The sequence below is a fragment of the Euprymna scolopes genome, chromosome 21, assembly GCF_053919585.1.
Source record: "Euprymna scolopes isolate OS-2025 chromosome 21, ASM5391958v1, whole genome shotgun sequence".
NCBI lineage: Eukaryota > Metazoa > Mollusca > Cephalopoda > Sepiida > Sepiolidae > Euprymna > Euprymna scolopes.
The window spans coordinates 70,657,408-70,725,931 of NC_136502.1; the positions used below are offsets into that span (position 1 = coordinate 70,657,408).

General features: G+C 34.1%; 4 protein-coding genes across 7 annotated transcripts; 1 reads left to right on the top strand and 3 right to left on the bottom strand.

The window, feature by feature from the left end:
• Positions 1-9,745: 9,745 nt before the first annotated feature.
• LOC145242842 (protein CFDP2-like) lies at positions 9,746-10,198 on the bottom strand. Its single transcript, XM_080105960.1, has one exon. The coding sequence runs from the start codon at positions 10,196-10,198 to the stop codon at positions 9,746-9,748; it is 453 nt and encodes a 150-aa protein (XP_079962086.1).
• A 13,337-nt stretch (positions 10,199-23,535) lies between these two features.
• On the bottom strand, positions 23,536-25,776 carry LOC145242456 (uncharacterized). The gene is made up of 3 exons (XM_080105512.1): positions 25,645-25,776; positions 24,407-25,398; positions 23,536-24,205 (listed from the first exon to the last, which is right to left on the bottom strand). Exons 1-3 carry the CDS (start codon positions 25,681-25,683, stop codon positions 23,635-23,637), a joined length of 1,602 nt encoding a protein of 533 aa, XP_079961638.1. The 5' UTR covers positions 25,684-25,776; the 3' UTR covers positions 23,536-23,634.
• A 9-nt stretch (positions 25,777-25,785) lies between these two features.
• Positions 25,786-27,464, bottom strand: LOC145242458 (uncharacterized). 2 transcript variants are annotated; one of them, XM_080105514.1, is made up of 3 exons: positions 26,922-27,464; positions 26,204-26,402; positions 25,786-26,086 (listed from the first exon to the last, which is right to left on the bottom strand). In XM_080105514.1, the coding sequence occupies exons 1-3, from the start codon at positions 26,935-26,937 to the stop codon at positions 25,786-25,788; spliced, it is 516 nt and encodes a 171-aa protein (XP_079961640.1). In that variant the 5' UTR covers positions 26,938-27,464. The 2 variants fall into 2 exon arrangements, with proteins under 2 accessions (XP_079961640.1, XP_079961639.1); XM_080105513.1 differs by having other exon boundaries at positions 26,204-26,410.
• Positions 27,465-28,583: 1,119 nt separating this feature from the next.
• LOC145242459 (uncharacterized) lies at positions 28,584-57,999 on the top strand. 3 transcript variants are annotated; one of them, XM_080105515.1, is made up of 3 exons: positions 28,584-29,537; positions 35,140-35,439; positions 56,234-57,999. In XM_080105515.1, the coding sequence occupies exons 2-3, from the start codon at positions 35,169-35,171 to the stop codon at positions 57,340-57,342; spliced, it is 1,380 nt and encodes a 459-aa protein (XP_079961641.1). In that variant the 5' UTR covers positions 28,584-29,537; positions 35,140-35,168; the 3' UTR covers positions 57,343-57,999. The 3 variants fall into 3 exon arrangements, with proteins under 3 accessions (XP_079961641.1, XP_079961643.1, XP_079961642.1); XM_080105517.1 differs by lacking the exon at positions 28,584-29,537 and adding an exon at positions 31,054-32,281; XM_080105516.1 differs by lacking the exon at positions 28,584-29,537 and adding an exon at positions 34,177-34,313.
• The last annotated feature ends 10,525 nt before the right edge of the window (positions 58,000-68,524 follow it).

The following is a 68,524-nucleotide window of genomic DNA, read 5'->3' on the forward strand; positions in this document are numbered from 1 at the left end:
GTTAATATTATATCTTATTTATATTTCTGTAAGTTTAACAAATTCTCATTTCTGTCAATTTTAAGTTTAAAACGGTTGATGTTTAAATGTAACTATTAAAAAGAGACATCTTGGTCAGATGGTTAAAGGGAGACAATTGCCGAATTGCTTAATCAACACATTAATACAAATATGCATGCGCGTGCACCCACATATATTCTTATTTTGTATCTTTTAATTTAACCCTCCGCTTGTCAGTGGTTTGTGTTGGATCTTTATCTTTCATGTTTAGCATGTTCAATCCTAATGTTTTCCAGCACACCTTTTCTTTTTTTTCCCTCCTCCTTTTTAAACTATATTTTCACTAAAATTTAACGTAAACATAAATGACCCCATAGTATTTAATAGGCCATTAACCCTTTTACCTTTTCTATGAAGAGTATAATTTGGGTCGTATTTTCCTGTGAATTTTTAAATAAAACAGCTGAATGCAAATGTTATTGTTTGCAATTCGATTGTATCAGCAGAGAATTTCTTTGAGAATATCTCACTCGACTGAACAACAATGGACCGATTGTTCAGCAAGACAATTGTAAGCTTTTATGTAGAGAAAAAGAGAGCAGAAAGAAAGCAAAAGCATGATAAAATTAAATAAAATTAAGCAAGGACAGCGTTTTACAAATTCATGTTATCAGGATTTTTTGGCGATCATAACATCAAGGAATTCAGCTATAAAGAACATAACAATAACGAGACCTCAATAACAGGAGTATGTATACGTATAGCCACATATTCTGGCCATATTGCCTCTAATATTGAAGATTGCATTGGCTTAAAAGTTGTGCTTGAAGCAAAGGCAACACCATGAAAAAAAGAAAACTAACACAAAAAAAACACATATGTAACTAGTAGAAATAATAATAATAATAATAATAATAATAATAATAATAATAAACCAACTATCACACTACACACACACACACACACACACACACACACACATATATATATATATATATATATATATATATATATATATATATATAAAATACGTATAAATACGCTTGAAGCCAAAAACTGCAACGCAAAATTTTTTATAAAATAACAGTGTTTATTTTTTAAGAAATATATTTCGGAGTAAGACTCCTTTGTCAATCTTTTTTTTTTTTTCTCTTTTTCTTCGACATGATGTAGAGTGGAAGATAGTTCAATGAAGAGTCTACGTGATGTTGTTAACTGCGGGATTTTTATGAAGCTGGATAGGTGACACGTGGTCGCACATTTTGGAAATCCGGCTTCATAAAAACCCTGCAGTTTACAACATCACGTGGACTCTTCATCGAACTATCTTCCATTTTTTTGCATAATTAATGGGGGTATGACAAAAAATAATTTGCACATTTTCTTGAAAATAAAAAAAATTTCTGTACTTTCACCTAACAATTTACAGTTTTCATAAAAAACATTAATCTTTTCTTATAATAAAAAAATTCTATTTGCAAAGAGAAACGTTTATGACAATTTTCTATAAAAAATATGAATTTTCTTGGAAAAAACTTTCACCTAACAATTTATGGTAAAAAAAAATCAATTTTTTTATAAAATAATTGCGAAAAAATATAAAAGTAACTAAACAATACAAAATGCGACTTTTCTGGAAAAAATAAAAATATATATACATATTTAATAAATGTGCAGTAGGTTTTTGTTACTTTATATTAATTGTATTTCTATTTTTTTCCAGTTTGTTTGTTTTGAAATTCGTCTGCAGCTGTTTCTTTGCTTGGCTTCTCCTGTGACTGCCAGTCAAGCCCGAATCATAATTGATGAAAAATTCCAAGGATCTGGGTCAAGTTATGCAAGAGTACTAAAAAATATAATGTTTTTCATTGTACAGGTCTGCCGATAAAAAGGGCGCTTCTTCATTATTGTATTGAAATCAGCCAGCTGAAAAGTTGATATTTAATTTTAAAAAAAAAGAAATATGATAACTCCTAACATTGTTTGTCAATCACAACAATAACCAAAGTAATATACCTAATTGTCGTGTCACATTTATTTCGATCTTCAATGATTACACAATAAAAAGATTGCGGCTATATTTATTTGGTCACGTGACATGTGTCATAAGCACTAGGGAAATAGCTAAAATTTCTAATTTCTTTAAAAACTATTTTATTTAATCATTAATTTCTCCCTCATCGTTTTTCGTAAGTTTTGACTATTTTCATTACTGTGATGGCAATTCAGTTGATACTATTGGTTTCACTTGAAAATACATTATTTCGATTTGTTAATTAGCAACAGTAAAGAAAAAGCACCAAAATGTTTATGCATATTCTCATTAATTATATTTGAAAGCAATATATTATATTTTCTTGGAATAAAAAAAAAAAACAACAGTTTACCAAACTATTTCTTTTCTTTGAAAACTTATCCTACAACATTTTTACATTCTTTTCATCTTTCTTTCTTTATTCTGAATTATCAATGATCTCCCACTTACTTTGTTGGTTTATTTTTTAAACAGTTTTTCTTTCAATTTTCCATCGGTTTATCTGTGATAAAACACTATATTTACATACAAAAACAAAATCAGATAAATTTTTTTTACTTTTCGAGATTTTCCAGTGTGTGTTCACATACATGTCTATAGTAAAATTTAACCCTTATGTTTTCCCTTCTGTCAACCGTTAAGAAGAACAGGCAGTGAACGTACATTGTATGATTTAAACGGATATACCATTTTAATTTAAAATATTGCACTTCACAATTCAGTTGGTGTTTGCAATAACCATTAACAAGGCTCAGGGACAATTTTTACATTTGTGTGACTTACATCTACACCATGATGTCTTTTCACATGGACAAGTATATGTTACATATACTACAGTCGGAAAATCAGGCAATCTCTACATCTGCACAGAAAAGGGACACCTCAAAGTATTGTGTATTCAAAAATATTGAGAACATTAACATAAGACATATTTTTTGTCTTTTTAGTTTTTGTGTTCCATTTAAACAAACTGAGCCACAGCAACGCATGGCCAGGTAAAGATAGTATATATATATATATATATATATATATATATATATATATATATATATATATATATAAATGTAATTCTTGGTTTGTTACAAGTGAATAAAACCATATTTCTACGTTACCAATTTATTTGACATTTTCAGACAACCCATCTTTAGAGTCGAGGGATGTTTTTATGTTATTAAATTTACCTCGCGAATTATTAAAATATTAAATAAAATGAATATATTTTTGTAGCCGTTAGTGTGAACCTGCTTTGTTGATAAAACTGAACTTCCGGTTTGATTCATTTCACAGCCACGAATTGACGAAATGAAGTAGATTTCATTTTCTGTTTACTCGATGAATAAAAAAAACAAAAAAAAAACATAATTCATTTGTTTATCTTCCAAATTTTTTAATTTACACATTTTGTCTTTATTATATAAGGCAAAAAAAAAAGTTTGTCGCTTGCTTTTTGAGTTATTTTTTTGTTTTTCGATATAAGATTGGTTGGTAAAAGTACAGTTTTTTTTTACGGATTGGTAACTTGCTTAAATAATATTTGATGCTAATGCAAAGAGTGGTCCGCGCTATTTTTTAAATCGTATTTCCAGGTTTAATTAAAGTTTTATTATATGTTTTTTTTATTCAATTGTAAGGTTAAAATACACCCTCCTCTCACCATGTTAAGAATGGCTTTTTAAATATTAACGTTATTATTACAACACGGATCACTCTCTGCATGAGTACTGTACTTTCACCTCACAATTTAATAAACAAAACATGGTACTTATGTACAGAAAGTACCATAATAATATAATAATAGAATAATAACATTATTTAGAAAGCCATTCTTAACATGGGGAGGACGTTTTATTACTATTCTATACTTTCACCTAACAATTTAATAAACAAAAGATGGTACTTATGCAGAGAAGGTACCGTGCTGAAATAACGCTATTAAGAAAGACATTCTTAACATGGGAAAGGGAGAGTGTTCTGTAACTATTTTATATTTTCACCTAACAATTTAATAAACAAAAGATAGTACTTATGCAGAGAAGGTACCGTGCTGAAATAATACCATTATTTAGAAAGCTATTCTTAACATGGGGAGGGAGTTTTGCATCTATTCTATACTTTCACCTAACAATTTAATAAACAAAAATAGATAGTACGTATGCATAGAAAATACCGTGCTGAAATAATGTTATTTAGAAAGACATTCTTAACATGGGGATGGTATTTTGTAACTATTCTGTCCTTTCACCTAACAATTTAAAAACAAAACATGGTACTTATGCAGAGAAGCTACCTCGCTGAAATAATGACGTTATTATTTAGAAAGCCATTCTTAACATGGGGATAGGGGTGTTTTGTAACTATTCTGGACTTTCACCTAACAATTTAATAAACAAAAGTTAAACTTAAGCAGACAAGGAACAGTACTGAATCATTAACATTATTTAGAAAGCCATTCTTAACATGGGGAGGTAGGATGTTTTCTAACTATTCTGTACTTTCGGTGCTGATGCAGAGAGTGATCTGCGCTATTTTTTAAATCGCATTTCCACGCTTAATTAAAGTTTTATGATATGTTTTTTATTCAATTGTAAGGTTAAAGTACAGAATAGGTACAAAACCCCCTCCCCATGTTAAGAATGGCTTTTTAAATAATAACGTTATTATTTCAGCAAGGATCACTCTCTGCATGAATACCGATTAACGTTTTGTTCTTTGCTTTTTTTACCGTATTTTTTTTTTGTTTTTTTTTTCAAGAAAACCTTTTTTTTTTAACAAAGATTAAAAGTGCACGTTTTTTCTTTTTTCTTTTTACAGAAGTTGTTTTTATATAAGAAAATATGAATGCTTATAAAGAAATTGGGTACTCGTGCACTTATTGATCCGTGCTGAAATAATAATGTTATTATTTAAAAAGCCATTCTTAACATTGGGAGAAGAGGGTGTTTTGTACCTATTCTGTACTTTAACCTTACAATTGAATGAAAAAAAACGGTAAATTTTTAGATTAGGTCCACCTCCACAATTTTCTTTTAAATGACGACTTTTCTAGGTTTTCGACTATGCTGAATACGGAAATTGCATTGAAATTTTGCAGAAATAAGTAGTTATCGAGATATTAAAAATTTGTATAATGCATTGTAATCTCTGGCAGCCTTCTTTTTTACATGCTTGCACGCGTCATAAACAAATCTACGCAGATAACAAAGATGGCCACCAAAGAATACAATGCATAAAACAACTATCTATATCTCGATAACTACTTATTTCTGCAAAATTTCAATGCGATTTGTGTATTCAGCATAGTCAGAAACCTATAAAAGTCGTCATTTAAAAGAAAATTGTGGAGGTGGACCTAATCTAAAAAAAATACCAAAAAAACATAAAACTTTAATTAAGCTTGGAAATACGATTTAAAAAAATAGCGCGGATCAGTAAATGCATTAGCACCCATTAATCGACTCACGTGACCTTATTAACAAATATTATCAAAGGCAAGATATGTTACTTTATTACCGAAATGGATAATTTTTTTTGTTTTTTTAATGCAAAATTTTTATTCGGCTCAAAAAACACAGCGTTTACTGTTATATTTGAAAATTACAAATGGCGGCAGACTGTGTTAACACATTAGGTTTGGGAAAATGAGTTAAAACTAAATAAAAACTATACAAAATACTGTTAAAAACCACTGAATACATGTCTGCCTATGTCACAGTAACATATATTGAGTGAGTTCCTGACAGTATTTTGTATAGTTTTTTTAGTTTTAACTCATTTTCCCAAAGTTAATGTGTTCAACAGTCTGCCGCCATTTGTATTTTTCAAATATACAGACAAACACTACATTTTTTCAAACCGATTAAACATTTTACACTAAATAAAAACACTAAAATCTTATCCAGTTAGATAGAAAAGTAACTTATCTTGCCTTTGCTAACATTTATTTGTTATATTTATTTTTCAACAACTTTTTCGTTTCTGTGTTTAGTAATACAAACCCGTTTTATTTACTATAACGTTTAGTCGGCTCGAAGAACAGTGTTTATCAGTGTATTTGAAAAATATAAACGGTGATGGACACTGTTGATGATGTTAAGTTTGAGAAAATGATTTAAAACTAAAAAACTATACAAAATACTATCAGAAACTCACCGAATATGTCAGCCTATGTCACAATAATATATAATCAGTAGGTTTCTGACATTGTTTTGTATAGTTTTTAACTGATTTTCCCAAACTTAACGTATTCAACAGAATCTGCGACCATTCGTCTTTTTCAAATACAAAGATAAACACTGCGTTTTTGAGCCGATTAAACATTTTACATTAAATAAAAACGCTAAAAAATTATCCAGTTAGATAGAAACGTAATTTACCTTACCTTTGCTTTCATTTATTCGTTTTTGAACAACTTTTTCGAATCTGTGTATAGTAACAGTCCCCCTTACCCAAATATTAATTAAAAACTCACATTTTTGAATACAATAAAAAAGAAAACTATTTAGCGTTTCAATGGTTTAGCAACTTTCGGCTTAATCCACTAAATGTTGGTCGAGCCCAAGCCATGATTGATGGTACTCCCGAGGATCCGGATCCAATTCTGCAAGAGTACCATATTTTTTTTTATTTTCGCCTTTTTTTTAACTTTTTGGAGTGGATTGCTGTACTAAGAATATAAGAAACATGCATTTTCTCTTTTTATTAGAACTTTCCATTACACGAAATTAAGCCACAGCAACGCGTGGCAGGGTACAGCTAGTATATATATATATATATATTTCTGTGGAAATATTCTTTATTCACTTATATTTCCTTTTTATATATACCAATCCTTATTTAAGAAGCTCAATGTAATTACAGAGCATATAATGAATAACAAAAGTCCATATTCCAAATTTCATGATGTTGACTATCTTAAAATTTATTCCTTCATTTCAGTTGACAATTGGAAGAGAAGCTGGAAATACCTTATAGTTTGCTTGCATTATGCCATTTTGAACTTTTTCTAAATTCAAAATGGCATAATGTAAGCAAACTATGAGGTATTTGCAGCTTCTCTTTCAATTTTCGGATTTTTAATCAAGTCCAAATGCATTTTATTTCCTTTTGGTGGATTGACTGTTGCTATTTCTTCTGATGAGTTAAAAGCAAAATAGATTCACTGATTGATGTAATAATTAAGTGAATGATTTTGTGCTACAAAACACAAACTGTCAAGAAGTGTAAATGTCAACTGAATTAAAGGAATAAATTTTAAGATCGTCAACATCATGAAATTTGGCATATAAACTTTTGTCATTTATTCATTAATGTTCAATGTGTTGTTGAACAAATATAAAAGTAAAAAAAAAAGAAAATAAATAACCAAAAATTTAGCCAATTTGTTTCAACTCAATAAGGTCTTTTAAGGTGTTTGAGTTTCGTCTCTGGACTAAGAAATGAAAAAAAAATAACATGCCGTTTTGTATTTACTAAGAGGGGGGGGGAGAATTTGGAGATGGGCACAAAGAGTAAGGAGAAGAAATAAACATGCAAATTTATTTATCTTTTAAATATGAGTGTAAAGAAAGGAAAAGGTAAAAGAAATGAGTTTGCTTTTTCACTTGCAATTTATACATAGATTGAAACTTATTGAAAATCAGAAGAGATGGTTTTATTAGTTTTACAGTTGTTCTTCAATATCAATATCAATAAGGGTTTTATCATTTATTGAGGAACCCTGCCCTGGACTTTAGCCATCCATCTCTGTCTCGAGCTATCCACTGCCATCTGGGACCCATGTGTTGTATCAGGTCGTCCCTTCATCTTGTTTTTGGTCTTCCATTTGGCCTCTTATGTTCACAAGGTGTCCATTCTGTTGTCCTGATGGACCATCTGTTGTCGTGTTGTCTGGCTACGTGCTCTGCCCATCTGTGTTTGGATGTTTTGATGGCAGTATTGATTTCAATAACTCTTGTTTGTTGGTGGATCCAGATGTTTGTCTTTCTGTCTTGTAGTGTGATGACTAACATTATTCTTTCCATCTTCCTTTGTGCTACTGCCAAGATTTCACTTTGGCGAGTTGCCACGGCCCATGTTTCACTACTGTAGCTCATCACAGGTAGTACATATTCATTGAAGATTTTCCCTTTCATTGACATATTTGCTTTTCAGTTTGTCATGATATTCTCCACTTTCCCAAAAGCTGCCCATCCCAGTGCTATCCTTCTCTTTATCTCAGGGAGGAGACCTCCATCTTTTGTCATTTTCTTTCCCAAGTAGATGTAGCTTTCAACTTCCTCAATAGTCTTTCCATCAACAATTATTGGCAACTTGGCAGCAGGATGGTTTAACATCACCTTAGTCTTTCCAAGATGCATGTTGAGACCAACCGGTTTGCTCTTAGAGTGGATGTCGTTTAGAATGCCATTTAGTTCCTGAGGAGAGTGTGCCATCAGTGAAGATGAGATGACAGGTGTTTGCCATTGATGTTGGCTCCGCTACCCTCCCATTTAATCTGACTGATTATCGCATCCTGGAGATAGGCTTTGGAGAGTTTTGGCAAGATGTTGTCACCTTGTCTTGCTCCCGTCTCCAGCTTGATCTTGTTGCTGTCACGATGGAGTTTTAAAGTAGAGGTAGCCTCACTGTACAGGTCTTTTAGCAAAGTGATGTATGTAGAGTTAATTCCTTGATTCTCAAGGGCAGTGAATCAAACTATAGAGTCAAAAGCTTTTTTGTAATCCACAAAGGCAAAGCATAGTGGAATCTTGTATTCATTGGCTTTCTCTTGCAGTTAGCTGACAGCCTTGATATGGTCGATGGTGGAGTAACCTGCTCTGAAACCTGCTTGTTCTTGTGATTGATGACTGTCTAGTGTCCCTAGCATACATCTTAGCAAGACCTGAGAGAATACCCTGTATGTTACTGGCAGAAGACTGCATCAGTGGTCATCATTCATAAGAAAGGAGATATTGCAGATATTAAGAACTCGATAGTTCTTAATATCTGTAGTATCTCCTTTCTTATGAATGATGACCACTGATGCATTCCTCCATTTATCTGGAACTTTTCCACTGGAGAGGCATGGGTTCACCACTGTTCTGTAGTACTTCTGCAGTAACACCATCTTTTCCTGCAGCCTTGCCTGACTTCAGTCGCTTAATAGCTGCTCTCACTTCCGATGGGAAGATGGGTGGAAGATGTTTCTCAGATTTGTTCAGTACATGAAGGGTTGGAGTGTGTGCTGGTTGTCTGATGGCATAGAGGTTAGCATAGAACTCTTCGCACTTTGAAACAATTCTGTCTAGGTCATGGATGAGAGTGGCATCTTCTTCTTTGAGATAGGTGATGTTTTTTCTGCCGAGATGCTGCCTTTTTTGATGGACTTAATGCCTTTGTTTACTTCAAGGGCTTGTAGTATTTGTTGTTCATCGAAGTTTGAAAATTCTTGTGCCATTCTGCATCTCAATCTACTCGATGTGCATTTGTACCAACTCTTTTCATCTGTTGTCGTTTCTTTTTCAGCTGTTTTGTAATTGTAGACAGTTTGTTTGGTTTCTGTGGTTTGTATTGACCAGTTGTTTCCCGTGCAGCCCAGCTGATCTCTGATATCACTTTGTTGTAGTAAGTGTTTGGATCTTCTGATCTTGCTAGCACCACAAATCTGTTGGATAGTAGCAACTGGAACTGTGATGACTTGTCTGCTAAACTCTGGGTGTTTGGTTTCTCGTGTCACTTGATACGCTTTGTCCTCTCTAGCTTGGTGTCTATGGTAAGAGACATTTTGATCATTCGGTGGTCACTCCCTGTGTTTAATCTGTTGATGGCAGATACATCAGTCACAGTCATAAGGAAGAAATCAATTTCATTCTTTGTGGTGCCATTAGGGGATATCCAAGTCCAGTATCTGTTTGTTTTTTTCTTGAAGAACATGTTCATGATTTTTAACTGGTGGTGTTCTGCAAAGTTAACAAAAGTGTCACCTTTGCTGTTCTTTGCTCCATAACCATATGGACCAGTACTTGATTCAAATATATTTCTTATTCTAATCTTGGCATTGAAATCCCACATTAGGATGGTATGGCTGGCTTTGCTGGTAAAAAGAAGTTTATCAACATCTTCATAGACCATCTCCACCTCTTCATCAGTATGGCCTGTTATTGGAAGGTTAAATCTGGATGACATTAATGAGGTATCCCTTGTTGATCCTGATGGTGAGCTGTGCCACTCTGTCTGAAACACCATTGAAGTTTGTGATGTTTTCTGCAATATTATATTCAAAACATCACATCACATGGTCTTTGGCCTTTTTTTCTCCGTTCTACAGCATATGTTCTAAATGGCCTCTATTTAGCTTTCGTTTTTGTTTTTTTTTTGTCACCCTGTATAAGTGGTATCTGCTATTGTAAAGGATGAGGCATCCTTCATCCTTGCCGTCTGGTTTCACACACTCCTATAACATCAAATTTGATTTTCTGTGGTTCATCCTCTAATTCGGTGACTCCAACATCAGTAGACAGTGACCTCATTTTGTACGTTTCAATGTTCGATTTCCAATAGCAGCCTGTTAAAATCCAGAGATTTTTAGCACCCTCTGCTCTATTACTGTGCCACTTGCTGCCGGAAACGGTGGTTCAAAAACTGCTGGAGACTGAGAGCCGTTTCTTATTCTTGTACATTATTGCCAAACGTTTACTATTTAGAAAAATCAATATTGGCTCAATTTGAAAACATTTTGGTATTGTTTGAAGTATTTGGACTACTGTTCTTATCTTGAGTGTTATTTCAGCCAATGTAATCTCCGATTTTTTTTTCTGGTGTATCTTGTCAAATTCGGGAATCTTCCTGTTGAACTCAAGAATTTCACAAGGACCCATGGCATAACGGAAAAGTGCTAAGTAAAATTCAGTTGTAAATGACACTATTCTAGAGGTCGAAAGTTCTCAGTGCAGGCAATATTTCCAACAATACAATTGTGAATTGCTTAAGATATATACCCGGTCATGGTTGCTGGAATCAAGATGAGAACAGCAGTCCAAATAATACAAATAATCGAAATTATCAATCCTCATTTGAAAAATTCAGAAACATCAACTTTTGAAAAATTTATTTTCAATATTACCTCACCATTACGTCCTTATTTGTCAAGGGTATGGATAAGGATAAATAACTCAAAGATATAAATTACTGATATGGATAGATTCGCAGTTGAATGATGATGAATATTATTAGAGGATTGAAAATAATAAATGGTATAAATAAAATTTGATTTTATATGAGGACGGTTTATGACAAGTGCTTATTGAATTTAAATATAAAGTTAAATCAATCAATTTTATCTGTAAACAAAAAAGTGCAGCAAGCCATGTAAAAAGACAGAAGATACTGCATTGTTTGTACCAAGAATGCTTATGTAAGGAATACCATGACCTCCGCCATAAAGATAAAATACTGCATTTTTTTCTTTTGAGATGCAAACTGCGATGGTACATCTTCTGCGAATGTCTGCAAGGACTACAACTAAGTGAAACACTGCTCTAAAGATAGATTTACATTCCCATTGAAGATGTTGTCTGCCAGAATTAGGTCCTCATATATCCTTCGTCGCTTAAGTGAGGATAAATTTAGTTTTTGAAGTCGTTCTTTGCAGATGTGTGGAGAATTTCCTCACCATTCTGCTTGCCAACCATTGAACATGCTCGAGGCGAATGGTATGTTTTTAAGATAAGGATTTGTTGCTTGCATGGTATACCTAAGAATGAGCCATATCAGCGTGCTGTATACAGAGTGGAAAGGGTTTGCTGTTAGGCTTAGATAGGATTTCCGGATCAGATAAAACAACACCTGTCTTTGCTTGCGATCTCGATGCAGTGATGTGTTCATTTAAAAAAGCTGTACAAAGGTTAATGATGCTCAGTAGTAAAGATGGAAAAGATTTAGTTCCCAGGGAAGCAATCTTGTGGCAACGTGTTTAACAGATGAGAATTTCTTGAAGGAAAAAAGAACTCTGTTCATGGAAATTCTGTTTAATGCTAGGCACATGAATGGAGAAAGAAAAGTTCTTTGTATTGAGGATAATTTTCTTTTATATATTCCTTATAAAATATATAATTTTTGGTATTATTGCAGATTAACACCTTCAGCTAAATCAACCTACACTTGCAGAGAGAGTATACTTTTCTCAGGGAATTATGTACGAACACACTGAAAAATGTAGCATAAAAAATAATTTTTAAAAAACAATTATTATAGAATTTAAAAGAGAAGATCTATTTTGCATATTAATTCAACATACAATGATCCTCCATTTCTGGACCATTCTAGTGTTTTAGGACAGTTAAGCATTTATTTTTTTTATTTTTATTTTTTTTGCTATGTGATATTGTTGCGGGCCAGGATATAAATATCCTAACTCACTACAAAAGAAAATAATGAAACGAATAGAAAGAAGGAAACAAAACTCAATTGCTGGATAAAATAAACATGTTGTTTATTTTCTGTTGAAAGATGAATGTTTTAGGTGTAACACGTGTTCATGTCCGCGCGTGGAAAGAGGAGTGAGTAATGTAGTGGAACGAGAAATGGCAGTCCAGCATGTAGACAAAGAAAAAGATAGAGGGTTAACATCAGTAAAGCTGTGCACACATGTTGGTACTTGTCCATGTGGAAATGTCTTCAGGCCACTAGCTGTGGACGCGAACTTGTCTGGTTGATGGACCAAAGCAAAAGGGAAAAAAGAGTGAGAAAGTCAATCCAGTTCATGGAGAGAGAAAACGTATAAAGTGTACGTACTGTCTGTTAGCTCTTGCCCCACACAGTAGCAGGTGGTGTGAGGTGCGCGGCGCGCGCCCCCCGAAAGAGAGGCGGCTGGTCCATTGACCTCTCAGCTCGGAAGCCGAATTGGAAAGTGTAGGAAACAGCTTGTCTCTTGCTTTTATAGTTGTTTCTGATTGTCTTTTGCACATGTGTGGATTTCCTTTGAAAGTGGAAGTGACGTTGCCCATGTGTGTGTACGTGTGCGTATATGTGAGTACATGTGTGTACGTTAGCGTGTGTGTATATGCACGTGAATGTGAGTGTATGTACGTGAACGTGAATATATCTACGTGTGTGCATGTGCGCGTATGTTTGTATGTGCGCATGTATATGACAAGAAATATGGCTTGAGATGTGAATGTGTGTTTTTGTGCGAGACTAGAAAGGCTCGAACAATATAAATTCTGTGCGTTTTTTTTTTGTTTTTTTTGCTATGTGATATAAATAAATTCTGTGTGTTTTGAGATGAGTTTACTTTAGAAGATTATATGTGGTTTTTACGACCTTACCAGTCGAATTTAGTGGTGAAAAAAATTACCAGACCTTTTAGTTAAACTAGCATGCAAATAAAAGATCATTTTACATTAAATTGATATCCTAAACTTATTTTCCACTCTGAATTCTCAAATTTTTCATTATTTTCTTCTTCTTTCCACCACTAAGTTATTCAGTGTTAACACGTAATCGCCTAAAAAACGTAGAGTCTCAGGTGTGTGTGTTGGGGGGGGGAGATAGCTGACGATGTTAATATACAAATTTACATAATTATTTTAATAAATGCTAAAATTTAATTAAAATTGAATAATTTTCTGATTGTTTTTAAAAAAAAAAAATTACTTACTTTGACCAATCTCGAGTAACTTTGTATAGAAATACTCAAAACTAAAAATGAAAGTAATAGAATTCAAATATCAAAAAGAAAAAGAAAAAATATCACTGTTGGATTTTAGAGTAAGGACAATTGGAGTATCATGAAGGAATTTCACAACCCGGTTCCAAAAGAAAAAAAAAAAAAAGAATATGTTCAAGGGGAGACAACATTAAAATACTTTAATCTGATTTATCTCCCGTTTATGTTCGTCAGCCCGGCAAATACTGGAAAGGCTACTTCACATTTTTCACAATTTCATGATGTTGACCATCTTAAAATTTATTCCTTTATTTTGGTTGACACTTACAATTCTTGACAATATCTGATAATAGTGATAATTTACGAGACGTCTTAAATATGTTTCCAGACCTTTTTGTACAGGCATTTAAAATTGTCGTAGCCTCTTGAAAATTCAGTCTGTTATCGCTATACATCTTATGAGATGACTGGCTAATTTTTATGATTTCAGATTCAAATGAACAGCTGCAGCAGAAATTGGAATACACTCTACTAAAGCCTGATTGTCACAGCTGGTGAATTTCAAAAATGCAATCTGGATGTGAGAACACTTTAGAAGAATGATATGCAATAAAATTTTGTTTTAACTTGGAAAAAAATGTCATAGAAATGTATGGAATGCTTCAAACTGCTTTTGGACCATCTTGCATGAATCGAACATCATTTTTTGAATGGCATAAAAGATTTTTAAAAAAGGCAAGGAGACTGTGAGGAAGGAGTAAGGAAGTCAAAACACCAGAGTTGATTGGCCAAATAAAGATTTTCATTTCATGGATAAGGACCATTGTGTGCCTACAGAGACAATAAGTGCACAGTTTGATATCAGTGTGGGAACTGTACATATAATTATTTGTGAGGAACTGAAGATGCAAAAGATTTGCGCAAAGTTTGTCTCAAGAGTGCTTAGAGAAGATCAGAAAGAAAGATGTCGTTATAAAAGCAGGAAGATGGTCGAGCTTTTTTGACATGCACTGAGTTTCCACTGAGCAGACAGTCAACGAGGAATACTATGTTGGGGTTTTAGGAAGTTCAGGAAGAGATTCTGTCAGAAGAGGACAGTACTCTTCAAATCGGATCAGTAGCATTTCCACCAAGACAATGCACCAGTTCACAACTCCATTCTTGTCACAGACTATTTGATCAAGATGGGCATCAACAGTTCCTCACCCATTCCCTATGATTTCTAGTTATTCCCTAATCTCAAGGAAAGTGTTTGACGCTGTCGTTATGAGACAATTGAGGAGATGAAAGAGGCAGTGACGAGGTTCATTGACACGCTCACACAAGAGGACTCCCATGGGGCTTTTCAGGTGTTTTTGTTTTTCTTTAGGTCATACAACTACGTTTATTTTTTATTTTTTTATTTTTTTGTCTTTACTACTTTTTTAAATTAACAAATAAATGTTATGGTAAGATTTTTTTTTGCGAAAATGAAGGAAGATGCAACAATAGTTGAAGAGGAAATTGTGATTTTAACAAACAAACTCTTTAATAAAACAAAGATGAAACTGTAAAAAAAAAAAAAAAAAAAAAGTTTTTTTTTTTTTTTTTTTACTGTAACAAAGCTTATAATATTAATAACACCAACATTTAGTTTTAGCATTACAAAAATCTTACCACAACATTTGTTAATTTAAAAAAGTAGTAAAAAAAAAACAAACGTAGTCGTAAAAATTTCATTTCTTTATGTTTTAAGTTTAAAAACTAATTTTTTTATAGAACCTCACCATGATATTTACTTTTTAATAAAAATGTAGTTGAAAAAAAAAATATATATATATATATATATATATATATATATATATATATATATATATATATATATATATATAGAAAAAGTTGCCGCAACATTCTTTTTCAAATGTTTTCATCTAATGAAAATTTTGGTGGCTTTAGTGCCGTAAATTGTGATATAAAAACAGAAACGATTCTCTAAATAGTCGTGTAAAGACTACGTTTTGTATTATTAATGTTATCAACTTTGTTAGATTAAAAGAAAATTGTCGTAGCTTTTTTTTTTAATGTTTTGATTTAATAAAAATGTCGTTAATAGTACCGTCCTAAATTATGAGATGAAAAGAATGAACGAATATAAGATGGGGTTATCTCCCTCTGCATAATGGCCTTGTATAAAAAAGCGCCGCTATCTCTGACTCCATTAGAAAGGAATAAACCACACAACCAAATACAGAGCGTCTATAAGGCTTCTTCCCATCGATGTCCTGTCTTTATTTGAACTGATAAATAAATTTATATACACCAGTATATATTTTATATTGTCAATAATTTTCTTAATATACATAAGCTTCACCTTAAATATTAAGCTTCTTATATATGTCTCCATTTAAAGAATCCATCATTTTCTTTAATTCCATATATATATATATATATATATATATATATATATATATATATATATAGAAGGCTCGGATTTCAAATCCCAGGTGCTGATATGTCTAACTGATGAGCTCAAATGAGGGCGAAACTCGAGTCTTAGACTTTCGGTTCGTTGGCTGGCATGGCTCTTGTGGTCTGTGGCGTTTTTTGGGCTGTGGAAATAATTATATATAATCTCTCACATTCTGAAAATTCTATAGCAAAACATGGCTCATTAGGTTAGCTCTGCGTCGTCCTTTCGAGTTCAAAATCCCTACTTGTGAGACATCGGCTTGGGGTTCAGCTGGTTAGATGACCACGTCCCTTGTCGAGATGAAGTAGGTCTATTCCACACCTTGATTTCGTCGCGGTTTGCTTGATCTGTGTTGGTTAATAGAATTTCTTGTGTGCGGGGCGTTTGCTCAGTTGGTAGAGTGTGTTGTGGTGGTGAAAATTAGGACTAATGAATTGAATTGAGAAAGAGAAGAAGTACGTGTTAAATTGAATTAAACGAACTAGGATTTATTTTGTGAAGAAAAAAGTGAAAGAAAAGGGTACTACACGTGTTTAGTTTGGCGTGTGTCTCTCGCTGTTAACTGGTGAGAAAGAAAGCTTATAGTTTGGCGTGCGTCTCTCGTTGTTAGCTGGTGAGAAGGAAAGTTTATTGTTGTAGAGAGAGAGAGTCTGTGTGTGTAGGAGTGTTTCGTTCAAACTCATCCATTTCATTTCATTTTAAATAAAGGGGTCACCATTTCATGTTGCGCGTGGCAAGAAAAGGAAATGGAGTAGAGGAACAAAAAATGAAATGCTGGAATAAAATAAACATGTCATTTGTTTTCTGTTGAGAAATGAAAGTCTTGGGTGTACACGTGTTCATTCAGCCGTTGACGACTACGCGCGTGGAAGGAAAGGGGAATGCAATAGAGAAACGCAAAGTGGCAAGCCGGCCTGTAGAAAGAGAGGGTTAAGCTCAGTAGAGAGTCGCGCACATGTCTGTGTTGATGGACCAAAACGAAGGGGAGATAGAGTGAGAATGTCAATCCAGTTCATGGAGAGAGAAAGCATATAAAGTGTACATACGGTCTGATAGCTTTTTGTCCCACATAGTAGCAAGTGGTGTGAAGCACACACGTGCGCACGCATGCCGAAAAGGCACGCATGCCGAAAAGGCATGCAGTCAGTCTGTAGCCAGGAAGCTGGTCTGAAAAGGGCTGGAAACAGCTTGTCTCTTGCTTTTATAGTCGTTTCCAGTGGTATTTTGTGCATGTGTGAAATTCTTTTGAAGGGGAAGTGACGTTGTCCATGCGTGTGTGTATGTGAGTATATGTGTGTACGTTAGCATGTGTGTATATACACGTGAATGTGAGTGTATGTACGTGGACGTGAATATATGTATGTGTGTGGACGTGTGCGCGTATATTTGTGTGTGTGTATGGGCGAATGAACTCTTTTTCTGGTGGGTCAACGGCCAACTAGCACCATGTATGTTTGTGTGTGTGTATATGTGTATTGGGGTGGAAAGGGCTCCCATAAGCCATGGTGAAGGCAACCTTTCTAGGAGAAGCAAATCTCTGATTTAAAAAACCATAAAGCGGGAGACCAGTACCCGCATTAAGCTGGTCTGCAGTTTAATTTGTTGCTGGCTATCTTGCTCTTGCTTGTTGCTGGATCTCAACATTTTGAACCGAGAGAGAGACTTAGCTGTCGTACAAAGCTAAGACTCTGTAACATCATCTTTGTATAGATACTCCCTCAGGCATTTGGACTCATGGATTTTAAATGTTTGAGGGAGTGGCACTCGTCTGACAAGACGTTGCAATCATCATCATGCATATGACAAGTAATATAGCTTGAAATGTGAACGCGTTTTTGTGTGAGACTAGGAAAGTGCACTGAAAATTGATACCAGAATGCTCAGTTACATGTAAATATGATCAGCAGTCAAGACTCTAAAGCCACTCCTCCAACAAACGTACTACTTATAATAAAAATAAATTCTAAATGCAATCTATTTATATATTTTTATCATGTTATATCATCTGAACAAAATTTACTCTTGATAGAAGACTATTGCTTTATGTTATTTCCTCTATCAAAGAGCTCAGTCTATAAATAGGGAACATATTTATATATTAGATATAGTCATTCACAGACAGCTGTTTTAATTTATCAGTGTGGCTAGACATAGCAAGTGTCTTCATACCAAGATTCAAACCCAGAATGGCCAGTCACATCCAAATGTGATGAACTGTTAAGTGATGAACTGTTAAGCTTCTAGAAACATTACTTATAGTAAAAGAAATTTTCGCATCATATTTATTCTATGTGTTTGCATATATTTTTATCATGATATTCAATAAACAAGAAAATTCTATTTTTATTCTTTGCAATTATTCTTCAATGATTTGCACTAACGGATATTTGTTATTTCCTCTGCCAGAGAGCTCAATATATAAATAGGGTGTGTATATATATATATATATATATATATATATATATATATATATATATATATATATATATATATATATATATATTAGTGATGGGACGATTCCAAAATTTTTCCCGATTCCAATACGATTCCTTTCAAAATTTCTGATTCCGATTTGATTCCTGATTCTGATTCCGATTCTTTTAAAATTTATACATATTTAATTAGAGATTTGTTTTGTTTTTGTTTTGTTTCTTTCGTAAATTTTCAAATTATTACATAAAACCCTGGGTAATGTCTGCGTATATTTTTTCTCAAATGTTTGCTCTGTAATTGATTAAAAATTATAAGACAACAAAACATTTATTTTGATTTTAAAACAAAGCTATATTGTATCAGTTCGTATTTACTGTATAACATGTGACTTACATAAATAGTTAAAAATATTCAAAGAATGGTAGGCAAAATAAGAAAACGATGTAAGACAACATATTTAACAACGCCACTTCTCATTGTTACAAACGAATTTCTAAATAATAATGTTACTATTTAGAAAAACATTTTTAATGTGAGATTGCGTGAGCTTTCTGTGCCTTCTCTTTATGAATGAACTAAAATTTTATTTTAATTATAAAAATTTGGTAGGTTATTAAATTGATTTACTTTGCTATAAAAAAACAAAACGAAAACAAAATGAAGTGCAAATGGTGACGATGATGATGACGACGACGACTTTGTAGATTAACACGCAGCTAAATGCCAAAAATGGAATATTACTTTTATAGATTACGTGTTAGAACATTTTTTTAAATTGACGAGAAGAAAAGCGATCATGGTACTTGTGCAGTTTACGTCTCTCATTAAAAAACGAAAATTTCAAGAAACAATTATATTCTATGTACTCGTTATGGAATGAAGTTCTCTTAAAAAATTTTCACTTAATTTCATCAAGTAGTTTTGTTTTTACAGCTTGTTTTCAATCTCGGGAACATGAAAATTCTCTAATAAATCGCTTAATTGATATCAAAGAGAAGTAATCCATGATATTTTGACCAAAATCAATGCTAATGTGTAGTTTAGATTGACTGCTTCGAATGCCTTGAATGAATGCTTTTAGCAATAAAAACAAAACTACTTGATGAAATTAAGTGAAATTTTTTTATGAGAACTTCATTCCATGACGGATATGTAGAATATCATTGTTTTTTTTTTTTTAAGTTTCGTTTTTTAATGGGGTACATAAACTGCACAAGTACCGCGATCATTTTAGAATTTAGAGTGTGAGATCAGTTTTAAATATAAATGTAACGTAAAATGATCATCGTTTCTGGCCACCCTAATTCTTTATGGATGTTAACTAAATTTTCCCACTAAATTAAGTTTGATTTGCGGCGTTGTAAAACCATGTGTAATCGCTTAAAAAGTAGACACTCTCTCTGTAAGGTTTTGAAGGGTTTAGTATAAGAACAGAACAAAAAGAGAAATATGAAATACGACAGGATTTATTGACTCACTCTTACAGCCCGCGTGGGGCTCGATTACATTACATTTTTTTGTCTCTCCTTTCTCCTTCCAAAAGAGTTCAATAAGAGGAAAGAGGGTTAACAGTCCAAGGGAGGTAATTCCGATTATTCCACACCCTCCTCCAATAAACGCACATAATTTAAAATTGGTAACACACAATGTTTGGGAAAAGCAGCTCATTTTACGTTAAATTTATTTGTGAAATTGACCCTCTATTTTAAATTCGCAATCATTTTATATTTATTTATCCTTTTATAATCATGAGTGTTTATAGGCAATGTTTATATTTCATTTTTAAATAGTTACGTGTAAAACGGTACGAAGATGTAAATAATATATTCTCGTGAAATTATTGGTGTTTTTTTCCCGTTTTCATTTTTCACCCATCGCAATTATAACTTTTTGTTGCGAAAAGAAAAGTTCGATTCTCCATTTTATAAACGACACAGCCCTTTCCTACTACTAACCCTAAGTCTGTGATAATACAAAAAATAAAGAGTTGGATTCCTTATATTAAAAACCGACCTTGTGTCTAACACTACCTTCGGGTAAGGGACGACAAGTAAATAGAATCACATGTAAACTAACTAACACACCCTAGACAAAATGAGATCCTAGATTTTTAGGCGATTATGTGAACATATTAAAAAAAAAAAAAAAAGAAAAAAAAACTAATTTAAATAAATTCTTTTACAACTTACCCTAAGTTAAACTGGTAAGTTCATAAAACCCGCATATTATCACTTAAAAAGTAACCTCCCGCATGCACAAATGCACAGAACTTATAGCAATTTTTGGTTAACTGTCCTTAAACGTTAGAATTACTTGGATATGGAGGCTCATTTTCTGTTAAATTTACCTGTAAAACAGGCACTCTAAATTCTTAAATTTATTATTTTTTTGCTTCTCATCTGGTGGATGATTTTTCAGAATAAGAAAGGGAGAAAAGGGGGCGAAATAAATGAATACAGAACGAATAAATGTTACGAAAAACAAGCGAAGCTACATTTTCAACTACCTGGATAATTTTTTCTTTTCTTTTTTTTTTTGCACTTTAACTTATTTTAAAGTGTTTTTTAACTTAAAATAATGGTAGTGTAAAGCCTATTGAGTTAAAACAAAATAAAAAGGGTGATATTATTTAAGCCATATTTGAGCCTGGATAATAGCTCGGAAATCAGAAAGCAAAGTACTATAGAAACGCACCCAAGAAATGTTACTATGTTCACCCGATGTTATGTGAGAACAAGAAATGTCACTATGTTCACCCGATGTTATGTGAGAACAAGAAATGTCACTATGTTCACCCGATGTTATGTGAGAACAAGAAATGTCACTATGTTCACCCGATGTTATGTGAGAACAAGAAATGTCACTATGTTCACCCGATGTTATGTGAGAACAAGAAATGTCACTATGTTCACTCGATGTTATGTAAGAACAAGAAATGTCACTATGTTCACCCGATGTTATGTGAGAACAAGAAAAAAAAGCTGATATACGACTTTTAACTCTCGATAATGACTCAAAAATTAAACAATATACTAGTAGAAACCCACCCAATAAATGTTACCAAAGGCAAGATAAGTTACACTTCTACCTAACAAAAGAATATATTTGACTTTTACGAAAAAAAAAAAAACAATTCGAACTTTTGCATCACATTAAAATAAATATTAAACAAAAATAAAGTAAAACTATGTTGGTAATTAATTTTCAAATCATGAAACACATTTCGAATATCTTTAAAATAGTTATTTAAAAATACACTTACATTTTATGTTGCCAAATTGTCGAAGCCAAACGGTGGAAGATGTTAATTACCCCCAAATACTTTCAGTTAGTGGTCTAGGTTTTTATTGCCTTATATAGGAGAGTGAGATTGGTGGGCTCTAGGCATTGGCGCCGCCGTAGGAATCCCTAAGTATAAACATAAATGATACCGGCAGAATCAAAGAAAATCACACGGAAGCATGACATTTCACGAGTTCATTTCAAATTCAATTTAAGGCCAATCCTTTTCACACCTTTCGCCATTCCTTGTCATATTTGCCAATGCCGAGTAAAAGAGCAGACAAAAACCTGGACAAAATCCAACACTATTATATTCTACTTTTGATTTAATTAGCAATAATGTTTGATATTATTTTTCTTGACAAAATATTTAAATTTAAACAATTTTTTCAATACCTTGCAAATAAACTGTATTCCTCTAAAGGTTATCTAGCGAATTTTCGCAAAGTTTCAAGTTTTATTTTGTTTATTTCATGCAGATAAAATAAATTTAGATCTTCTTTTAATGTTATCATGATCTGTAGAGGTTAGTTTTACTAATAGTTTAAAAGGAATAAATATTTATCAACGGTATCAGCAATGAAAAATTAACATAATAAAATATTAAAAGAATCGGTTTTGGAATCGGAAATTAGGCACAAATTTTTCCAATTCCTATACCGATTCCAATACCCCAAAAACTACCGATTTTTCCGATTCCGATTAATCGGTACAACACTAATATATATATATATATATATATATATCAGAGCTGGGATTCGGTAGAAAAAAATCTACCGCCGGTATCGGTATTCAGTAGCGAGCCGTGTCCAATCGGTATCGGTAGATTTTCAGAAATCTACCGCCGGTATCGGTATTCGGTAGATCGGTATTGGTAGATTACAAAAGCTCTCTATATAATAAAAAATGCTTTTAAAGGCCCATAACGCACTTTTTAAGTTATTTCTCTGTTACTTAGGTTAATTTAAGAATAGAAGTAAATTAGTACCTTTAATACAATTTTTAAGTTTAAAAATACATAACTTATTTAAAAAGATTTTTATGGGTACAAAATGTTATGATGGATTTTAACAGCACTGGGGGAAATGCCATTATTGAAATAGAGGGACTTTTTTTCTTTTTTTTTTTAATCCAAAAGAAATACTACAAAGTCTGAAAATCTAATCTCCAAAACCTGTATATAGTTCAAAATTATTGGAACCAAATGAAGGGGGAAACGTATGAAGAAAAAAAACGGGGGGGGGGGTTTTAAAAAGAATTAAATTAACGAAGATATCTTTCTAAAGACCAGAATTAACGCCCCCCTCATTCGTTAATTCTGGTCTTTCGACTTCGATATATTTTTTTTTAATCTTTTAAACCTGCCGACGTTAAAGTTGAAAAGTATCGGCCGAAAGATATCTTCGTTAATTTAATTCTTTTTACCCCCCCCTTTTTTTTCTTCATACGCTTCCCCCTTCATTTGGTTCAAATAATTTTGAACTACATACTGGTTTTGGAGATTAGATTTTCAGACTTTGTAGTATTTCTTTTTGATTAAAAAAAAAAAAAAAAGTCCCTCTATTTCAATAATGGCATTTCCCCCAATGCTGTTAAAATCCATCATAACTTATTTAATAAATGAATTTCTCACTCAAAAAATAAACATCAAACTAAAAAAAACGTTAAATTTAAACAAACTCGACAATACAGTATTATTTATTAATTTTTAAACATTTTATTAAATTTTACAAAATAAATCACAAAATAAATTTCTTCCCAACACAAAAAAATGAAGTCGTCTTGAGCCTCCTACTCCAGGTCGGTGTCAGCACTTTCCTTGAGGTCCTTCTTGAGGAAGCTCTTAAATCTCTTGCTATTGCCCTTTAACATTACCAACTGCTCAAAGTTGTTTGCAGTCAGGGAGGACCTCTTGGGGCGGAGGATGTCGCCAGCGGTGCTGAACAACCTCTCAGCGGCAGCGGAACTGGGCAAGGAGGTGTTGTATTTGATAAACAACTTCACCCAGGCATCGCGGTGGCCGACAGGAAACTGCTCCTTCCTGACGACGTGGTCCCTGGCCCTGACCCAGTTGATGACCTCCAGCTTGATGGCCTCCTCCAGCGTAGAGTTGTTGGCTGGGGTGGTGGAAGTCGAAGGCCCATAGAGGTCATCATAGCAGAAGTACTGATCCGAGCAACCCTGATCAGCAGCAGCCTCCAGCGTCGGGGTTGGACTGATGATGTCAACCAACTCCCTAACAAGCCTCTCCTTGATGGTGGGGTAGTCCTGCTCCGCAAGGCGGTAGATGGCCTGGAGAGTGTGAGCTGGGTGGGTGGCGGTGGCCATCAGCAGGTTCTCCTCCATGAACAGGTGACCAAATCTAATAAAAAAAAGCACATATAAGTTTTTATTTATAAAAGTTCTTTAAAATCAATCATTTGTTTAAAGTTTTATCTGAACAACTTAATTATATTTTTTATTTAAATTTTAGTTTTTAATAAAAGATAAAATTAAAAATGCTAAGAATTTTTTACAAGTTTTTAAAATTTTATAAATGTTTTTACAGGGGATTTTATCTTACCTGTTGGCAAAGCCATTAGTGAGGTTATCCTGGTCAAGGAGGTAGTCCACAAGCTTCTTGGCGTGTTTGAGGTTGCGGCTCTGCTGCTGCTGGAGCTTCTTTTTGAGGAGCATCAAGTCGGGCAGGAGGTTGCCCATGTAGGCCCACCTGTCTGACTGCATCCTGTCTAGGCAGGTGACGACAGGCTCCATTACATCCACGTATTCCTTGATGATCTCGGCATCCTTCAGATCGAAGCCGGCAGAGCCCTGGTCGGCGAGGATGTGGTTGATGGCAACCTTGGCATCCTGCTTCTCCAGCACAAGCTCCATGAGGGCTTTCATGGAGTTGAAGTAGCTGCTCCACCTCGTAGCTACAGGGGTGATGAGCCTTCTGCCACCCAGAGCCTCCTTTATTTTATTTGCGTAGACAGAGGACCTATTCTGCAGGTTCCACAGGGCCTGGGCCTTGGCCCCAGGCCTCCTAAAGACAGCCCTGGACCCAGTGTTCCACTCAGGCACCTTTGCCACGTCTGTCGTGGCCAACAGGTTGAGAGTGTGAGCATTCCATTTAAAATGTTGCGGAAGCTGTGACTCATCATCCCCCCTGTTGCGCAGCATGTCCGAGATGTCGACGACCTCACTGTTGACGATCGCCTCGTCGGTCTGCTCCTCGAGCTGCTTCTCTGTCAACTCTGGCCTGGTGGTGGTGTCGGCGGCAAAGTGTTCGAAGGCTGCCATGTAGTTGCGCCCATTGTCGGTGGTGCAGTGGGTGATCTTGTTGCTGATGTCGAACTCCGCGAAGATGTCAGACAAGTTCCTTGCCAGCAATCGTCCCGTCTGCTTCTCCATCAGCTCCCTGCACGCAAGAGTTGCTGCCTTCCTCTCCAAAGTGATGGGGTCGAGCCAGTGCGCCGTGCAGCCGAGAAAGGCCCTCCTGTGGGATGTCCAGGAGTCGGCGGTGGTGGCTACAAGGTCGACGTCCTGCAGGGTGGCCCTGACCTCATCCTTGACCTGCCAAGGAAATTAGACTTGATAGAATACTCTTTAAAAAATAAAAAAAGTTTTGCTTTTAGTTATAAATTATTAAATTAAAACTTAACGAAGTTAAAACAAAAAAAACCCTTAAATGTAACTTTAAAAAAGCTTTAAGTTAATAAATAATATGTTAATAGTTTTAAAAAAAATAAAATCATTTTTAAAGTTAAGCTTACTTTCAACTACCTAGTTTAAATTTTAATAGTTAAATTTTTTTTTTACCTGAACAGCGTACTTGTTGAGCCGCTTTCTGCACGGCATCTTGAACTCTGGCTTGAGGAAGTTCAAGAAGGTCCTCGTGGCCTCGTCCTCGGTGTCACAGAGGGGCTTGAGGCCCTCCGCGAACCAGACCACGTACGCCTGCTAGGCCATCTCCTGCGACATCTTCGTGGGCCTCTCCGTCGCCTCCCTCGGTGTGATCTGGCGAATGGTCTTCTCTACCCTGTTCGTCGGCTTAAACCGGTTGAGGGACATGGCTTCGTCCAGAGACGACAGCATGGAGGGGTGCTTTGTCTTGAAATGCTTTTTAAGGTTTCCCCTCGACTCGCTGTCGAACCTTATTTTCTGGGGGTACTTGCAGCAGCTGGCCATCCCCTTGTGCAGCATCTTATTGTTTAACTTACTGCCCTTCTGGGAGTTCAGCAGCTTGTAAAACTTGAAGAAACTGAAACAGAAAAGATAAAGATTAAAGAAATTAAAAACTTAAACACTTCTTAAACGCAGTTGCATTAAGATAAAGCTTATAAAGTGATAAAACATAAATTTAAAAATTCCAACTTACTCCTTAATGCCTTGAAGAGAGCCCTTTAGTTCCTCCTCGCCGTTCAAGGCCTGTTCCCCTCCCTGGGTCTCCTCGTGGTCGGAGGTTTCTTCGCCGATGGCGCTCATCATGTCCACGCTGCTGCTGTCCAAGGTTTCCAGGCTACTGGTGGACATGGAAGATGCCACTGAGAGGCTCCTGGTGTCCTCCAGGTGGTGGGCTGGATAACTAACATTTTTAGTTAAATTTCAATTTTTTAACAAAGTAAAAACTGTCAATCAGAACTTTTCTGATAAAAAAGAAAATGACTTTTATTTTATTTATTTATTTTTTGTTCAATTTAAATTTAACAAAGTGCCTTATGAAAAGCAAGAGACAAAACTATTTAACAGTTTCAACAAAACGTCTTTTGAAAAAAAGCCTTTTTTAAAAGATAAAAGATTTTAGATTCACAAACACGCACACACACACATAAAAGAGAGGGAGAGAGATTTAATTACAAGGAGCCGTATATATATATATATATATATATATATATATATATATATATATATATATATATATATATATATATATATATATATCACATACACACACATACACATGCACATATGTTTTTTGACTCACCGAATTAAGCGTTTATTTATTCTTTTTTCTTTATAAAGCATTACTATAATTATTTTAAAGTATAGATTAAATCATTTTAGATAAAAAAAAAAATCATTTAAGTTTTAACTACCTGATAATTGAGGCATCCGAAAGGCTGCTGCGGCTGATGGTTCTCTCTTCCTGGGTATGGGACTGCCTTCTGGGGCCGGGGACCGGGCTACTGGTCAGGAACCTCCTCATGTTTATGACAACTGGAACCTAACCTAACGAACTACACAGAAACTAAATAATAAATAAATACGTGATTTAGCTTGAAGGTCGTGGTGGCCTCAGAACGGACGGTGATTGGCTAAGCGTGATGACGTCAAATTCCTGGAATCTCCAGCTAACTGCTTCCCATAAGTGCACTTGAACTAATTGAGACTTGTCCATTTCATTTTGCCAATGCCGACGTTGTCTTCTTTGAAGTTTTAACAAAAAATGTCTCGTGCTCGCTTTTTGAATCTACCAATCTACCGATTGACAATCGGTATTGGTATTCGGTAGTTTTTTCAAAATACCGAATGATCGGTATCGGTAGCAAACATCTACCGCCGGTAGTACCGATCTACCGATTGTCAATCGGTAGTCCCAGCTCTGATATATATATATATATATATATATATATATATATATATATATATATATATATATATATATATATATGTCATAGAGGTCATAGAGTCATAGAGGAACACAAATGTAAAACTGTAAATTATACTTTACATGAATTTATTTTTCGACAGGATACTAAAATAAGATATATTAAAATTTCCTTAATCTGCGGAGTTTCAAAGAAATGCATTCGTCTTATCATAGGAAAGATATTAGCAAATGAATATTATAGCGAAGCTATGAATTTGCGGGTACTGGCATTGATTCAAACAGCATTATATGAAAACTAGTTATAAATGCAAAAAACCATAAGTTCATTCAATATAATTTCCAGTCTTAAATTTGTTTATATATATATATATAAGATATTAGCAAATGAATATTATAGCGAAGCTATGAATTTGCGGGTACTGGCATTGATTCAAACAGCATTATATGAAAACTAGTTATAAATGCAAAAAACCATAAGTTCATTCAATATAATTTCCAGTCTTAAATTTGTTTATATATATATAAGATATTAGCAAATGAATATTATAGCGAAGCTATGAATTTGCGTGTACTGGCATTGATTCAAACAGCATTATATGAAAACTAGTTATAAATGCAAAAAACCATAAGTTCATTCAATATAATTTCCAGTCTTAAATTTGTTTATATATATATATATATATATATATATATATATATATATATATATATATATATATATATATATATTTCCTATGATAAGACGAATGCATTTCTTTGAAACTCCGCAGATTAAGGAAATTTTAATATATCTTATTTTAGTATCCTGTCGAAAAATAAATTCATGTAAAGTATAATTTACAGTTTTACATTTGTGTTCCTCTATGACAAGCTCTATTTCCTATCTTGGTTATATTGAGCTTTTTTTATTTAGTTATGATTCTTGACACACACATAAAATATTCATTATACTATAAATATAGCTGATTCATCATTTATGACTCATCAGTGTAGCTAAACATAGCAAATATATTCATACTAATTTCGAAGCATGAATATATAACCCGGATGAAGTCTTTATGCAAATGATACATAAAGTTGCATAACCAATTATTTCTTTTCTTTTTTTGTTTTACAAAGAGTCACTGTTTATCAAGGCCTGAAGGCCACTTGATGATAAGTGTTAATGGGTGTCAGATGGCTGGTGAAACAACACCATGATGTTCAGTAGTTGTGGAAATTAGTAAAATTTGATTATTTAATGGACGGCTCAGCAAGAACTTGTAATCGACCATGTTGTAGTCAGCCGCAAAGCAACCCCACAGTATTGTGTTCCACGGGTGGGCAGTTGTAAGAATGAAACCTTGCTTTTGGAATTTTCTTTTAGTTTTAGGAACAGATAGAGTAGGGTAAACTGTTGACAGTAGTTGTAACGAGACAAGTGATTTTTTGTGAATGTTTTACAGGGAGTGACAATAGATTGAAGTTGTGTAGAGCACCTACTATAAAAAACATAACAATAAAACAGAGATAGATTCACAATGTCTCTTCTGTAAGAAAGAGGAAAAGAAAAAATACATCACCAACTAGATTTGGAAGCCGTTTTTATTAAATTTAAACAAGTCAATTTCCGCATTCATTAAAAACCCTTACAGAGAGACTAAGGGATAAGCGGCCATGACTAACGTGCACCACTGCACCTGTTGCAATGAAACAATTGCTGTGTGCGGTTGGAAACGTTTCATTTTGAGGAAAGGGCCATGATTATGTAAAATTGGTCACTTTTGTTAGTTCAAATTTACTGAAGAAAAGGAATGAGATTTTTAGGTCCATCATACAACTTTTTTTTTTTTTTTTTTTTTCATGGGAGGGGGATAATTCTGGACCCCCTACCCCTTCAAAAGTATAGTCTCTGGCATGTGGCATACTACGCATCTATAAGAGAGAGAAAGGAAGAGGGGGTATCTTGTAAAGAAATTTGGGGAGACGACACCCTGAGAAAAACAACTACATGAGCAGCAGCAGCCACAACGGCAGCAGCTGCAACAGGATCAGCAGCAAGCATAACAGCAGCAGTAAAAAGAAGCAGCAGCAGCTAGAATATTTATCAAATAAACCTGAGGTAAGTTTCCCTCGTCAAAAATACCTGAACTTGTACATTCCCGCTTTTTTAAAAATATATTTTAATTTTTAACAGCATAAACTGTTTTATTTTTAACTTATTAATAATAAGTATCTAGAATAATAATAATGGCGATATTTTCTTTCTACTAAGATTCCTTCTCTCTTTCGCTATTCCAATTCGACTTCATATCGTATGGCTTCGTATTCACAGCCAATTGTTTCGTATACAAAAATTACCGAATGAATGTTAATCACGCTTCTTCTTATTAAGTTTGTTTATTAAATTAAAGAAGAATTTAAGCTTATATTAAATACGCTTAAATTCTTCTTTAATTTATTAAAACGTATTTTTATTTTTCATTATCCATTATTTAATTTATTAGTAATATTATTTATTTTTTATTGTCCTATGTGGAGCTGGAGCTGAACTGAACATTCAAGTTTGGCCCATCAACATCCATACAACAGGGATGCAATCGAAAATTCGTTTTTATTATTGGTGTTATTTTGTTGTTTTTCTTTAATTTGAAGCACAAATAAAAAAAATAATAATAATTGACCTTTTTGATTGCCTACTTTAATTCAAGTTAAAAATTGACAGTTCAAATGCACTGTCGAATTTCGGAAGCTCGTGTTTTAGGGCTTTACTATGTAAAGTTAGTTAACATCCTTAACTAAATCACCCTCTTTCAAAAAAAAAAAAAAAAAATGAAATTATACTTTTTTTATCGAGATAAGTTAGCCAGGTGGGATCCGAAAATAAAAAGTGGGTCACGTGATACTCTGTCACCGGTGTTGTGGAGTCGATGATATGTAAACGCGGTTTCAACTGCGCCATCCTCAACAACTTTATCGTCACATTTAAACGTCAGAGTTATAGGGTTAATTAACGTCTTTGAATTTATTTCATTGTAAAAATTGTAATTGTAAAAAAAAAAAATTATTTAATTGTAAAAAAAAAAAGGAAAAATTTTAATTCTTTGAACTGTCTAATTTAAAAAAAAAAAAAAAGTATTTTTACGACCTAATCCAGCCAGCGTAGTATAAACACCCTCAACCTCCCCATGTTAAGAACGGCTTTCGGAATAAACACCCCCAACCTCGAAAGGCATTCTTAACATGAGTAAGGTTGTGGATGTTTATACTACGTTGGGTTAGGTCGTAAAAAAATACCCCCTCAAAATTCTAATTCTTTGAATGTTTAATATTTTTTTTAATTCTAATTCTTTGAACTGTTGAATTTTAAAAAATTCCAATTCCTTTAATAAAAACAATCTAATTCTAAAGTGTTGTCTATAATAATAAATGCTCGAAAATTCTTTGAACTGCTTCTTTCTTTAATTCTTTGAATTTCTTCTTGTTTTTCTTTTAACTTATCTTGCCTTTGGTAGCATTTATTTGTTGTATATTACACCTTTTCTGTTTTTCTGTTGTTCAAAGTTAACAACTCGGCACTTAACCACTCGGCACTTTATTTGAAAAAGCTAGGTTCTGCCTCGACACCGACACCGGTCACAGAGTATCACGTGACCCACCTTTCCCCAAACTCAGAACGTGGCTGGATTTTCAGACTCCATCTGACTACCTTAACCTTAATCAAATACTGTTCAAATCAAGTTTTTACTTAAAAGAAGAAAAATTCTTAGAATTTAGAGTGGGGATCAGTTTTTGCATATAAATTTAAAGTAAAACGATTCCCGTTTTTCCTGGCCCTTCTATTGTTTGAGGTTACGCCAGTTAATCATTTTGGATAGTTTTCACACTAGCAACTAAAACCTCGGCACGAAAATCAACAGTAGACCATTTCTGTAATGGCCTTTTCCCAGTTGATTGGGTCCTATGCAGTTCTAGGAGGTCCACCCTCACAAGCGTCTCTTTGAGAACGGGTTAGTTTATTGCTAATCACCTCAGGTGGCCACACCAAGAAATACCCACAATGCTGCCCAAGCATTTTTGTCCTGGGCGACACTGATTTCTCAATCTCACTTTCCGACTCTCATGTCACATTTCTCATGGTGAAAGAGAAATAAATACCATAAAAACAAAAAATGAGGTGAAAAAAAAAATAAATATACAATAAATAAATGTTACCAAAGGCAAGATAAGTTACTCTTCTACTTACTTGGATAAATTTTTGTGTATGGTTTCAACTGATTTTAATACGTTTATTTACTTTGAAGAAAAAAACTAGTGTAAAGTGCGATTAATAAAGAGTCCAAATGGCTGTAATGAAACCACCATTTCTTTTATTTTTGCTTTTTTATGAGAAATAAATTCTGTGCTTTTTTTTTTTCTGAGGGGGTATACTTTTTTAGTTCATTTGTGGGGATTTATGAAAAAAGTAATAAACACCCAACCAGATGTTTACTCGTCGGTTGTCACAGACAAAGTGTGTAAATGCATCACTATGCATAGGTTCGATGCACCCATTCAGTCAAAAAGAAAAAAAATAAGAAGAATGAATTAGTCAATAAGATTTAATATCCAACATGTCTGTGGGAGCCGGCAGGGAGAAATATAAATCAAAGATTTTTGTAAACAAGTAGAGAGAAAAAAGACACCAAGAACACAGGTGCAGTCAAGCAAGAAGTTACCCTGCTTATGCTGTTAAAGCTGGAAAACACTCCCTCTGTGACCACTACTTGACCAACTAAAAAAAACAAGGAATAAGTACTGTTCATGAATATTCTCCCTTTTTTTCTTCCGTTTATTCCAACACCTTACTTCGTATTATTTTGAAAGGTAACAACATATGAAAATGCACTTTTTTTTTAACACGCACATTCAATCTAATCTTTTGTTGTTAATAAGTTATTCAAAACTTTAAATGTCCATAGATCGTCTGGTGTTAAATGAAGTTTCTATTTCATGCTTTTTTTATGTTGTAATACATGAAACAAGCTATACATTACATGTGATTTTACAGAAATGCCATTTTGGCAGAGGATTAGTGATAAAAAAATGGTTAACTAGCCTAAAAAATTAGAATCACTTGAAAATGGGAGGAGGTAATTTTAAGTTACATTTCTACATGAAACTGATCCCCCACTCTAAATTCTAGAATAATGTTAAACATCCTAGATAGAGCAGGTTTGTATAATAATACAGTAGTACATTTTCAATCTGATATATGTTTGATGGAAAAGGAGAATATAAGAAACTTAGCGTTCCCTGAAAATACACTAAAGTAAATATTAATAATAAATAAGTTTTTTTATATTATTAAGGGGAGGAGAATTCTTTTTTTTTTTTTTTTTTCGTTTATTGAAAACCTGCGTTAAAACAAATATAAATTTCATTATATTTTTGAGGAAGTGGATGAGGGAAGAAACTCAGTGTTGCTCTGGAGTAATAACTTTAAAACTGAATGACTTTAAATAACTTTAAAACTGAATGACTTACATTATTATAGTTTTCAATACATTAAAACAAGAAAAACCTGGGCAAAGACGAAAGATGGGTGAGGAGTGGAGAAAACGGGGAAGATGGAAAAAAGATGGATTAAAATAGGAAGAGGTAGCAGTTTTAATATAAAAATGCTACACACAACTTTTAACATTTTGTTTTATGGCCTGCAAATACAAATGGAAGAAAAAAGTTATTCTTTTTAACAAAAAAAAAAAGGAGAATGAGTGAAAAAATATAATTAATGTAACCCAAATAAAACTTTTTTTCTTCTAATGTTTAAAGTATTTTATATTAAATTGGAAAAACGTTTGTTTTTAATGGTTCTAGAGACGCTCAGTAGTTGCAATAACTTTATGTTATGCAAAAGAAAAGAAAATCTCAAAATTTGGCGATTTTTCACAATAGTTAAGAGAAAATGTTATCAGAAGCAATAAAAATTATTTACTTATATATTTTTTTTTTTAAATTTTAAATCGCTTTTATTTACTTTTTTGCCGTATGTTTTTTAATAACTCCAAATTTACACAAAAAATTGCAGCTAATAACTGTCATCAATTAGTTGAAAATTTTAATTTTCAAATAACCTGCTTATTACTGTATTTTTATCTTATTTTTGATTTGGGATGATTATCGAAACTTCACACTGAGTAAAATCCAGTGCCATGTTGAATTTATTGGGTTTACAAGACTCAGAAGTCAACAATGAAAAATTTAAATGAAAATGCTTTAAAAATACTTTATTAAAATACAAAAAATAAAAATTTATCCAAGTAACTTTTATTGTATTTAATTGGAATTTATTATTGAGATGAATATTATTTATTAATTTTATTTATTGCAGACTATTATCCTCATCTTTTTTAGTTGTTGTTTCATGACGTTTCGGCCAACTATTCCTTTGGCCTTCGTCAGGTGGTAACTGCGACGGGATAGGAATTCTGAATCTCCTAACTGCATTCTCAGCAATTACTGTCATCCATAGTCGTTGTCATCTCACCACATTTTGGCCAAGTAAGCCTCTGGCCAGCTTTGAGTAGAATTGAAACCGCAGTTAGGAGATTCAGAGTTCCTATCCTGCCGCAGTTAATACTTGACGAAGACCAGAGAAATAGTTGGGCAAAACATTGTGAAACAACAACTAAGAAAGATGAGGATAATAGTCCGCAATAAATAAAATAATTAATAATACTCATCTCAATAATGAATTCTAATTAAATAATATATATACCATTCAGTACAGACCTGACCATGGAATATCAGATAATAAATAAAAACGTTGAATTTATAACACCAAAAAATCCAACCTTGATCGCCCTTCGGGACCCGTGGCACAGTGGATAGAGACATTGAATCTCTACGGTTACAGGTGAGAATTGTCTGAAGATAGCGGTTTCAATCAATAAATGTGTAATATAGATTTTTTCATGTAAGAATGAAGTTTATTACCAGAACTATAGCAGAAGCTTGTTATAAAGCAATTAGACAAAGTGAGATGTCATTCTTTAGGATAAACAGCTTATAGACATATATATATAAAAGCATGTTTCATCGACTTGTTTTTAAGGTGACTTTTCCACATTCATTATCTTTCTCATGAGATTCCTATAGAACAGTCTCCAATTTTTTAACTTTATTTTCGACTGTCATTCTTTTGTCTTTTAGTCTTTTGCTGATATTCTGCCTTCCATCTCCTTTGTAATTTTTTTTTATTTCCTCTATATTTCTCTTATATTTTGAATTGAGCCTGCAGATGATATTCTTCAGTCGGCTCTGAAACAAGTGTTGCAAGGAATTACTCCAAACAATGCTATGATTTTTGTCTTTGGGTATTTCTGTTTACTATTGAATGAAATTTCATTTCATTGCCCAATGCATGCCATTATGTAGAATGGATGTTAAACCGAATATTATTATTATTATTATTATTTTGATTATTATTATTATTATTATTTTGATGATAAGGAGGTGGAGGAAGTAGTGCAGTAATTATTAGGTTCGAAATCTGTGGGTAAGGTATAAATCTATCTGTACTCCTTTCAAATATAGGTGAAATAGTAGAATAGACTAAACCTGAAGCCTTGTTAGAGCAACTAATTGTGGAGAAAAACTGCTAAAAAATGCCATGATTTATGTTTTTGATATTTCTGTTTAATATTGAATGCATTTTCGTTTCTTTGTTTATCTTTTTCTAGTTTAAACAGAAAACGAATTTTCAATCAAGATGGATGATCAATCAATGGTAGTGAAACCATTTAAATGTGAGGTGTGTGCGAAATGCTTCACACGCAAAACGAACTTGCAATCACATCTGCTTACACACACTGGCGAGCGTCCATTCGATTGTGAAGTTTGTGGCAAAAAATTCTCGCGCAACACCAATTTGCAGTCACATCTGCGCATCCATACTGGAGAGAAACCATTCTATTGTTCCATTTGCAAAAAAGGATTTGCACGCAACACAAACTTCCAGATGCATCTGCGCATTCACACGGGTTTGTCAATTTATAGTTCTCTCTCTCTCTCTCTCTCTCTCTCTCTCTCTCTCTCTCTCTCTCTCTCAATATATATGTTTTGTGAATTTTTATTTGTGTATACCAGTTTTCTTTAAATTAGATCTCTGTGTTAAGATATAACAACAGATTAATAATAATTTTGTTATATTCTAAAGTCAAAGATTTTATCAAACATATTTTTTATTATATAAATGAAACTCTTGGTATGTTCATTTTCAATATACTAAAAAAACTACAGACCCATTTTCCTTCACATTTTCCAACAGCGTTTTTAGCTAATCCAAGCATGTTTTTTTTTTTTGAAAAAGTTTGTTCTCAGCAATAGTCATCCATTTTATACAGCCACGAACACTGGCATAAGAAGAGCGTTGATTGGCTGAATCCCAAAAGCAAGAAATGCGAAATTTATTGCTTCATCATTCATCCACATGTAGATGATTAAAGAGAATTGGACAGGTATCACATGTTTTAAACTGCTGCGTAGAGTTCTCATGTCGGCAAATGACACTGAAGAAAGATTGGCGATTATTATTTCAGCAAACAAAAGTTGCTTTTTTCAACAAAAGATTAATGGGCTGACATACATGAGTTGAAGCCCAAGTGCCAAATACAATGTTGAACATGCGTCTAAATTGATTTTGCTAAACTGTTTTTTTATTTAAGAATTTTTGATAACTGCATCATGCATTTTAATTAATAGTTTGTTTGTCTTTTGGCTTTTTTTTAGCATTTTGTACTTTTTTTTTAGAATTTTGTGCTTTTCCGCTTGATTTTTTTGTACTTAAGCATCTATGTTACCGTGCTGAAAAATATAGTTGTTTGTGATAGCAGGCAAAAAAAAAAATGCTCACCAGAAGGTGCATTTTGAGTTGAAATGTATAAAAGTCGACGTCTTTGGAGTTAGCGCTATTATGAAAATTTACCTATTGTGACGATACATACCGGTTGAAAAATCTCAAAAGGGAATTTATCCCCGAAACGTATCGTAAAATAAAAAAAACGGTGTACATGCAAGCTGTAAAGTTATCACAACCCAGTAGGACTTACTTAGGTTCTGGACAGTACTTCCATCGTGGAATTTCCTTATAAGATTCAAGGTTGACGAAATACCAGGCAATGAATAACGGAATAACACGGTTATATTATATGCATGTCATTTATTGTGCGTTAAAAATTCAAAAATCAAGACAAAATATTAAAAGAAAATAATAAGAAAACATGCAGACAATGTCCAACGGGTCAAAAGAGGGGGGGGCAACACTAAAGAAAACAGTTCAAATGAACATAGCCTCTTTCCTTTCCTTCCCTTATCTTTTTATCTTTTCTTCTTTTTTTTTTTCGTGTGGAAAATAGTTGAGTTATTGTGAGGCAGTAGAAATCTTTCAAAATAAAAAAAAAAACAGTTCAGTCCAGCAAGTCAACATTTGTGAGATAATGGGGGGGATATTGAATAGTACTTATCTGTGTGGGTGTGCATTCAACCGATGATTAGGTATCCGACAAAATTCAATGTGCTGATGTTATAATGTGAGGCCGTCCCATTTCGCCAACACGCGAGTCGATATCCTTCGAAGTTCGCTTGTCCATTTGTTTTCCCTCATGTTTCTTTCTCACTTATTTCTCAACCACCAACATTCGGCTGTGTCGTTCCCATATCTCAAACCAAGGTAATTTCGTAATTCTGATGAATTCTCTTTCTGGTTCCAGGGATAAGGCTCAGTTGAGAGAGTCGCCATTTCATCCACTATCAATTCCCTGAAAAAGTCCTTTCTGGTTAACGTCTAGGCCAATTTTTGTGAATTTAGCTTCTTCTTTTTTTTTTTTTAAAGAATTTTGATCTTTATTGCCCCCCCCCCCTTTTTTCTCTCTTTTTTTGGCTTTAACTTTGCACCTTTCGGATTATTTTATATAAATAGGTAAGTTTTTATAATAGCGCCAACTTCAAAAAAGTCAATTTTTATATGTTTCAACTCAAAACGCACCTTCCAGCAAGCATTTTTTTTTTGCCTGATATAACAACTATATTTTCAGCACAGTAACATAAATGCTTAAGTACAAAAAAAAATCGACGTGAAAAAGTGCAAAATTGTAAAAAGAAAAGCCGGGTTTGTATTACTGTACACATAGATTCGAAAAAGTTGTCAAAAAAACAAATATATAACAAATAAATGTTATCAAAGGCAAGATAAGTTACTTTTCTACTTAACTGGATATATTTTTCGTGTTTTTATTCAATGTAACATGTTTATTCAGCTCGAAAAGCATACAGTGTTTACCGATGTATTGGAAAATTCAAAATGGCGCCCGACACTCTCTTTAACACGGTAAGTTCAGGAAAAGATGTTATAAATAATAAACTAGACAAAATAATGTTAGAAATTCGCTCATTATATGTTACCGTGACATAAGTTGACATATATTCAGCGTTTTTTAAATAGTATTTTATCTAGTTTATTATTTATAACACCTTTTCCGAACTTACCATGTTAAAGAGAGTGTCGGGCGCCATTTTGAATTTTCCAATACATCAGTAAACACTGTATGTTTTTCGAGCTGAATAAACATGTTACATTGAATAGAAACAAAAAAATGTATCCAGTTTGGTAGAAAAGTAACTTATCTTGCCTTTGATAATATTTATTTATTATATATTTGTTTTTTGACAATTTTTCGAATCTATGTGTACAGTAATACAAACCCGAAAAGCCAAATATGTGTAAAAAAAAAAAACTATAATGCATGATGCAGTTATCAAATATTCTTAAATAAAAAAAATCCAATTAGGAACATGTTCAACATTGTATTTGGCACTTGGGGTTCAACTTGTGTACGTCAGGCCATTAATCTTTTTTGAAAAAAAAACAACTTTTGTTTGTTGAAATAATAATCGCAAATCTTTCTTCAGTAACATTTGCCAACATCTTCTCTTTAATCGTCCGCATGTGGACGAATGATAGAAGCGATAAATTTTGCATTTCCCGCTTTTGGGATTCAGCCAAACAGTGTTCTTCTTATGCCAATGTTTGCTGCTGTATAAAATGGACAACTATTGCCGAGAACAAAAGATTTTGAAAAAAAAATTTTTTTATATATTTTTCCATTTTATTTTAAGTATATAAAAACACGCTTGGATTAGCTAAAAATGCTGTTGCAAAATATGAAGGAAAATAGGTCTGTAGTTTTTTAGTTTATCAAAAACAAACATACCACGAGTCTCATTTATATATATATATATAAGATTTACAGTTTTTGTTTTTAAATTTCATTTAGAAAAATATAATTTTCGAAACAAAAGTTTATTACGTTTCTTTAACAAAACATTATTGTTGTAATCATTATCTGAACATGTAATGCATGATGCGGATATAAAAAATTCTTAAATTAAAATAAAGTGTGGTAAAATCAATTTAGAAAAAAAATGGATGGCGGATTCAACATTGTATCCGGTGCCTATTTGTCAATGGGGTTCCGATTTGTGTACATCAGCTGATTAATGTCTTTTTTTAGCGTAAATTGCTAGGTTAAAGTAAATTAAGTTAGGCAAATTTTTGTGAATTTAGCTGGATTTTTTTTCTTTGTGGGCCCCCTTATTTTTCTTTTTTTTGGCTTGAACTTTGCACTTTTCAGATTATTTTTATATAAATATAGCATTACTAATTGATTTCTTCTCACTCAAATCTAGATGAGAACAGTAGTCCAATGAATAGTAATACATACAAAAGTTTATTGTTTGAACAAAGGATACAGCATTTAAAGCAATTTTCTTAATCCATGAATTTTTAATAAAGGGTCATCTCCTTAGAGGAAAAGTCATTAGCAAAATATTAATTCTGGTTTGATATAATAGAAAACGATAATAAAGGTTGAAACAAAAGGATGAAACAAAAGAAGAATATGGGTTTTTGGTATCCAAATAGAATGGTAATCCTTGAATAGAAAAGGATGATGTTAATAGGTTCCAGATTGGTTGCAGATTGTTACATTGAAGGTAAAATCCAATTATGTTCAGTGTTGTAGTATCCAAAGTGAAAGGCAATATTCCTTTACAAACTCAGAATTTTATATTTATTCGGTCCCATTTTTTTGGTAATGTAAGATCAGTAGAAAGACATTTTCTTTTCTTAAAGTAAAATCCAACTGGTCAAAATGAATATTCAAATTAAATAAAATAGCTGTGATAAATTAAAAATAATTAGAATTTGAAACAGGTTAAAGTTGTTATTTTAAGAGTAGATTTAAAATAAAGATAAAATATAAAGACTTTATAACCAACCGTAAGTTGTTTTTGTTTTTTTTCTAAAAAACGCTTAGGCAACATTTTTTGAGTCTCTAATTAAATGAAAAGAAAAATTCAAATATCTTCTTTATATATTCTGAATAAATGATTGAAGAAATAGAGAAAGAAAGAAAAAAGAAAATCCAAACGGAAGTTATAGTGGAGCATGTTGGTAGGGATGATGGAGAATGAAAGTTAAAATTGTCTTAAATGCTGTTAGAAACCCAACCAATAAATGTCCTTGTAACATTTATTGGTTGGATTTCTGATAGTATTTTGTATATCTTGTTTTTATTTTTAACTCATTGTCAAGGCTATTTTTTTGAATCTGTAAAACAAAACCGTTTTTTTTTTAACTGAGGATATCTAAATAATAATAATAATGATAATATGGCGGTTCGATAAAGAATTTCATTGTGATGCATTTTGTAAATTTTTACCTTGTTTTCACCATAACATTTTTCTTTAAAATGACTACCTCTTAAGGTTTTCGGGTATGCTGAAACTGAATATCACATTTAAATTTTACGCAAATAAGTAGCTTTCCGGATATTAAGCAATGTCATTTCTTATGTTATTGCTGGTGGCCATCTTGCGATAACGTAAGAAATGACATTGCTTAATATCCGGAAAACTATTTATTTGCAGAAAATTTAAATGCGATATTCGTTTTCAGCATACAATAAAACTGTAAAAGTAATCATTTTAGATGTTAAGGTGGAAACAAGGTAAAAAAATTACCGTTTTATTTCTTTGTTTACATAATTGAATTTTCAGTAAAACAACAAAATAGAAATAACAAAAATTACCATCAACTGGTAAATATATAGTTGTTGCTTATCAGGATTCCTGGTACTGTGAAAGTTACATCGAGGATTCATGTAAAGTACGGTTTATGGTTGCATCTCAGAATATAGGGGTATATTTTGGGCCAGATAGATAGGATTTACAAAATTGAAAATTGGACTGGTCCAAAATGCATAAGTTCTGGTTAACTATGAGAATTTCCATCTTTTATAGAAATCCCAAATCTATATGAAAAATCTTCTTTGATTTATTTCCGAGATTAATTCATATCGACTCAGTTTTTTACCGGCCATGAATGCTCTTTAGGCATTCAATGGCTACACCCCAGATTAAGCTCTCCTTTGGTGGGGAGGCAGATAAATACCCACTCTCAATAAAGCTATATTTAAATACCAGTATAATACTTAGTTTTATCCATGAATAGACACCCACTGTATGATGCTATGTGCCAGGTTTAAAAAAAGTTGAAATTTGTACATTTTAATTTATAATTCATGGCTTATGGTAAAGAGATACATAAGATTTGACTGCATAATCAGAAAGAGCACACAATTTTACATAAGAGTGCCAAGTTTCATGAGAATAGCTTGAAAAATAAATAAATGGTGGCGAAATTACTGAATTTCTTGAAATGTCTGTAATTTAGCTCACTTTTTCTAAAGAAAAATGTCCATGGAAAAGCCTAAATTTTGGCACTCATAACTTTTGAACTACTAATTGTATTTGCATAATTCAAACGGGTTTAAGCATCTTTTACATAGCTCTTTTCATGCAAGTTGATAAAATAACAATTATCTAAAAAGAAAAAAATCAACTTGTAATGCTATGTATATATGCATATATATGTATGTATATATATGTGTGTGTGTGTATATATATATATATATATATAGAGAGAGAGAGAGAGAGAGAAAGAGAGAAATAAAAATAAAAAGGAAATTTTTCATGTGTAAAGTGTGATACTGTTCTATTTCAGAAACGGAAAAACGTTGGAAATTCAAAAACGGAGGGGAGTTTGCATTGTTAAAGAGAGGGAGATTTTTAATAACGGTTATATAGTCGTTAATATTTTTTTTAAAAGATATGAATGCAGTTATTATTCTTTCTGGAAAGAATATGTCTGTTAAAATTCCAATATAGGTGTGTAACAGAAATGAAATGAGTGTGTTTTCGTTATGTAATTTATTGATTGAGATTATATTTATTAATTATTACAGGGAGTGTTTCTATGGTGTGAGAAGGTTAAACTGTGTCTACAATTAAATTATGTTCTTTTAATAAAAGTTTACTTATTAATGGCGCTACATTATAGAAACCTGCACGTTGTTTAATTGTGCTTGAATTTGCGATATGTGCAGATTCAAGAAGTCTCCCAGCACAGTTTATTTGAAATAAATTGAACTATTTTTGCTTGTTTAAAGTCAAAGGTGTGATTATGCTGCAATGAATGAGAGAATAATGCACTCAGAGAATTGCTATTTTTTATATCTCTTTTATGTTCACTGAGCCTTTTTTCTAACTTACGCTGGGTTTCACCAACGTATTTATGATGGCAATTTTGGCAAGGAATAGTGTATATGCCTGCATTGGAAACTGGTTTGTTTTGGAGATGTTTTGTGGTTTTTAATATTTGTCTTATAGTTTGTAATGTGATTTGTATGATTAGAATTCCTAGTTTGTTTAGTGTGTTGCAAATTATTGTATTATTGGTTTGTGTAGGTAAAAGAAGGTGTCTGTTTAGGAGAGAAAGGTCTGGTGTAGATGATTTTTGATTATTTATCCTGGAAAATATTTGTGACTTTTCGCTTAGCATTCAATATCAAATATGTGGGATATTGCAAGGTTTTCAAAGTGTTTGTGAGGTATTTGAATTCTTCATCCAGATATTCTAAACTGCAAATTCTGAATGCGCGTAAGGAGAAACCAATTATCATACTTGTTTTTATTTTATTATTATGGTGTGAATAGAAATATAGGTAATCATTTTTGTGTGTAGTTTTGCGGTGAACTTTGAAAGATAGTTTATTATTGGATTTTATAATAAGTATGTCTAGAAAAAGTAATGAGTGATTGTTTTCTGTTTCATAGGTAAACTTTATGGAGGGTTCGACTGAGTCTAATTTGTTTTTAATGTTATCTATGTGTGTGTTTTCAGGAAAAAAAATTAAAATGTCGTCAATGTATCTAAAATATTCTGTGTTTGAAGGTAATCTAAATTTGAAAGGACCAGATTCTAGGAATTCTAAAAAAAAAGGCAGGCTAATACACCACTGAGAGGGTTAACCAAAGGTAGACCGAAATTTTGTTTGTAGAAATTGTTATTGAAGTGAAAATAAGTCATGTTGGTTATAAGTCTAATGATTTTTATAAAAGTGTCGGGAGGAAAAGGTAAGTTAATGTTAGATTTTTTAAAATGTTTATGGAGTAAATTTAAGCATTTTTTAATGGGGGCATTAGTATATAATGATGTTATATCTAAGCTGTGTATAGTTTTGTTATGTATATTAATGGTTTTTATTTTGTTGAGTAAATATCCGGAGTTCTTTATGTGGGAGGTGCTAGTAGTGCCCAGTAGTGGAGTCAAGATATTGGATATGGCATGTGCAATTTTGGGTGTTGCACTGCCGATGCCAGATATTATGGGGCGCATAGGGATATCTGGTTTGTGAGTTTTGGAGAGGCCATATAATTACGGAATATTGGGATGGTATTCAATGTATGAAGTCCAAGTTTTGTCATTTTTTATAAGTTTTTTAAAAGATTGGTCAAAAGTCTCAATACTTCTATTTACTGTCTTTAAATCAGTGTTGGTGTATGTGTCTTTGTCTGCCAACAATGTGGAAACTTTCTGCAGGCATTCATCTTTTTCCATCAATACCACCCCTTTATCAGCTGGTGATATAATCATGTTCTTGTTATTCATAAGGTGTTTCAAGGCATCTATGTATCTCTTTGGAAGTACAGTTTCATAGGGTTGAGTAACTGCGATTGAAATAATATCCTGTATGAAACCTTTTTTAAAATCTGTATCTTCATGTTTGTAATTCTTCAAAATTGTGTCGGTTGTAATATTCGAATGTATGCCAGTTGCGAATTTTAGTCCAAAACTGAAGGCTTCAATTTCGATGTTTAAGAGTTCTTTAGTGGTAAGATTTTGGATTAGATCTAGGCGTCCTATGGTTCTCCATTTGCTGCTTGAGATTAATTTTGTAAGTTTGAAACAATGGCGGGTGTTGAATCTTTGAACTGATTTGTTTATATTTATTAAAGATTTGTGTATTGTTGGGTGATTCTTTTGTAGGTCGCTAGCTTATGTTTGGGCTTCATGGAATAAATAAGAGCTTTGTTGTTTTAAAAGATCCGCTGAAGAAAATAAGTATTTTTTAATATAATCCGGGAAAATATGGTGTGAATATTTAAAATATTTAAATGTACTTTTGGGTATAATTTTTTCTTGTATACATTTAAGCAAAAAAAAGTTCTCCTGTTGTTGTGAGAGTGGGCAGCGATTAATATCTTTTTGTATTTTCGCAATTTTTGCTTAAAAGTTTGGTGTTCCATTTTAACAGATGATGAGAATAATGGAAATAGTATTCTGACAAAATAGAGAAATAAAAATAAAAAGGAACAAACCGAGTTATGTGTTCATCAATGTTTCGTCTTTATTTCGAGACTTCCTCTGGATGAATGAGATTAAGAAAACAAAAACACCAGTACAAAATATTTGAAAATGTTTCATGCGCAAAGTGTGACGCTGTTTTATTTCAGAAACGGGATAAGACGTTGGAAATTCAAAAATATAGGGGGGCTTGTACTGTTAAAGAGAAGGAGATTTTTATTAACGTCATATAGTGGTTAATATGTTTTTAAAAAATATGAACGCAGTTAATATTCTTTCTGGAAAGAATATGTCTGTTAAAATTCAAATATAAGTGTGTAACAGAAATGAAATGAGTGTGTTTTCGTTATGTAATTTATTGATTGAGATTATTTATTAATTATTATATATTATACATATAATCTCAATCAAGAGGAAGTCTCAAAATAAAGACGAAACGTTGATGAACACATAACTCGGTTTGTTCCGTTTTATTTTTATTTCTTTGTTTTGTCGGAATACTATTTCCATTATTCTCATCATATACATTGATTGATTCATGGCATGGGTTTTGCAACCAAAACATCCCTTGCACAAAAACACAACCTCTCGCCCAAAGTAATAAGTGAACGACTAATGAAACTACGTGTCACTCTTCTGAAGAACAACTTCTTGACCCTGGCATCGACCCTTGATTCAGGAGACACAGATAAGAAAGAGTTCTACCAACAACTAAATGAGCTTATCTCCTCCATTCCCTCAAGGGATAAATTAATCATGCTCAGAGATTTTAATGCCCGTGTAGGGAAGGATTCAACAACAAGAAGCCCTTTTATTGAAAATAAGGGTCATGGAAAATGTAATGAAAATGTACTCTGCCTTCTCAACTTGTGTGCAGAGATTGAACTTATTGTTATAAATACCATCTTTCTACTCCCTATAAGACAAAAGACCACCTGGAGGCACCCCCGCTCTAAGCTCTGGCACACATTAGACTACTCCATCGTCTGCCTGAGAGACTGCAAAGACATCTTAATCATATGCTCCATGCCAGGAGCAGATGATGTTTGGACTGACCATCACTTATTAATAACAAAGCTTAATATGTCAGTCTGAAGACGTCTCCGTATACAACACCCAAAGGCAAAGAAAATGAACACACAAAAGTTGAAAGACCCAACCATAGCTAAAACATGTGCAGAGCACATTGCCAAATCCAATCAATCATACCACCAATGAATGGCTATCCATCCATGAAACTATGATTAAGGTTGCCATAGAAACACTAGGACATATTAAAAAATATCATCAAGACTGGTTTGATGACAACAACCAGGAAATTACAGATTTAATAGAAAACAAAGAGCAAAGATTGAGCATGAAGCACACTTAACATCACAACTCAAAACTAATTTTCATTAACTAAAGGCCAAATGTCAGAAAGAGCTCCGTAACATACAAAACCGCTGGTGGAAAGAAAAAGCAGAGGAGCTTCAGTATTATGCAGACCCCCGCAATATGAGAAGCTTCTTCTCTGGTGTCAAAGAGATATACGGTCCTGTCAGAGTCTCTGCCTCTCTAAAAGCAGTTGATAATATCACAGAGTTCACCAAACCTAAAGATATCCTTGCCAGATGGCAAGAACTCTTCTCAGTGTCACTACACCGTGATGCAACAGTGTCGCCAAACTTCCTGAGAAACGTTCCTCCCTACCCAGTCCATCTCTGGATGTCTGAAAATCCAACTTTTAATGAATTTGTAACTGCTCTCAAATCCACCCAACCCTTCAAAGCACCAGGACTAGATAACATTCCTCTGGAATTGATTAAATTCCATTTCAAACCCGAATCCATCTTCTAATTCTTCGTATTTGGAAGAAAGAGGAAATACCTCAGACTGGAAGGATGCTAATATCATCACCATTTTTAAGAAAGGAGACAAAGGTGCATGCGGGAACTACCGAGGAATATCCCTTCTTTCTATCACAGGGATGATTCTTGCTAAAATCTTGCTTAACTGTCTCCACACCCTATCAGAGGACATTCTTCCTAAAAACCAGTGTGGATTCAGTATCAAAGAGTATTTAACAATAAAGGGCTGATGGAATCTACCAAACTCATGACCCACAAAGCGCTTGTAATCTTAACCCTGCTATATGCTTGTGAGACCTGTGTACTCTGTAGAAGAGGCTTAAAAAAGAACATTTTCACCAAGCAAAATTGTGTTATAACTAATGTGGCAAGATTTAATCATGAAAACCGAGGTTCTCCTCCGCTCAGGGATGGAAAGCATGGAAGTCACAATAATAAGACACTGTCTACGTTGGGCTGGACACCTTGCCTGGATGCCTGACAACTGCCTACCTAAGCAAGTTCTGTATTCAGAAGTTGCCATTGGAACCAGACCCCCCTGCACACCAAAACACCATTTTAAACATCAGCTGAAATCTATTCTTACAGCAACCAAAATTGACACAAACAACTGGGAAGTCAGTGCAGCCAACAGGGAGAGCTGGAGAAGAAAAATATTTGAAAACACTGAAATCTTTGAAAACAAAAAAAGATAAAAAAGAAGAAACAAAAAGAGCCCAAAGAAAAGCTGGAGGTCAACAACCTGTGAACCCTCCTACTATCCCCTGTGGCAGCTGCAGTCGCCTCTCCCATGCACAAATAGGACATGTTTCATATCATAGGAAATGTTGATGAGCAAAATGTATACTTGTATCCGAGTTCTGCCAATGACGACGATATATATAAATATATATATATATATATATATAGGTGACCTTGTGTGTGTGTGTGCTTAGGTCACGGGAAGTGAATACTGTTTTGGGTTGGATTCTAAATGATGGCACTAACACTTAAGTCATATTTCTAAAAAAAACTTTGGAAATTGTGATTATATCTTGGATACAATATAATAATCAATAGAGAATTGTCTATAATAATAAATATGAAAAGTGCATAAATTAAAATACTATATTTAAGCATATTTTATGACTGGGCAATGTCGGGCATGCTGCTAATGTTTACTAATGTTGGCTGTACAGGATTCATTCCTAAATTAATTAAGAGATTATTATGAATTTTGGTACACACCTGTTCAATGTAAGCATCCCAAATATGGACTATATTTAGTTTAATTTTCTTTTATGTACAGGGCATAAAAAGAGAATAGAAGATACTTCTGATTTTTGTGAAATTTTAACAATATTAAATGTCAATTAACAAATATTCTTCAAATGTCCTTTTCTTTGGAGTATTTTTATTAAATCTGGACAGTATAGGGAGATTTGTGTAAAAAAGTAGACTTTGATGGTATGGCCACATTGAAAGAATGCATGAAAATTCTTGGGTTAGTAGGACTACAACAATTGAGGTAGCAAGAGTAGCCCGCAGGAGAAGGCCAACCAACACTTGGGAGAAAGTGATAAGGATAAACTTGAGAAAGGAAGATAAATAAAGACCTGGTCAGAGATAGGTTAGTTTGCAAGGCAATTTCTAAAAGCCATCCAACACATGCCAGCATGTAAAATAGACTTTGCACTGAATATGATATACTGGCATCACATCTGGGGAGGTGTCGCTCAAAACATTCTTTCTTGCCTTGACAGAGTTCAAAATCAACTTCACAGAGGAGACATTACTAGTCTTTTTCCACTCACTCATTATTTTTATGTAAAGTGTTTAACTGAGCTTTAACGTTCTGTTTAATTTCTCACAGTAAGAACGCGTCTTTTTATCACAACTGCAAATAACTTTCCTTTCTTCTTCCACATGCCTAACATAAAACAGAATTTCCATGAACAGTTTCTTTTCCAAAATTTTCCATCCGTAGGACACATTGTCACAAGATTGCTTCTCTGTGGGCTACAGCATGGTCATCTTCAAATCTAATGACAATAAACACTTGTCATGAACCATCCAAATAAGACATATTTTCATAATATTCATTATTTTCATAATATTCATCATTATTCAACTGACAATTTAATTGATATTATCAACCTTTATCCTCGAGTGACCTTTAGTCTTGATAAGTGGTAACTCTTCAGTCAATCAAAAATTAAAAAATGTCGATTACTTCAATTGTGAATTCTTTATTTTTGTATGCAATTTTTACTTGCATTTATTATACATCAATCATTTTGTCATGTCTAAGTTTGAGCCAACTTTTAGGTGTTCCTGTAGAGACTATCAGTGGTTGTCTATCTTTAGAGTTATCTCCCTTTGGTAAAATTTATCATGAGCTAGATTTATGCCCTTGGTAAAAAATGAAATTAAGTCTTGTAGCGGACTAGTGGTATATTATATATATCACCCAGTTGTACAAAATAAGAAAAATGAATTGAATTGAGGAAGAAATGAACGTGTTAAATTGAAATAAACAAACAATTTATTTCATGAAGAAACAAATGAAAGAAAGGATACAGCACGTGTTTAGTTTGGCGTGCGTCTCTCGCTGTTGTTGGTGAGAGGGAAAGTCTATTGAGAGAGTGAGAAAGTCAATCCAGGCCATGGAGATAGAAAGCGTATAAGGTGTACGTACTGTCTGTTGGCTCTTGCCCCACACATAGTAGAAGGGGGCGTGAAGCGCGCTCCGAAGGGAGCGGTAGGTCCGTCAACCACTCAGGTCGGGAGCAAGAAGGAAAAAACTTAGGTCTCTTGCTTTTGTAGTTGTTTCCGGTGTCATTCGCGCATGTGTAGATTTCCTTTGAAGGGAAGTGACGTTGCCCATGTGTGCACGTATGTGTGCGTACATTAGCGTGTGTGAGTGTATGTATGTGAACATGAATATATGTATGTGTGTGTACGTGCACGCGTATGTTTGTGTATGCATATGTGTATGACAAGAAAAGTGGCTTGAAATGTGAACGTTTGTGTTTGTATGTGACTAGAAAAGGCTTGCACAGGAAAAAAAATATGCAGTGTATATTTTTTTTTTTTTAAATAAGTACTGTTTTGGGTAATTCACTTTTCATCCTGTTTTTGTTGTTGGTATGGTTGTTTAAAAAAAACAAAACGGAGTGTGTTCATAAAAAAGTATTTACTTGCGCATGGAAAAAGGCGTTTACTCTTTTTTTAGGCTGACATTTGTTTTTTTTTTTTCTGTGTGCTGACATGCAACGAGTTGCTTGGACAGTGAAGTGAATTGTTCATTTGGAAGGAAAATTTTTGTTTGTGTTAACGTGGGTGTGCAGTTCTAGGAGTCTTCGCAAGTGAGTCTGCGGTAGTGTGTGTACATTGCCTGTATGGGCGCTTGTTGCGCATTTGTTCGTGTTGAACGGTGGGTGTGCAGTTGCCGGCTGTCAACGAAACTTCCAGTTGTGAGTTTATCAGTGTGCGTTGTGCATCTCGACTCGTATTGTTGATTCAACTTCTTCCTATGTGTTGATAGGGATGTCCTGTAATTGTTTCTTTGTTGTTGCATCTGCTGTGCGGGAGAGAACGTGTATAAGCCTATGTGATTTTACTCCTTGCGTTTGTGCAGGGTAATGTCAGGAAACCGTGAAAAATGTTTGTCGAGCTCAAATTTTTTTAAATTCGGTATAAAGTCGACAGCTCCATGTTTATTTTTATTTGCCGAGTCTGACGAGGGGTTTCGTCATTGTTGTTCGTCCGCTGCTGGAGAAATTCTCTTTTTCCTCGCCGTCTGTATACCCAACATTGCTTGTGTTTAGTCAAATAACGGGGTGATGTGCCGGTTGTCTGAAAAGGAAAAGAGTTCTGGAAAAACAAGGTCCGTTAGCGCAAAGAGAAAAAAGGAGGTTCAATGCCATTGTTGCTTGTTGAGATTCTTGTCGGTAGTTAGTTGTTGTTTTTCTTTGTTGAAAAGTTCGTTTTTTTGTTATCATAAAAATGCGCATCTTGCTCAAAACAATTCATTTAAAAAAAGTAGGGTCACCATGTGTGTTCGTTTCACGTCGGTCAATCGCCAGTTTGTTGCGGGACTTGTGGTATAGAAGGAAATGCGTGTTCATCTCACGTTTGGGTGTCACTAGTTTGTAGCGGACTGGTGGTATATTATATATATCACCTAGTCGTACAAGATAGGAAAAATGAATAGAATTGAGGAAGAAATGAACGTGTTAAATTGAAATAAATGAACAAGAATTTATTTCATGAAGAAACAAATAAAAGAAAGGGTACATCACGTGTTTAGTTTGGCGTGCGTCTCTCGCTGTTAGCTGGTGAGAGGGAAAGTCTATTGTTGTAGAGAAAGAGAGTGTGAGAAAGTCAATCCAGGCCATGGAGATAGAAAGCGTGTAAGGTGTAAGTACTGTCTGTTGGCTCTTGCTCCACACATAGTAGCAGGGAGCATGAAGCACACCCCCAAGGGAACGGTAGGTCCGTTGACCACTCAGGTCGGTAGCCAAATCGAAAAGAAGGAAAAAGCTTAGGTCTCTTGCTTTTGTAGTTGTTTCCAGTGTCCTTCGCACATGTGTGGATTTCCTTTAAAGGGAAGTGACATTGCCCATGTGTGCGTACATTTGTGTACGTTAGCGTGTATGTGTATGCACATGAATGTGAGTGTATGTACGTGAACATGAATATATGCATGTGTGTGTACATGTGCGCGTATGTGTATGACAAGAAAAGTGGCTTGAAATGTGAACGCGTGTGTTTGTATGCGACTAGAAAAGGCTTGCACAGGTAATAAACAGAATCTCCAAATCTCATAACAACTCTCAAATGAAACATGGTGAAGAATTAAGACCATAATTCATCATCATTATATTCACTAGTTGCCAAACTGAGCAAACTTCTTTTAAGATGTGTTGGCTAAGAGAAAAGATGTAAATGCCCTCATGCTTACCTTTCTTAGCAACTAATGTGATTACCTGACTTTACCCAGGGGCATGGACAACAAAATAGAAGTATTTAAAAGTGTGTGTGGCATCTTACTTTTAAACCTCTTCTATCTTCTCCCTCTCTTCTCTCCATCATTCCTTCAATATCTTTTTATCACCTCCTCTCTCTCTCTCTCTCTCTCTCTCTCTCTCTCTCTACTGGAAGAAATTGATGAATTACTAATGCCTGTCTGCATTGTATTTAGATTTTTGCATGTTAGTCAGGGAAAGCAAGCAGGGGGCAAATTTCCAAGTTTATCAGTTTAAAGAAAGAAGTCATTAGTGAAAGGTCATGTCATATGCTACTGGTACCATGTAACCTAGTACTACCTGTCGCATGGTCGGGTTACCGGCAACTAAACCGGTTCCCCCACCAGCCTGTCTGTTGAGGAGGGTGGCTAGTCTCCCAGAAGGATTACAAACAAGACCTTTCAAAGGGTGCACGAACCCTCCTTTTTGAGGGATCAACGGCCAACTAGCATCATGCATATATATGTGCGTGCGTGAGTGTGTGTGCCTATAAGCACCGGTCGCATGGGTGGTGTGATTGTTTATAACTAAATGTTTATAATAGGAAGTTTCTCTGGATCTGTGGATGTATATGTTGTTGGGTGGGTGCATCTGTGCATCTATGCGAGTTCATAGAGGCTTTTAAGATGTGTTTATGTATATATTTATACATAGGCCTATGCTGGTTGGTGCATGGATACGGATGTGCTTTTCTGTGCGTTTATGAATATAGGTGCTTGCGGGTATATGCATATACATATGCGTGCGTGTATATACATGTGTGTGTGTGTGTGCGCGATCGGTTCCATAACATGATCCAATGCATCTCTTGGTCTGTCATCCACCACCATTGCGGAACCGATCACCCAAGGGCTTGACAGATGTATAGAAGTGTAGCTGTCAGTCACTGGAAACTGAACTTCAGGCTAACAGTGCAGGGATCTATGGGAAGCTCAACCCAGACAGAAAAACCAGAAACTGTGATGCTCTGTTAAGGCAGTTTGAGAAAGTTGATAACTCTCATTCTGGATAGTCACTGTGAACAATGAGATGCCGACTCGTCTTGGGCAGTCCTTGCCGGTCTGGCGTACCCCATTGGACAAAACTCACTTCATCCTTGAACTATCTTGTCAGCAAATTCCTTACGAACCATGAAACGAAAACAGAAAAAGAACTCATACTGGCAGGGCGTTGCCCAGGATAATAAGGCTCACAATACACCCAACTTCAAGTTTGCATCGTAGAACATACGAACGATGCTTGACAGGTCTGATTCAGCAAGACCAGAAAGACGAAGTGCGATTATATTGTGCGAATTAGAAAAATATGACATCAATATTGCTGCCTTGAGTGAAGTCAGGTTCAAAGAGAGCGGTTCCATTAGAGAGTCCAGCTACACCATTTACTGGAGTGGCAAGACCTCTAGTAAGAGAAGCAAGTCCAGTGTCAGACTAGCCATCAAAAACGAGCTAGTGACAAAACTGATAGAAGTACCCCATACGATAAATGACAGGCTGATGACACTCAGGCTACCTTTATCAGAAGACTGTTGGTGTACCCTGATAGCTATATATGCTCCAACTATGACAAACTCTCAGGAAACTATTGATATATTCTACCATCAGTTAGGCAGTACACTTGCATCCATACCAAAACCGGATAAGATCATACTCATGGGAGATTTTAACGCCAGGGTACGACAGGATTATATCACCTGGCCCAGAGCACTAGGGAAGTATGGATGTGGGAAAGTCAACTCAAATGGGGAGTTCCTCCTTTCACTTTGCACTGAGCATCAGCTTTGCATCACCAACACCTTCTTTAAACACAAGCCTGTTCATAGGAACTCCTGGATGCACCCTAGAAGTAAACATTGGCACCTCATTGACATCATCATCACTCATCAACGTGACCTCCCAGATATCCTGGACACGAGACCAATGAGGGGAGCAAACTGCAACACTGACCATATCATGATCCGGACACAAGCAAGATTCAAACTGAGATGCAAAATAAAGATAAAGAACCCCCCCCCCCCAAGAAGCTGGATGTCAACGGCTTGAAACGTCAAAATGTAAGAGAAGAGCTGGTGAATGCTCTCAATGAGAGACTTGCTGAACCAACCGGAGATGTAAACTCAGATTGGCTGTCTTTCAAAGAAACTGTTTATGAAACACCCAAAGAGTGCCTCAGGCTGGTTGGGAAACACCATGAGGACTGGTTCGATGAGAACTGCGAAGAAATCAAACAACTCATCAACCAGAGAAACGCTGCAAGAAGTTCAATGTTGTTCAGGAACACTAGATCCATCAAAGCAAAATACACTAAGGCAAACAGCAAGCTTCAGAGCAAATGTAGGGAACTTAAGAACAGTTGGTGGATGGCTAACGCTGCTGAACTACAGATACTGGCTGACACCAATGACATGAAGGGTTTCTATGGGAGTATGAAAGCAGTCTGGGGCCCAAATGTGAACCATCCCGATCAAGCGGCAATTCCACTCTCCTCACTGATAAATGCGAGCTTCTAAAACGATGGCCTGAGCATTTCAAAACATTGCTAAACGAGACGCCAAACATTGACGAACGAGCAATAATCAACCTGGAGCAGTTTCCGACACAGCACTGGACAGACAGATGCCCTGACTCAGATGAAATCTGCAAAGCAGTGCTGATGTTACAGGATTGCAAATCAGCTGGGTCTGACGGCAAATACCCTGAGATCATCAAGTGAGGAGGACAAAAACTACTTAGCACTCTCTGCACAATCATACAGAGTGCCTGGACCACTGCAACTGTCCCTCAAGATTGAAAAGACGCACAGCTAGTGACCATATTCAAAAAGGGAGATCACAGGCTGTGCGGTAACTACAGGGGTATATCACTGCTCTCAGTCGCTGGGAAAGTGTCCGCTCGTGTTCTCCTGAACAGGCTTACAGCACACACTGAAACCTTGCTACCTGAGGTACAATGTGGATTTCGTGCAAACAGAGGCACAGCGGATATGATCTTCTCACTCAAACAGATCCAGGAAAAGTGTGTGGAGCAAAATATGGAGCTGTACATGATCTTTGTGGATTTTACAAAAGCTTTCGACACAGTGAATCGAAGCACTCTTTGGGAAGTCTTGCTGAAGCTTGGCTTTCCTGCACACTTCACCAGCCTTGTCAGAGCCCTTCATTCAGGCATGAAAGCCACAGTTAAGCTGAAGGGTGAGCTCTCCCGTTCGATGTGCAGAATGGTGTCAAACAGGGTTGCATCCTCGCTCCAACCCTCTTCTCACTCTACCTGTCAGTTATGCTTCGGCATGCCTTTAGAAATTGTGATAAGGGTGCTTTTATACGATCTAGACCAGGAGCAGACCTTTTCAATGTCAATGCATACAAATCCGCAAATAGAACAACAAAGATATTCGTACGAGAGCTCATGTTTGCTGATGACACCACATTTGTAGCGCGTAGTCATGAGGATGCTCAGGACATAATAACTCGCTTCGCAGGATCAGCCAAGGCCTTCGGATCGAAGATTAACATCAAGAAAAACGAAATGATGTACCAACAATCCCCTGGATCACCAGCAACAAGCCAGCCAATTAAGATTCAAGACCAGGAGCTTTACAATGTCAGCAAATTCAAATACCTAGGAACCACGATCATGAACAACAACAAAATGGACGAGGAGATTTCTACAAGAATAGCTAACGCCTCCATATCCTATGGAAAACTTAAACAGAAGGTCTGGCAAAATAAAGACCTGACTTTCAGAACTAAATGCTTGGTGTACCGCGCCATCGTCCTCTCATCACTGTTATGCGGTGCAGAAACTTGGCCAGTGTACAAACTAGTAGCCCGCAAGCTCAACACCTATATGATGAGACACCTCCGGCAGATTTTTAAATGTCAAGTGGTATGACTTTGTCAGCAACAGGGAGATCCTATCACCTCCCAAGCATGTATGACCTGCTCATCCGGAAAAACCTGAGATGGGCCGGGCATGAAAACAGAATGGAGAACTCCTGACTACCAAAACAGATACTGTTTTCACAACTGGAGGATGGGGTACGAGGCATAGGCAGACCTAAGCTCAGGTTTCGTGACACCGTCAAACAAAATCTAAAGGACAGGTTGATCCCTACTGGAAGCTGGCAGACCCTCAGTCGCGACCATGGCAAGTGGAGAATGATGGTTCACAGGAAGTCGTCTTCGGACACGAAGGACAGCATATGATGATGATGATGCCTGTCCGCATTATATTTAGATTTTTGCATGTTAGTCAGGGAAAGTGAGCAGGGGGCAAATTTCCAAGTTTATCAGTTTAAAGAAAGAAGTTATTAGTGAAAGGGTAGAATTTTGATGATTGTTAGGGTAGTCACAGGTATTTACGTTGATGTGTCACCAGTGCCGCAAGTTTGTTGGAATGCATTTCATTGAATTACTTGTAAAATAAGTACAGGTATGCAATATTGTGGTGATAGGACAAGTGCTGGAATTTGGTTGACAGTGTGAGACCTATTAGTTTAAAAGCTCTTTTTTAGACCCTGCCTAAGAGGGAGAAAGATTAGTGGTTGGTGCACCAGCCCAGATATGACAAGAATACTCCATGCATAAGCAAATATTGGTTTTGTAGAGATACACAGGCAAGTGTGAGATGTGTTCTAGCACAGTAGAAGGAGCCTACCTTCTTTGCAGCACCTTTGGCAATTTCTTCTATGTATTTATTTCAGTTTATGTTGCCTGTGAATGTTAGGCAGAGAAGTTTGAATGATGTACTCTCAGCAGAGCAATCTGTAGTGAAATGTGTGTAATTTTATTTGTAAAATATCGTACCATTTTATTTCGATGTACATTTTTGTCCGTGTATTTATATCATCTTTTTCTTGATTGTAATTTTCACAGCTGCATATGTGAATTGGAAATAAACTCTCCTTTAAATATAACAGCCTGCCATTTGGTATAATGGTAAGAGGGTTCACTAATGAATTAGATTAGGATTCCATCCTCCTTTAGGTCATACCAAAGACTTAAAAATAGTACTTGATGCCCCTTGGCTAAACACTCAGCATTATAAAAGAAGAATCAAGGGCAAGTGGAGTAATCCTAAGAATATAATTAATGCAGCTTGTTAGTTCTCTCACACAGAACAAGGAGCTAAGGAATCGCACACATAATAAAAAAAATTTATTACTAATGATTTTTTAAATATTAATCATTGTATTTTTCGATTTTCTTTAACAGGTGAACGTCCATTCCCATGTCCGATTTGCCATAAGAACTTCATTGCAAGCATCCGCTTGCAGAGACATATGCAAATTCATGAAGACGAAGCAAATGAGCAAGAAAATGATGACAAAATTATCCGAGCTACTGAAAACGAAGAAGAATCGACAAAAGATCGAAAGGTTCTTGAAACGGTGCCAGATTTTTTTTTGCCAATGACAAATCTTTCAGCAGATAATCTCTCACCAGATAATCTGCACACATGTCAGATTTGTCACAAATACTTTTCACGTAGTTTCAATCTTCAAACGCACATGCTAACACACACTGGTGAGCGGCCATTCCCCTGTGAAATCTGCGGACGGAAGTTTGCACGACGGACGAACCTGCATGCACATCTACGAACACACAGTGGGGAGAAACCGTTTCAATGTCCGACATGCAAAAAATGTTTCACGCGCAGGACGAACCTCCAAACACATGCAAAGATCCACGCGGGGGTGCGTGCATTCCAGTGCGACATTTGTAAGAAGGCATTCATCCGCAACAACGATCTTCAGCTGCATATGGAGATGCATGCCGGTGCAAAACCATTTAAGTGCAATATCTGCACAAAGATGTTTTCGCGCAAATCCAACCTCCTAATGCACATTCGAATACACACAAATGAAAGGCGCTTTTCGTGCACGATTTGCGGACGTGCGTTCATCAGCAAAACAAACATGACGACACACATGCGAACACACACTGGTGAGCGTCCATTTCCATGCATTAGTTGCGGTAAATCGTTCGCAGTGAACACAAATCTTCAGATGCATATGAGAACGCACAGCGGCGAACGTCCGTTTCGTTGTGAAAAGTGTGGAAAAAATTTCATGACGAGCAGCCATCTGCAGATGCACACTCGGACACACACGGGTGAACGACCCTTCCGTTGCCCCAAATGTTTCCGACACTTTTATCGTAATACTGACCTTCAGTCCCATCTGCGGACACATGCTGGCCACAAACCATTCTGCTGTGAAGTTTGTCGAAAGGTCTTCTCAAGAAATACGAATCTACGAGTTCATATGCAAATCCATGCAGGAGTGAAACTACATGGACAGGCTTCTGTGACCAAAAGCTAAAAAGTTTAATATATGAATAGAATCCACCTAATCTATATAGATACGACTGGTATTTGCAGCAGTACCAATGTGTGCAAAAGTATAGAATTAAAAAATGTATATTGCTTATTTACATTGATGATCTTTTAAAGCAGCACATTTCAAGTGAAAACATTATTGTGTACTTACGTGGCATGGCGAAATTAAGTTAATCAATATGAAAAATGATCCAGTAGATGTACTAGATGTATTTTCAACAAAAAATCGTCCACAAGTACATTCAATTTAAATATGGCGAACCCTTAATTTAATTCAGTCAAGGGTTATCTCACTTGTTTGTCATACTGAATTGGTTGCACAACTCTTCCACATTAAAGCATACGATAATTCAATAAATTCTATTTTTTATTGTAATTATTTTTCTACTGGATCACTTTTCACAAATTTTTGGAATTTATACTAATTTTGCCATGACACATAAGTATATAATAAAGTTTTCACCCGAAATGAGTTGATCACCATTGTAAAGACACATCAAATATATTTTTACAGAAATGGAGATTTATGCTGTAACTTAGCTGATAGTCGAGCACTGATTAAGAAGATGATTCTGATGTTTTATATGTGAATTTTTCACCTGTTGAAATTGTTAAAATAAAGATTTTTTACTTTAGCATATTTGGACGAGTTTTCTTGCCTTTGTTATTTTCAATACATATCTACAGAGTGCAAACAAAGTTACTGTCTAGGAAAAAAAGTGTTTTTTACCAATAGGTATCGAGAGATTTCCAGTCATAATGTAAGCAGTTCTAATCATAAATGGAGAAAGTCAAATTAAGTTCTGACTTTTGCTGAAATATACAAATAAAAAAGTGGCATTACTTTTTTGACAAACAACTATTTTCCAATCAACTAGAAATGAGCTAAACTGACTTTTGCCAAACTAAACCTAAAACCTAGATTAGAGTTCGGGTAAAAAAGAACAATTTGGTTCTTATTGTATAAAAATGCACAAAACAATATTACAAAAATAAATACAAGATAAAATCAGCAGCTTTTTTTCACACCAAAAAGGAATGCTAATAATACATAGAGTTTCTTCAGTAAAATTTTTTAATGTCTTCAGTTAAACTCTGAATTGATGACATAAGTACTGCATTTTTCTTGGATAGCTATTCCTAAAAAGTACAAAAAAAAAATAACATAGTAGTATGATTTTTTTAACATTTATTCATCAACTTCAGTCAGTATGTCTTTATGCCTTATTCCGTTGATGACAGACTCAAGGCACCCTTGGAACAAGTCACAGGTCAATCCAAGATATCATTGGCTCGTCCTTTGTATCCAGCTGAATGTGTTGGTGTCTCCTTTCACTGTGCCCCATGCAAAGAAATCGAGGTGGTTGTAGTCAGGCAAGCTCAGATTTTGTAGTCTGATAATTCTCCTTACTGGTATGGCAGGGTGCTGAGTTTTGCTGCCAGGCATAAAGTTACCTGGGCAATCTAAGTTTTCACTACTTGCACAAAATACAGATGTAGTCATTCATGTTCAACCTGAGGCACTTAGTGAAAAAGTGGGGTGGTATCACTTTTACTGTTGATCGACGATCATGTATTTTTCTCTCTAATGTCGCCTGACAGTTGAATCCCAAATTTTCAATTCCTTTCTGACCTTTTACACCATCCTCTGATTGATGCTGAGGAAGTCTAAAATTTCCCTATCTACCTTTCTGACATGGATTCCAAGAACTTTGGATCTCTTTCATAAATATGACAGTTAACAAATATCTATAATCAATTATTCTGAAAAAAAAAAAATATATATATATAGTTATGTTAAAATTTTCATTAAAACAAAACTAACAAAGTATAAAAAAAAATAGGCATTTCAATTAGCAATGTAACTTCCAACCTTCAGGTCTATCTTGTTGAAGCCAGGAATCTTTCTGTCAAACTTATAAATCTGTATGGAATTTCAAATAAAACCCTTTATTGCTTTCATTCTATCAGCAATGATCAGGTCTTAATAATCCGCAGTTGCATTTGTAACATGTGAAGATTAAACCTTCAACCTCCAAAAGACTGTCACTTGGAACTTATCATTATACTCAGCCCTTTATCTGTTACACCACAAATCCTTGCAGCAGATATTTTTCGTCTTATAGTCATGTCAGTTTCAAACTGACTAGAATCAATTGTGTTGCTAAGGTAGGTGAATTTACCTTGATTGACACTGGCAACATTTTCTGTAAATGATAGATTCTATTTAACCCATGCATGGAATGTTGAGCTGGAATGAGAGTAATCGCAACTGAGGAATCACTCCACATGCCTCAAAGTTCCCAAAATGAGACGCCTTCACCAAACAAACTTTAAGGTCATAGGTATATCTGTAAATATATTGCTGAAGACAAAATATGATATATCATAAAATAAAATCTCATAGACACAGAATTTATGAAAGACAAAACAAAAAAAAAACACAAGAAGAAATAAAAATCAAACAAGAAAGTTGATCTGTTTCATTCAGATCAACGAACATCATCAGAAAAAAAGATGTCCGTTGATCTGAACGAAACCAAACGAATCTCTCATTTGATTTTTATTTCTTCTTGTGTTTAATTGTTTTTCCTATTTGTATTGTACGTCTGTATGGTCATCAGCAAACATTCTGCTTAACTAATCTTTTGGTGATATTTTCATTTAGTGAATTAAAAACTAGGTACTTGTGCAGATTTTGAACTGTACGCATCTAAGCGTCCAGTCAGTTTTGCCCTGAACACGTCAATCTCCAGATTATGCAATATTATGTTTAATGGAAGAAATCAACAAATATTGCCACAAATGAAGAAAAGTTTTTTTTACCAAGACAATACATTGTGTCAAAATTGATCACAACAATAGCAATGAAGTGCACATTGAATTGCTTCCATACATTATATATTTTCCAGGTCCGCCTTTGTCTCAGTTATTGTTGGCTGTTTACAGACCTCAAAACAATGCTCTAGAGAAAGAAATATGGCTTCAATGAAGAAGTGATATTGGAAGCTGGGGCAAATTCTGCAATCAAAGACAAATCTTTCTACAAAAAACAAAAAAAAAGCCATCAAATTGTTAGAGAAACGTCAGAATCAATGCTTGTTGATTTGTATAAAGAAACTGCTGATTTGAACTTTTGTACAATTAAGAATTGACACCTAAAAACAACATTGTTGCTACAACTTCAAACAACATAACTGGTAAGGTGAGAATTAGCATATTAGCATATTTCAATCCTTTTTGATGCACTTGACACAATCTATATATCTATAAAAGTGAAATTGTCTGTCTGTGTACATTTCCCTACTAAATAACTCTGTCAATTTTCAGTCTGCAGACTTGAGATTTGACATAAGGGGTATTGAGATTTGGGAAACCTTTTTAATCAGTTTTCAGACAGAAATGTGGCTGGCAAGGGGTCAAAGTTCAACGATTTGACCTTTGAAAACTCTACCCAACTCCTCTGCCACTTTTGGGTCTAAACACTTGAAATTTTAGATCTAGGTTACTTGGACATGGATCAAACTTTTTTATTTGACTTAGACTCAAAACAATAAATGTTAAGGGGTCAAAATTGGGGTAAAAGTTTTTTAAAAGTTGACCTCTGCAATCTCTACTAAATTACTCAACCAATTTTTGGTCTAAACATTTGAAATTTTACATAAAGTGTATTCAGATAGGGCAAGCTTTTAAATCGGTTTTCAGCCGAAAATTTGTCTGACATGGAGTCAAAGTTCAAAAGATTTTACCTTTGCAGTCTCTAGCAAACTATTCAGCTAATTTTTGGTCTAAAGATTTGAAATTTTACATAAATGGTATTCAGACAATGCAGCAAGCTTTTAAATCAGTTTTTGGGAGAAAATTTTTCTGCCAAGAGGTCAAAATTGAAAGAGTTGACCTTTACAGACTCTACCAAACTCCTGCGCCAATGTTGGGTCTAAGCACTTGAAATTTTAAATGTAGGTTACCTGGACATGAGTCAAACTTTTTAATATATACATATGCACATAAAGTTATGAACAGAACATAGGCTGAACTGCTAGTAAATAAATAAACCAATATGAATAAAATTTTTCAAATAACGAACTTTGAAACTTGTAAAAAAAAATTATATTTTAATTGGTTCTTTTACAAACAAAAAGGTTGAACAATTTGTGTTTTTTTTTTCAATAAAATAGAAGCAATATGTGAAAATAACATTCTACATTTTAACTGTTAAAGATTTTTAAACATTTTCACAAAAAATCAAATTTACATAAAATTAATAAATAAATAAAAAATAAAATTTACAAAAATAAATAAGTGCATACCTTAGAGACTGAGGGCCACTTGTGAATTTAATATTCCCTTGTATCTATTAAACAATATAATTTTTTATGTTAAAAATGGTGGCCATAGTTTTGCGCCAAAAATATGGGTATAATAAAATGCATTCGAGAACAATATTTGGTAATGGTGTAGATTGGCCTTCGTTTGTTTACAAAGCGATTTCACGGAAGTGACGTCAGACATTTTTATCTACTATGGCCAAAACCGTATAGAATTAACCTTTTTTTTTTTAATAAGTTTTCTTCAAACAGTCTTTATTTGAACTTAATGGACTTTTTTTTTTGTATTTATTAACTGTTTTATTCAAACAAAAATAGAACTTTTATAATGAACTGGACTGATTTTCAAACATCGAAATTTTAAAATTTTATTTTATTTATTTATTTATTTATTTTTGTTTTTAAAGACGAGGTATTTTTTCTTTTCGAGACATCTTTTTTTTTGTTTTCACCATTTATCACGTTGAAATTTTATTCAACAATATGAAATGATAAAAAAAAATTCGTTAAAAATATTTTTTTTAAAATATTATAAAATATCTATAAAGTCTATTTTTTATATCTGTAAAAGTTTGTTGAAAAGTTCAAATAAAGTTTATAATTTAATTGAAAAAAAAAAACACCTCGTTAAAACTAACATTAATTTTAAAATTTCGATGTTTGAAAAACAGTACATAATATATATATATGTCAAAAGTTCTATTTTTGTTTGATAAAAAGAATAAAACAGTTAATAAATACAAAACAAAACAAAAAAAAACCAGTGCATTAAGTTCAAATAAAGACTTTGAATAAAACTTATATAAAAAAGTTTAATTCTATACGGTTTGGGCCATCCGTAGATGATACAAATATGTCTGGCGTCACTTCCGTCAAATGGCTTTGTAAACAAAGGAAGGCCAATCTACACCATTACCCAATATTTTTTTTAAAATAAAACATTAAAAAGTTCAAAATTATAAAGTTCTATTTACATTGTTTAAAATTAAAAAAAAGTTTGTGAACAATATTTCTTACAAAATTACAAAAAAAAAAATCTATTTCTGTCGTCTAAAATTAAACTGTTCTATAATATAATAAAATTAAACTATTTATAATATAATAAAATTCTGTATATATCATTTAAAATAAAATATTGTTTATCATTTAAAGAAAATGTTCTGTTTAAGTGCATGCATATTTTTGGCGCAAAACTATGGCCACCATTTTTAACATAAAAAATTATATTGTTTAATATTCGAAAAACTACATATTTGCGGAAAATTTAAATGCGATATTCGTTTTCAGCATAGTCACACCCCCATAGAAGTCGACATTTCAAAGGAAAATGTTCAGGTGGAAACCAAGTAAAAAAATTATCCTTATCAAATTATCATTTAAAATTATAAAACGTTCGGTACTTATGTATTTTTGTTACCGTGCTGAAATAATATTATTTTGAAAGCCATTCTTAACATGGGAATAGGAGGGTGTTTTGTAACAATTATGTGCTTCCACCTAATAATTTATTTTGGTATTATTATACAAACACCGTGACAGCGTTAGGGTTAGGGGTTAGGGTTAGGGGTTAAGGTTAGGGTTAATTCGCTGTCACGGTGTTTGTATAATATTACCTTTATTTTTTAAAAAAAAGTGCTTAATGTTTAAGATATCGTGAAACGTTCCGTTTAAAATTTAAAAAAAAATGTTGTTTAAAATAAATAAGTAAAAAAAAACATATCGTTAAAAAAAAAAAAAATCGTGAAACGTTTTAAAATAAAGTAAAAAGTTTATATATTATTGGCATGGTAACGTACCGGTGATTAGGGAAATTAGTTCCTTTTATGTGATAAAGGGTTCGAGATTATTTTTCCACCTAAACTACAGACTTGCCATAAACTTAAATTTCGATAGATTTAAATGTATTTTGTTAATGTTCAAATTTCGAAAAAAAATAAAGTGTGTGTAGGTGGGGGGGGGGGGCACACGCACTTGAAAAAATATTTCCCCTCGTATATTTTACGGAAATTGCATTTTATATGTAATTTCGTTCTAAAATGGATAAGTATCGGAAATTTGACGAAAATCTGATCATTAGTTGATTTTTGTTAGATTTATTAAACACGGGTATGTTTTCACGTTGGGAATGTCTACTACATGGGAACGTTATTTTAAAGCGCCAATTATGTAAACACGATTTTCGTCTCGCAATTTCATTATTTTCGTTCAATGAAAAAAAAAATTTTTTAATTATTACTGGTTTATTTTGCCCTTCTTTTTTTAAATGGTACAAAAGTTATATTGATAATATTAATTTATAATAAAGTTGCGCTGTTTTACGTATGGGGGGGTAATTCTGTGGTGGATTTTGCAGGTGCCTATAGAGCTAGGCAGCTAGTTATGAAAATATGGCAATTAAGCCACACAGTCCACAGAATATTCCGCGTTTCATCCTCATGAGAATTCGTCAGAGTACGGAAATATGGGCAATCCTAGATCCGGTCGTACACCGGTGTCTGGTGATACACACACACACACACACACACACACCGTAATAGTTGATTTTGCATAAAATAATAAACTAAAGCAGGAAGTTCGGTCGGTAAGCTGAACAACTTTTACATCAGTATTACTCATCCACATCACATAGGTATGTACTATGTAAAATAGATTCACGGCGAACTGTTTAGCGAACGTGATTTTTCGGCTGTCGTTTAATACATAAAAAACATGCTTATACACTTAATCTAGTAAGTCTTAAACTTCGGAAAAACACAACATAACATTGTTTACCGAAATTACACCTATATTCTATTTACAACTGAAAATGGTACTGAGAAACTTTTTTTAAAGCGACTATTATTTTTTAGGGAAAATTTACGAACACCGTAAACGCGGTTGATTTAAATTTGAACGGAGCACTCATTTTTCTACTTTGTTGTGATTTGTTATTTATTTTCCTGATTTGAAATTCTTGATAATAACACCCTCCTCTGGAGGTAGGCAGTTTGCCATGGCCGTTTGCAATTTTGGAGATAACGAAGGGATTAACATTGACAAGCAGGAATATGACTGATGACCGCGTGTACGACTGTCCGCATTGTCGGAAATGTTTTGCTCGGAACAGCCACTTGGAGAGACACATCCGAATTCACACGGGGGAGAAGCCATTTGAATGTTTCTTCTGTGACCGGGCCTTCGCCCAGAAGATCACCCAACTCCAACACATGATGATGATCCACACCGGGGAGCGGCCATTCAAGTGCACAACATGTAAAAAAAAGTTCGTAACTAATGGTGATCTTACCAAACACACACGTGTCCACACCGGCTCCAGACCCTTCAAATGTAACAAATGCGGACAGAAGTTTACTCAAAATGTCTCTTTATCAGAACACATGAAAAATGTCCACTCAAGAAAAAAGAAAAAAAAATTAAGATTTTCAGGCAATAACCGACAAAACAGGCAAAAATAAATAAATGTTAACAAAGGCAAGATAAATTACTCTTTTACCTACCCGGATAAGTTTTTTTGTGTTTAAACTTATTTTAAAGCGTTTATTTACTTGACACTAATTTTGTTTCAAAGTATATTAAGTTGTTGGTTATCTTGTTTATTTAGACCCTTGATAATCGCTGAGAAATCGAAAAATAAACAGAATACTAGTAGAACATTACATTTTCGCATGATTGATTACGTTTATTGGATGGGTTTCTGCTAGTATTTTGTTTAATTTTCGACTTTGGGGCAAAGAGTTCAGATGGATATAACAAAACCGCTTTTCTTTTTTCATTCTACCTATAAGTACCACTAATACCCCCCTACATGTAACACAATGTAATGTTTGCAATGGTGACTTTATTAGTCCGCAAGATGGCCGAAGCAAGCGGATGAAAAAGTGAAAGTGAACGCAAATTTTAGCGAAACGAAATTAGCGAGTCGACTGTATAGACGAAAAAAGAAACAACAACACGATTGCTGATAACAACAACTAATAACTAAGAAATGTTTTTTTTTGTTTCAACTATACTGTAGTTTCACATAACATTTTAATAAACAAAAGATACCGTAAAAATCGAATTTCATCTTCCTTTCTCTGCATAAAACATTTGGGTTTGTATTACTGTAGATTCGAAAAAGTTGTCAAAAAACAAATATAACAAATAAATGTTATCAAAGGCAAGAGAAGTTACTTTTCTACCAAACTGGATATATTTGTTGTGTTTTTATTCAATGTAACATATTTATTCAGCTCGAAAAACATGCAATGTTTACCGATGTATTGGACAATTCAAAATGGCGGCCGACTCTCTCTTAAACACGGTAAGTTCGGGAAAAGGTGTTATAAATAATAAACTAGACAAAATACTATTAAAAAAAACACCGAATATATGTCAACCTATGTCACGGTAATATATATTGAGCGAATTTCTAACAGTATTTTGTCTAGTTTATTATTTATAATACCTTTTCCCGAACTTACCGTGTTTAAGAGAGAGTCAGCCGCCATTTTGAATTTTCCAATACATCGGTAAACACTGCATGTTTTTCGAGCTGAATAAACATGTTAAATTGAATAAAAACACGTGAATTATATCCAGTTTGGCAGAAAAGTAACTTATCTTGCCTTTGATAACATTTATTTGTTATATATTTGTTTTTTGACAACTTTTTCAAATCTATGTGTACAGTAAAACAAACCCTTGTTTTATTTTCATTGTTTTGTTTTTATAATTATGAAAAGAAAGGACGATGAAATTCGATTATGCAGAGAACAGATGAAATTCAATTTTTACGGTATCTTGTTTATTAAAATGTTATGTGAAACTACAGTCTAGTTGAAACAAAAACATAGCGCTTCTACACTATTGGGACGAAATTTCGGAAATTCTAATACTGAATTTCACATGAAAAGTATTATGTTATCTACGTATTCCTCATATTTTTAAGATGATTATATCCAAAAATTACGGAAATCGATAAAGTAGAAAATTATTAAAGAAAATAAAAAATAGAATTTGATCAAAACGATCGTAAGACACAGGAGAGTTCAAAAGGGAACTAATTTTTCATTTTGATTTAAACAAGATGGCGGTTGTTTTTCACCTGCTAACACAATTAAAATTGTTTTGTTTACTAATTCAGTAATATTCAGGTAATTTCGACTGCATAATTTGGAACTTTTTGTAACTTATTAGAATTGACAAAAAATTAGTTGAAACCATTGTTTTTTTTTTGTTTTTGTTTTTTTTAATCTGAAAACTCCATTTATCGACTACAAAATATCGTCCCAATTCTGTAGAAGTGCAAAAAAACATTTCTTAGTTATTAGTTGTTGCTATCAGCAATCGTGTCTTTTTTTTTCTTCTTTTTCTTGCTAGGCTGTACAGTTTACTCGCTAATTTCGTTTCGCTAGAATTTGCGATCGCTTCCACTTTTTCCATCCGTTCGCTTTGGTCATTTGGCAGACTAATAAAGTCAACATTGCCTATAAGTTAATATAACTTTTGTACCATTTTAAAAAAATTCAAAATTTAATGGCGAATTCAAAAAAACTCTTAAATACAAAATATGGCCTAGTTCGCCCCTTTTGACTTATATCTCACTAGAAGCCCAAAATTGAACTTTAAAATATTTTGCTTCTTCATTTCAAAAAGACAAGAAGAATTATTGACCAATTTTCAACGCTTATGAAAGAATATAAGGGCTTCAGACGCTTCTAGTAAGATAGACAAATCATTGGAATATTTTCTAACACCAGAAATAATTAAAACGAATAATAATTCAAGAAATCAGAAACTTGCAAACTGATTAACTGTTTAGGTTAGTTAAGTGAGAAATAACACCAATCATTGCAAACAAAAGAAGTCACTTTACAAAGAAATATCATTTTAATTAAGCACTGTACAACAATCTCATCTCTAAAGCAATGTTATACTGCTGCATGATATACTTAGATTTGGAAACCAGAGCAGCATCACTTGAATTTTCACCAAGCTCTTAGATTTGATGCACAGGTTTCTGGTTGTAATTGTCCTCACCAACCAATTTCACTATCAGTTTATCTCTCTGCTTGGAGAAGCGATGAGTTAAGTGTGGAGGGAAGGTTGTTCTGGGGTTAGAGCGACTCTCACATATCTTGGCTAGATGGTATTCAGCTTTCTTTTCTTTGACAAGCTGCTGTACTTGGCCTACCCTTCTTAGCTTGGTTTTCCTTTTTGAATGGCATTTTTCTAGTCTAAAATGAAAAGGTTAAAATTCAAGTAATAAGTGGTTATATATTCATGATTAATTTGAATGTGGCAAAAGCTGTGAAAATGAGGGCTTACCGTTCAAACGACCTAGGTGTGTGTGTGTGCTTTGTCATCGCTGCGAAGCTAGGATGAGAAAAGAATTCCAAGATGGCGCCGATGGCGTTTTGTAATGGTATGATCTCGGAAACTCTCGCAAAATCTTGTGCATATATGCAAATCAGTTGGTCTTCGACAACTATAAATTCAGGTCGTTTTGGAAGGTAAGGCGTGAGGAAAGAACGGACGGTTGGTAATTGTGTACGCTGGATCGTGTTGGTGGCGTGTCAGTGTGTGTACTGACCGAACCACTTTCCTGTTCCTTGCACATTGGACTTTGAATTGGTTTACATTGGACTTGCACTTTGGACTTTGAATTTGTTTAGATTGGACTTCAACTTCATATTAGCTCTCTCCTGAACCTATGAACACTAAACAGAACAGATGTGATGAAGAATATGACATAGTAGCACTAAGGGAATTTCGCAGGGCATCCATTCCTCTATTTTGTACTTTGGGGATTTCCTTTCAACCCTATAAGGGAAATATCAGAAGAATTTATCAAAA

Bases quoted from the DNA above. Each gene is read 5' to 3' on its own strand.
- LOC145242842 (XM_080105960.1), bottom strand. From the start codon at position 10,198: ATGTCATCCAGATTTAACCTTCCAATAACAGGCCATACTGATGAAGAG.
- LOC145242456 (XM_080105512.1), bottom strand. From the start codon at position 25,683: ATGCCGTGCAGAAAGCGGCTCAACAAGTACGCTGTTCAG. The intron at 25,399-25,644 runs GTAAAAAAAAAA...TTTCCTTGGCAG, and splicing joins TCAACAAGTACGCTGTTCAG to GTCAAGGATGAGGTCAGGGC. The intron at 24,206-24,406 runs GTAAGATAAAAT...TTTTTTTATTAG, and splicing joins ACTAATGGCTTTGCCAACAG to ATTTGGTCACCTGTTCATGG.
- LOC145242459 (XM_080105515.1), top strand. From the start codon at position 35,169: ATGGATGATCAATCAATGGTAGTGAAACCATTTAAATGTGAGGTGTGT. The intron at 35,440-56,233 runs GTTTGTCAATTT...TTTCTTTAACAG, and splicing joins GCATCTGCGCATTCACACGG to GTGAACGTCCATTCCCATGT.
- LOC145242458 (XM_080105513.1), bottom strand. From the start codon at position 27,031: ATGAGGAGGTTCCTGACCAGTAGCCCGGTCCCCGGCCCCAGAAGGCAG. The intron at 26,411-26,921 runs GTAGTTAAAACT...TAAAAATGTTAG, and splicing joins TCGGATGCCTCAATTATCAG to TTATCCAGCCCACCACCTGG. The intron at 26,087-26,203 runs GTAAGTTGGAAT...TTTCTGTTTCAG, and splicing joins TCTCTTCAAGGCATTAAGGA to TTTCTTCAAGTTTTACAAGC.